The sequence below is a fragment of the Centropristis striata genome, chromosome 5 (genome assembly GCF_030273125.1).
Source record: "Centropristis striata isolate RG_2023a ecotype Rhode Island chromosome 5, C.striata_1.0, whole genome shotgun sequence".
Lineage (NCBI taxonomy): Eukaryota > Metazoa > Chordata > Actinopteri > Perciformes > Serranidae > Centropristis > Centropristis striata.
In genome coordinates this window covers 31,270,881-31,342,733 of record NC_081521.1, presented here as the reverse complement: position 1 = coordinate 31,342,733, position 71,853 = coordinate 31,270,881, and the positions used below count along the sequence as shown (strand labels likewise).

Here is a 71,853-nt window from a genome sequence, read left to right as displayed (position 1 = left end):
GGGGCACAGCACAGAACACTTCTATCAATTTTAATTTTAACAGTGGCTTAAAAGGCATTTTGAATACATTTTGTTGCAGTTTACCTGTTGCTATGCTGTCTGTAATGGTATTAAGTCACAGGGCACCAAGCATTCTGCATACCACAAACTGAAGTTCACTATGCCCCCATTAGTTACCCTCAAAGGTGTCTTGAATAGGTGGCTACATACGTGATATTGTGCTAAGCTGAAGCTGAAATAGGGGTGGTTAACCACTTGGATAAGATTTTGCTGTGTAAATATTGCCGTCACACAATGTGGTCGCTGGTTTTGCAATATTGTGCTGGAAATTATGTAGAAATATATATATATATATGATAGATGGGGTTTTGATGAGATATATCATCACATTGCCCAGCCCTAGTGCTTTTTATTATCAATGTGGCCAATATAACTGTGTGTCATATCAAATTGATATATGATTCCATTGAAAGATGGTAATTTATAATATTGAATTACCTGATAATCCATGGAACAGCATTTTTCTTGCATTGCAGGATAGAGCTAGTAGCATAATAATATGAATTGTATAAGACTTCTAAATGATCTGCTTTACTGCTTAGTTTATATATTTGTTTCTGTTTTCAAGCGGTGTGTTTTTTTTGTTTTCAGCATGTTTTGGTCTTTCTAGTCTTTATATTTTCTGTAGCTCATTATAAGAACAATAGTCAGCTCTAGCTAATCAGCTCTGGTGTTCAAAACATATAAAATCTCTAATTGTGAAGTTGTTGGCTAATTAGGCTCCTGAAGAGCAGCAGGCTTGTGTGTCTGGCTAGGAACACGCTCCTGAATTAAATACAGTTCAGCAACCAGGGGAAGCTGCTGTTTTCTCCGCATTTACTTTTCACTGAGCTATTACACCCTGAAGCCTGCAAAATTCCACTTGCCGACCTCCCTCTGTGAACATTAGGGGTTTAACAGCAGCTTAGGTGAATTTGCATCTTCTTAAGTTTACAATAAAGTCTTGGAAAGATGGCAGCCTTTCTGTTTCCGCAGGTAGAGACTTGTCGTACAGTAAGAGGAAGTGGAGGCTGGGGGATACTAATCTCAGGGAGCGAGACATCATCAGCTCTGATAAGACACCAGGGTGGGATATTTTCACGGGATGTCAGGGTCAAACCTGGTTTTAAAAGACAATGGAGTAAAACTAATGACAGCATTCCTTCAGCAAACTTAAGTACCCTGGAAAAAAATCTACTCTGTTCACAACACACAAAAACGTCTTTGGTGAAAAGGGCAGCAACCCCCATTAGAGTAGCTGTAGAGGTTGGGAGGGACCATACAAGACAATGCAGGAGCTCCCTTGAGGAAAAAGCAGAATGCCAAGTGACTTCACATCAATGCCACTAGCCAAGACAATGGCGAATTCAAAAGGACACAGACAACCATAGAGCACCTTCAAAGGGAAAGTGTAACACAGTTAACTTAGCATTTCAATGAATCCCTAATAAGTGCTCGCCTCGGAACAGCCTGGGAAAAAGCCCATTACTGCAATGTGAAAAGACTGAGGAAAGCTGTTTAGGATGGGGCAAATCAGTCAGGATTCTGTAACAGTCTATTACAGTCTTTTGTTCTTCTTATCAAGCAAAGACACTCCTGTTTGATTTAGAGTTCACTTTTTCCAGAAGAGCAGAGTGACTAGTGACATTAAAACGACCATTAAACCACTAATTTATTGAATTCTGACATTGAATTCTAACCTTAAAGAAATATTGTTTTTTAATTTGGTATATAACTAAAATTCCAATATTCTTCATACAAACACTGACTGAGTAAGATGGGGAAAGTATCAGACATTTGTGATTTGCAACCTCCAAATAGTTTCTGACCATTAGCTTTTTTTTATTGCTCTCGGTGTAGACTGTGTTGCGTCCTCAGGACATCCTGCGACCTCAACATGAACTCTGCTGGGTTTATTGCATCTGTAGCTCCATAACACAGGAATGAAGAGTGATATATACTTCAAACATGTTTTACTAAGAAAAAAATAAGCAGGCAAAGGGCTTTTTTAACTGTTTGTCTGCTATCAATATTTTGAACATGTTTTTTTTTTTTTACTTCTGAATATGGACAATACCACAATATAAATAGCGAACGCACACTATCTTAATGATTCCAGACAGGAAATCCCTTAAGTACTTGCTGCACAGCAGAGAAGTGAGATTACAGGGTTCACGATAGAGCAAAGTCAAGAAATTGGTAGTGATTTAATGTCTTGTTCATGGGTACTTCAGAAGGTTTTTGGCCCATTCTGGTCTACTCTATTGTATTGTATTCTATTGTACTCTACTCTATTTGGCCTGTTTATTCAAAGGATAGCAATTTAATCGCTAGGCTGCACTGCTTCCACACCACACAGATCATACATTTTTAACAAGCAGGTTAAAAAAGAAAAAGACATAAGAGAGGTTTAATGGCTAAAAAAGTATTACCTGCACATACTTTCTTCCATGTAAAGTTTTAAAGATTGAATTACAGAATGACACTTGACCTGACAGAAGCTTTAGATGACTATGGACGATACATAAATCTATAAAATTGTTGTTTGAAACAAAAGCCATCCGCTGGCACATGCTTCAGAGAGTAGAACAGAAATGTGTGAATGGAAAGAGTGGGACTCTAGTTACAACAGGCAGTATCAAGAGTATGTGTGTTCATGTCAGCACATGCACAGCGTTTGCTGCTGTACCAGCTGAGGTGCAGCTGTGTTTGGAGTCGGCTCTTCTGTCCGACGTGACTTTGGGCATGAAAGTGCAACATTACTGAAGCCACAGAGTTGTGAGGGTGTGTCCAATGAGAGGGTGGGGTGAAAAACCCAAATATATTTTATTCATCTTGAAGGCTTTGGTGCATCGCTGTAATCTAAATTCTTACACTTATCTGTGAAGTTAAAGGCAAATCTCAAGAAAATGCCTTTTTTGATTATATTTAGATAATACAAACTGGCATTGGCTGCAATCTGCATATGGAATCGGATGAGGCCACACTGTGGACCCTTAAAGGACCATACCAATATTTGTTTATACCAATTTTACTGTAAACTTCACACATTACTGCTGACAAAATCATGTAATGTAATGTTAATGCTCAATGAAAATCCTGCACTGAATCAGTACGGTACAGAAATGTAACTTTCACAACAAATAAGTTCAGACTAAGTGATTATTATTTGTATACTTTATTTAAAATAATTTTAACAAATGGCTGCCAAAGAGGTATAGTAAAAATATGAAGCACAGCAGCATTATTGGAAATGTAACCTGAGGCTATGTTCCTTTCAGTCAGGCACAGGAGGGTGTGCTCTTCTACCTTTACTGAGCTAAAAGCTGCATCAAAACCAATGGCCGTCTCTCTTCTCTGTAGGGGGGAAAAGAAGCACAAACTAAAAAGGAATATTTTCAGCGTCTGTATCCAATGGAACTATTATAACAGTAGAGGAATTCCCACAGAGAGAACAAAGAAAACGGTCAAGCCAACTGAATGCTGAACAAATACTGGTCTTGTTTATGTGCAACATTTCATTTCTTGGAGTGGCAAACTTTCTGGAATAACTGCAATGACAAAAGTGAAGGTAATGGTCCAGTAAAATGGTGTGACGTCTCAGAAAAAGAAGCAGCATGACTTATGAAACTACATACACAAATTAAAAGTGAAAATCTAAAGAAAGCTGTCCCGTGGGAGCTAATCTTGACTGTGAATGAATCATGAGGAACCCCACTGAACAGAGAAACAGAGTCAGGTTCAGAGTCCTCACCTCTCTGACCTCTATACCGGCCCAAGTCACACCTCACTGCAGAGTCAACAAATGCCTGCCTGCCGGCCTGCACTCCATATGTGCCAATGTGCTTCAGGAGGGGGCGAGCCACTTCAGTGCAGCATTGTCCCATCAGCCAAGATGGTCTCTCCCCTGGGGCTATAATTCAACAATGCAATGTTTACTGAACCCAGTCTTCAAGCAATTATGTGAATGGGTCTGGAGGGGGCAGACCTTCCCTACTGTTCAAACTGTGGAGTGGAGTTGGTGTTTGCACTGCTGTGCTTTGCAAGTCCATAGAGTCCTCATCTACTCTGAAAGGGAATTAAACACCAGGTAGCCCGGTTCGAAACAACAAGGCGCCACACAGAGACCGACCACCGCGCAGAGTCGATACACTACCAAGCATAGACTAAATAAATCATCAGATCAAACTGTTGCTGCATCACATTTAGCAGCGAATGAAGGGGTTGGGTTACACACAAGAGACAACAATTTACACCAACGACACACGCTCTGCAGACTATATAGTCATAGGAATTCAGGCCGCCCTTCCCCCAACCCACATCCAACCCCCAATGAAGTCAAGGGACACTTGTGACACTCTATACTGGGAGAGATCTCTGAGCCAAAATTGTCAGCAGTGGCGCTCACAGTTGGTCTGATGTCATACATCAGACAACAAAGTGGCCTCAAGTTCTTTTATTTGATTAAGTAAGACCAGAAGCAAAGAGCACTGACCGTATCAATCCATTTCCACTTGGAAAACTCCAAAACGATTTGGGAGTGGCTATCTTTAGAGTTTTTTCAATAATATTAAGCTGTAAAAACACTTGACTCAGATCCTTTCTCACACCAGTAGTGCTGGTGGTTCACAGCAGGATACGGGTACTCATTTGTGATGGAGAGTTCTTACACATCAAGAGGTTTTATTGACTTTGATTGTTTGAGTTGATGTGCATGACCCTGACATTCCAGTGAGGAGAAAGGAGGGCCCGTAGTAACACCACTATGTGTGCTTAATTGAATCAAGAGGCAGTCCGCTTGCTGTAGTTCAAAGTCATAATGCAAGAAACAGATGCTTGTGGTTCCAGATAATTGAATTAGGATGGTATTGTTGGCCTAGTAGTCAATCAAGGCTGTGGTAAAAGAGTAGAGGCCATCTCCTATTACCTTCCAGTGTTGGGACACATCGGATGATGATGGCCCTCTGGGGGACTGGATAGCTTCTGTGGTTCGATGATATTAAAGATACATAACTTGTGTTGCCTTTGATGGTGCAGGTAATGCACCTTCTGTGTCAACTTCACAAAGTGATAGATCACGTCATTCACAGGAAAGGTTCACGGCTCGATAGCATGTCACCACTGGATGTTAAATATACCTTGAAGTCATTGACACTATGGCTTTCCAAACGTCTGGAATATTACCGCTCATACACTCTATATCCAGCAGGTGAAAGATTTATGTGTGCTTGCTGCCACAACTATGTCCCATCATTCAAAAAGGCTTTCCTTCAGATCAAATCAACACAGAGGAGTCACAGATATCTCAACCATGACAGCTCTGTTTATTGGAGGGCATAAAGGTGAGAGATCAGATGGGATTTCTGGAGGGTGGGGGGAGTCTATTCTCAGCAGCAAAGCAACAGTCTTGATTCATACCACAGATATAGTAAAACATCTTATTTCAGACTCAAATATCATTAATAACGCTAGAATAAACACTCATCAGTGCACAGGCAGTATACTAAAGCTGGGATAATTAACTAATTAAAAAGTTAAACTGCAACAATTATAACCAATTCATCATTTAAGTAATTTGTCAAACAAAAATAGTTCTGGTTTTAGCCACTCAAATGGGAGGATTTGCTACTTGTAAGATAAATATGTTTGGGTTTTCAGCTCTTGGTCAGAGAAAATGAGCAATTTTAAGAAATAATCTTGGGCCCCAAGAACTTGTGTATAATTGAAAAGATAACCAATAATGAAAATTATTGTTAGTTGCTGTCCGACTGCATAATAGTGAATTGTGAGGCTGTAACTTGGTAGAAAAGTCCCAATATGGTGCATTCTCCCAGCTGCAGTAGATCGAGGATGGAGCTGAATGACAGAGGAGTGGATTAATATTATTCTTTTCTGTTTTTACAAACTAAAGCCAACTTTTACTCTGAAGGATTGAAGGACTGATTCATGAATAGAGAAGATAAGTAAAGAAGTCAATCAAATGTGTGAGAACACAAAGAATGAACAAGTAATAAATGTACATTTTCAGACATGTTTTGCTCAAAATTTTCACAAAATAAAGCCAACTAAATACAAACGTAAAATTAAACATGCAGTGCAGGCACTGCAAAAGTGTAGTCTGACTAAGTTTGAGAAGGTTTAGGAGTTGAGGGGAGACTATGAATAGCTTGTTTCTATGGACAAACTTAGCCTGGCTTCACTCAACAGCAGGTTCTAGTTTGTCATATTCCTTTTAAAAGCATCTTTACAGCACATGCTGATCTGAATGTGTGGACCGGAATCTGTTATACAGCCACTTGCATGAGCAGCCCTGCACCACCAACAGACCACAGTATTTACTGAACATAAATAGTAACATCAACACATGCCTCATACTTTTCTTTTTGCCTTTAATAGGACATAAAAGCAGTGATTTGCAACTTTGCCTTGACCTCTGGGGGGATAAAATGGTTTTATAGGTCAGTTTTGTGGATGAATGAAACGTAAAAAAAGAGAGCAGAGGAGAGTTTAAAAAAGTGAAAAGTAAAGAGAAAGTTTGAGCTCACTTACAGTAACCAGCTGGCATGTGAGTATCAAAGAGAGGATAAGTCCACAGATCGAAGTGGTCGGAGTGCCCATTTTCCACCAACCCAGCACAGGCTGCAAATGCTGGGGGAAAGGAAAAACCGAGGTCCCTCACTCCTCCTGGCCTCTGGAGCGGTGTGTTGCCTGCACCTATTTCAGACTTTTCTTCTCTGTGAAGAATCCCGACTGCTCCTCTGCGTCCCACACCCGGTGGGACTTCATCAACAGGTAAAACCGATCCTTCTTCCCGCTTGTTTTTGTTTGTTTTTTACTGCACGGGGACGTAAAATATCGACTCGGAGAGGCTCCAAACTTGCTCCTGTACACTCTGAAACTTGGGACTAGTAGTGGGGCTAAATGCAGTCTTGCAAAGTCACTGGGAAGTCCTGTGCTGGGATATAGCAGAGAGAGAGAGAGAGCGGGGGAGAGAGAGAAAGAGAGAGAGAAAGAGAGAGAGCGCAGCCGAAAAAGTAAAAGGCGGAATGGAATTCAGGGAGTGCTGAAAGAGAAGACAGCTAATCGCAGTGTGGGGAGACGCCACCTAGGAGACCCATGTTAGCTCTTTACATCACCACACACTCCTCACGTGTGTAGGTCCAGAAGAAATGCTTCTGTAGCGTTCATATCAGATCCCCAAACGGACTTAAAGGCTTAAAGATCTGAAGGACCGAAAAAACAGCTTTTACTTTCTCGAGGAAATACAGCAATATTACAATTTAAAAATACTGTGTTACAAGTTAAACACCTGTATTCTATAATATTGCTTGTAAAATAAGCAAGAACATAATTAAAGTAGCAAAGTAAGTAGCCAACTTGTAGGCTCTGTTTTTGCATATTTGCTACTATTAGATTAGTATTTATGACGTAGTAACATGCAAGATGTACTTACATATTGTAGCTGGCCGCAATAGAGCCACTTTATTGTGTTTTTTTAATGTTTGGTGGTTTAGTTAACTGTGTGAAAATGCATAAAGGCTCATTTTAGTTTTTTTATTATTATCTTAATCTGCAAAGGAACTGTAGGCCTAGTGGAGTAAAAACCATTTCCTCTAAATGTAATGAAGGAGACGTGTAGTACATACAATTTAAGTTTGCAAGTAAAAGTATCCCAAAATCATACTTACAGCAATTATGTAAATGCACTTAGTTACTTTCAAACATTGGTACTCAGATTGTTCAGTTACAGCAAGTGAAAATAGTGTGGTTTAAAATACTCCAGTACAAGTTAAATTTCTAAATTATAAATACTACTTAAGTAAAAGTACAGAAATATGCTAAATGTAGCCTAATTAAAGTGTGAAAGTAAATATTCACTCTGCAGCTAAAGTGGGTGTCGTTACATATTTGCTACTTTTAGATAAATGTTTGTTATGCAACAAGACACAGGATGTATTTTAATATTGTTGCTGGCTGCAATAAAGCAACTTTTATATGTTGGGTGGTTTAAAGTACTGTATAACAATATACAATAGGCTCATTATAGTTTTTTCAATCTTCATCTGCAGTAGAAGTAACCAGTGACTACAGGTACCAAATAAAAGTAGTTGAGTAAAAACTACAGTTATTGCATCTGAAATATAGTAGAGTAGAGGTATAGCACCATAAAGTTTAAATACTTAAGTAAAAGTACCCCCAAAGTGATGGAAAGTAACTAAGTATATTTACTCAAGTGTCTGCACTTAAGTTCAGTACTTGACAAAATGTACTTAGTTACTTTCCATCACTAGTATTCTAGTTAAGTTGTTAGTTAAGTGAAAGTAGAATGGTCTAAAGAGACTCACTTAAAAATACAATTCCTAAATTCAATAATTTTTTTAAGTAAAAATATGTGAAATGGACTCAAAGTATAAGGAGTAGAAGTACTTATCTTAAATGTAGAGCAGAGCAGAGATGTCTAAAGAAGCATTAAATGTAAATATACTTTGTAACATTCCATCACTGATGTATTGAATAATTTCTGTCCTATATATCATATTAGTACAATAGTCCTATAATAACATTTCCTGCAGGGACCTTTATAATAAACCGTTCTAAAGCATTAAACATTATTTTTATTGTATGAATGACAAAATGATATGGCAGTGACATAAAGTTATCTTTTATGTTTAAAAAATGTATATAAACAAAGAAGAACAGATTTAATCCTGGGATTTGTCATTTTTCTTTGACTGGCTAATAAACCTGCTCCACCTGTCATGTACTTTTCATGCCCTCAAGACAAATATTTTTTGAAAGTCCTTATTGGCAATCCTGACATGTAGTCCCATTCCACTCAGTGTTTACACATTTTTATGGAAACATTCTGGTAATTTGAATGACTATGATTCCCTTACTTTAGAAAATATTAATTTATTAATTCACTTAGTTAAAAGAGTTCTCGCCTGCTTAATACAGTAAACTTGAGCATTAGCGTCCTCTACTGGAGGTAGAACAGGCATTACACTGAACACTTAAAGGACTTCACCATGCAGTGGCTAATAAGAACTAATACTGCATTTAGTAAAAATAGACAATTAACTGAGACATGTCCTAAATATAAACCACACACAGAAATATGTGGTGAACTACTTGTCAGGACTGGAGTCAGGAGCTGTGAGGAGGTCTTTATGTTTGTGTCCATTCATGTCATTGGTGTAAAGAGCACACTGTAACACTCAGAGGCAGCTGTTGCCAATTAGAAGCTGAACCCTGAATAGAATTGGAGCTCTTCTCATTTGCTCACCAAAATAGGCTAAAAGTGACATGAACAGAATAGGCTTATCAAGTTGGTTGGTATGTTATGAATGCAGCACTTGTGAGATTTGCATCTTTACAATCTAAATCCTGCAGATTAAAATAGTCGTGATCTAAAAATGAAAGTTGCTCTATTCAGACATGTTTTAAAGGTCCCCAATTATGTGTGAGAATTCTATGTCGTTTTCTTAACTATAATCAATCAAAACTTTATTGCAGACTCCAACGTCCAAATAGACATACAATCACATACAGTACATAAAACAAACATACAGTGTAAAAGCCGTTAGATCACCTAATTTTTTAAAAAGGGCTTATGCAAATTCAATAAATAGAATCTAATAAATAACAGCAGTAAAAAGTGGCATATAAAAAACAGTGCTTATACACCTCCTATAAAAGACACAAATACCAGTGTTTCCACATATAGGACTGGTATCTCCCAGAACTACACCTTGGATTGGTCAACTGTATAATAAGATTATTCTGGGACCCCTGCAGTCTACATATAAACTTATACATACGTCTTCTCAGGGTGGCCTGGAAGTTGTTTATCCCTAAATCACAAAAAGCTTATAATGCAGGTCTAGGTGATATATAAGTACTATGAAAGTATTAAAAAGCAGCCGGTATTCAGAAACTGTGCCTCTAAACAAGCTGTCCAACTTCCGTAAAATTGTGATCTAACAACAATAATATAGGTAGAAAGTGCAATTAAGTAAGAAGGGACTATCCGCAGTCTTGAAGGTGACACAGCATGCCGTCTTTACTGCAAGTCTCACTTTACAACATGACAATGCCCCTGAGATCTCTTCCGGTGCTATGTACTAATTTTAATCAAAACCACAATCTTTTCCTAAGCCTAAGCAAGTAGTTTTTGTCCCTAAACCGAAGCACTTTTTCATTATCACTTTTGGCTGTGTCGAGTCAAACTATGCTGTACTGGAGGTTTCATGTTTTCACATCACAGTTGTTTGGGATGCATTTCCGACCATGATTTGCTTCCAAACTAGTGATGTCACACATGTGGTTGGTGGATGGATAATGTAACACGAGGGATAAATTAGGGAGGCATGTGTCAAATTCTGACTTGGCCAAGACATTAAGGAGCCTTACGGGACCTCTGCAATGGTTCACAAAATACGTCTTGTGAAGGTCACAACATGATTGATAAGACAGAAACACAAACATACTATTTTCAGACTTATACATACATTTTTTGTGGATTTTACACCTGCAAGAACACTTATTGAGATGTGTATGTTGAGCTGGTTACCTAGTGGCTACACGGTGGCCTCACAGCAAGAGGGTTGCCGGTTCGCCTCCTGCCTGCAGCTCTTCTGTGTGGAGTTTGCATGTTCTCCCTGTCTCAGCGTGGGTTCTCGATGGGTACTCCGGCTTCCACCCACAGTCCAAAAACATGCACTTAGGTTTAATTGGTGACTCTAAATTGCCCGTAGGTGGTTGTCTGTATCTATAGGTCAGCCCTGCGATTGTCTGGCGACCTGTCCAGGGTGTACCGCGCCTCTTGCCCAATGTCAGCTGGGTTAGGCTCCAGCACACTGCGACCCGAGTGCAGATAATCGGATAAGGATAACGAATGAATGAATGGTTACCTAGTCATATGCAATGTGTGACAAGAGATTTGCAATATTTATTATTTCATTTTGCACTTCTTTGTTGATAGGATATGCAAGAACACCACATATAAACAATGCAGTTAATCTCAGAGACTGGATCACAAAGCCAGCTGCAGGTCTCAGAGCGAGCAGAGATCTCTTTCTATGCTCTCTAGACTTCTTGAATACACAAGAGAGATAATGTCTGGTCTTTGACCATGAATGCATACTCGAGGCATCTCACTGACCACAGTAGTGTGATTTAAGGACTCCTCCCTTGCCTCCCGTCTGCAGAAAAGGACTGGAAAAATTGTGTCGAACATGTTTAGTCAAAACTGTCTCAACCCATTATTATAGGTCCCAAAACCAATGTACCATTTAAATAAATGTTGTGTCCTGACCAAATTCTCTGTGACTCACAAACTGGAGTTTAGAATCAAATAAAGTACATTACTGTTTAACTACCCTGTTTATAGTATCTATTGCCCAGATAATCTTAATTAATGGTAAAAATAACAATATAGACCAAAAGTTTAATGTCTCATTATCTCTGGCTTGAATGCTAACACAGCCGATGAGTTGGAGAGAGCTGAATAAATGATAGAAGCAACAGCTTTATGTCAGTATTGTGAGACAAATCCTTCGCAACTTTAAGTTTAGGAGCGGTCTGCGAGCAAAGCCAAATCTGATCGACTCCCAGTTTTGTTGCTGTGCTTGCAGTCTGTACACATTATTCGATTCAGCCATGAGCTATGGTTGTGAAGATGTCAGATGACTCACTCTAGCACAGTGTGTCTTGCCAACTGGAGCTGCAGCTGCAGAAAACAGCTGTGACAATGACCGACGGATCAGCCAAGAAATATAAAATGGTTCCGCTCTCAGTGCGGTACAACGCCCTTGGACTCTGATACACATTTTACAAGTTATACTGGAAGATTACACACATTTTTACCCCCTTATTTCAATCAACTCTCATATATGGGTCATGGCTTTCTCAGCCTCTCATTTCCACCAAATGACTCCAAGAAATTAGCATTTGGTTAATAAGGGCAGACTTAAAAAAAGAGTCAGCAAAGGGTGTTTCTTTTTAACAACTTTTGAGAGTTCAAAATATTTTGTTTAGAATAAATCTTGAAAATTGACAGTGACCAAGAACATTAAAAAATAACCTGAAGTCAGTTAACATTTGAGCTGACACCTACCCTTCAGTGGTAAGAGTTAAGTTAGAAAAAACTATTAATTACACATAAAAATCAGATTGTTTCAAAATTGCACAGCCACAATGAAGTGACTATATAAAATAAATATAATATATAGGTATATATATAAATAAAAATAAATATAGCACTGAAACTGACTCAATTCCTGAAAGTGGAACTGAGTAATCTTTGCCTTTATGCTTGAAAATTTGCAGAATAAGCTAAAGGAACCAGAAACGCTCTTGTCAAGCCAAAAAAAAAAAAGAGCACAAAATAGTCAAGACAGTTCAATAGGGCCCCAGCTAATTGTGCTGGTATATTGAGAAAGGCTCACCATCATTTACATTTCATTGCTGGCAGGATTTTCCTCATATATACACAGTCCTGTGTCTCAGCCTATCAGGAGCCCGACTGGGTGTCTCTCACACCTTGTTTGCCACATGGTCAAAGAGTCATTAGGAAGACATACATAGAAAGTCTATCTATAGCTGTGCATCCAAATAAAATGAATCCATGAATGCAGTGCATGCATACAAGCATTCAAACACAGAGACACCGGGAAAATTTGAAACCAGAATGTCACTCGGGATGAGCAGCATGACTCTGGCATCCAGCTCATCGGACATGCTAAGACAGTTGCTGCAGAAGGACAACAAAGTGCATCTGGTCATCTGCTCCGCCAGTGGGAAGCATCAGGGGACACCACAAAACATGTGTCTCTTCTAACTCAAGGACAAACACATATTTCAAAATAAATGTTTCCTATGAGACTAGTTTAGGTGCGTGTATAATATTTAAGTGTCCCAAGTAGAATTAGCAGTGGTATTTTACACATGCTTTATTAGTTTTATTAAGCAGTAGGTTCATTGTTAGCTCCCCCCTCCATACACAAAGTCATTTGGGTTTGCCCTGCCAGCACTGTTAGGTACACTACTTTGTGATCTGCTAAAATTGTACATTCTGTTAATCCACATATTCTACAGTGCTAGGGAAGCACCTGTGACTATAAACCATACTGTATATATGCATGTATATAAGCATACAGTACATTAGGTCTCACAACTCATCTGAATCTGAACTCATAAGATTTTATTATGAAAGGGATGCTCAAATGATTTGATAGGGGGAAGAGCATGAATGACTTGACAAAAAAGGAACAAATAGTCCAAATTAAGGCAGAATATTATATATACTATATATATATATATATATATATATATATATATATATATATATATATATATATATATATATAATATTATAATACAATAAACCTGCTCCACACCTGTTGTGTACTCTTCACTTGTAGTGTACTTTTCAAGTACACTACAAGTTGTTCCTCTCCACTCATTGTTTTACTTAATAAAAAAAATGGCAATTAATCAATTAAATTGAATGAAAGAGATGTATCTCAGAAACAAATGCCACGTAACCACACACATCCCTTCCAGTTCCAGCTGGGGACCTTTCTTGCATGTCACACCCCTCCCGCCCCCTCTCCTCCCATTTCCTGTCTTCCCCTTCACTGCCAACTGTCCAACAACAATAACAATGCCAAAAAATAATCTTTACAAGGAGAGAGCGGGGGTGAGAGAGAGAGAAGAGATCTCTCCTACTAAACGCAGTCAACTTGAACAAAAAGCGCCCTCTACTGGAGTCAGAACAGGCCTTACACTGAAGAGTAAAATTACTTTACAAAGAACCAACTGAAGCATCAAGTAAAGATAGAAACACGATTAACTGTTCTGTCTCATCAAGTGACAAAACATTAGTGTCTTTTACCTCGAAGACAAACACAACACACAACAAATATTTCCTATTAGACAGAGATTTAAATCCTGAACTTGTGTCAATCCTGAAAACACCAGGTCCTAAACTTACCACAATGCAACTTATTTGTGTCTTTTATTAGACCTTCCATGTCCCAGTTTACAATGAAGGCTTTTTGTTATCAATTTGTAATCTCCAAGTTCAAGCTGAGATAAATATTATAGCTTAGACTTTGAAATGCTTCATGTGATGAATTGCTCTAAGAAGAAAGACAAAGCACCTACTGTGCCTCAATACAATAAGACAGTGTGATGGTCTGCAATCATATTGCTGAATAATCCTTCTTAGGTAGAGATTGCACTTCATGCTCGATTTGCTGGAAGGTGAGGATTACAGTTTGCTTAACATACATGAGTGCAATGTCTTCAGTTTAATTTAACTCAACAAGTTTCAGACATGAAAGCAGAAGAAATTATTCTTACATTGTTCCAAGCTGGTTTGTTGGAGTTGAGTGCTGTTGCTCCCATGCCATATTTCTGACATATAAATACAAGGAAAAGATCATTTGCATTTTAAAATAAACAAAGCAGATGTAAAATATAGCAACTATGTTGCCTTATGCTGCAATACAGATCTGGCATGTCTTTCTGTTGGTTTAAAGTGGATAGAAACATCTTATTAAAGACACAAATATCATATTGACAAGGAACAATGAGGCCTGGGTGTTGGGTGCATAAGCCAAATGTGCTCTTTTGTTTGGTATTGTTGCTTGAATTAAAAAAAAATATTAAAAAATACCTCCTTAAGTACATTCCAAACAAATCTTCTTTTTTTTTTTTTTTAGATATGGTGCTATGACATATTTGAAAACTTAAAGACCTATTTTTTTTTCAAATAAAAAAATGTTTAACCTTAATTGACTCTGGGCTATCTTTTCACCCATGATATCGCCCTTCTATTACAAAAATGTAAACATTTTACTTTTTATATTTTGATAGGGAGGAATTAGAAGGAATTTATTCTTACCATGTCAGTCAGTTTGGTAAAATATTCGCAATGATTTCTCTCGTATATTAAAGTAAAATTATAACGTTAGCTTGTTTGTGTGGGAAATATTAGACATTCGTTTTTAATTTAGGCTATCTCAGCTGTGCTGTGCACATATTGTGGATGGAAGAATTAGCCATTTCCTTGTTTACACCGCCGGCGGCTGTGATTGGTCCAATGAAGAGCGCGCGCAGAGGACAACAATCAGGGTACGTTTGATTTAGTTTACTGCGCGCCGCTTCCGCTCTACTGGCAACCACATCATTCAGACACACAAAGGAAAATTGGGATGACAAACGATAAACCAAACACACACTAATAAAATAGGCGGCTGAATTAACTTCTGCAGATTCTTGTCCTTGAGGAATTACTATAAATTACAACACACCTGGATTCATGACAGCAAGAATAATTGTAATATTGTAATGGCTCCTATATCAGTTAACTCATAAATGTAGGATACCTATAATGCCCAGCCATAAAGTTAACTTGCTGTTTTGACCCAATTTATCAAACTGGCTGTCTTCAGTTTTGTGGAAAGTTCTGTACTTAAGCACAAATTTGACATACACCCCACTGATACCTGAAGTCATATATGACAATGTTTTTCAATGAAGGCGGAGGATGATTAGCAGAATAAAACGTTGCATTTAAAAGTTGTACATCAACATCAATAAAAATAAGAGTAATGACAGCAAACTGATTTAAAAACCATATCATTTATTTAAATCAAATCAAAATTACTTTATTTATCCCCGAGAGGAAATTCAGTTAGTCTGATAGAATCTCTGGAAGAATGAGACAGCCTGATGGCTGTAGGAGTGAAGGATCTTTTGTATCTCTCCGTCCTGCAACAGGGAGAGAGGAGCCGTCCATTGCTGTTTTTTTGGTGTATTAAGGTTTTGTGTAGCAGATGATCCGGGTATTACAGGATGGCCTCAAACATCTTGACAGTGCATCTCTCCACCACCTCCTCAAGTAGACAAGTTCTGATAACTGTCTATTCTCATCAGGCAATAAAACATAACAATTTTTATATATCAGGTTCCATTTACAAAGTCATTGCATAACACAAACATCAATATTTTTTGTGCTGCTGATACAACTGTAGTTTGACTACGTAGAGTATGACTGCCTGGACTTTAACAGAACATAGACAAGCCAGTGGATAGACAGGTAAATCACAACAGGGAGCTTAGTGAAAGAAAGTAGGTCTGCTTACTTTCTACCTGCTTGTTTTACTCCTATCAAACAATTCCACAGACAAAGGACAAAAGATACCTTAAGCTTGTTTTTATTTGAACATCTGTTCACACCTGATAAATCAGAGAAAATTATTTAGTAATTCAACAAGGAACCACATCATATTTAAGGTTTATATGGTATACTGTAATATAATATCCTCCCCTCAGATCCCGCCGGTCACATGCGATAAAGAGAGGTTTTTTCGACATGTCATGGTATGATATAGAATTATGTGACATTACACATTAAAGTGAAATCAGACTGAGCCTATGTGATTTATTCATTCATATTGTCAACAGAAAATAAAAATAGTATGACTATTAATGTTTTTGTACTGAGTTGTATGTGACATAATCATCTATAGTACCTGAGATTATTTAATTCAAAGCAAATATGTGACTTTACAAAAAAAATATTTTTACATATATATTTTTCCAGTTCATTACAAATGTACATAATGTCAGCTTCATTTTACTTTTTTTGATTCAGTTTTATTGTTTAACTCATGCAGCAAAGCCTTCTGCTCATGGGAATAGTCCAGTGTAGTTAAATCAGATTTTTGGTTAATCTGACTAATCTGTATTTGTGTTTATGCTGGTGAACATAGTCAGTGTATGGCTGGAAATATATTTTTTTCTACATAATTGCACTTGAAACTGTTATATGTATTTGGTACTTTTCATTTAATTCCCACAGGAGTATACAAAAATAGGCTTTACCATATGGTTATATCTTTGACTATTTGTTTATTGAAAGCATGCTATATTGTGACTGTATGTATATCATTATTGAGATATGAAATTACCTATATAGTAATATAAGATTTTGGCAATATTATCCAGTCTGACTATTTTTACAATACAGTATGTTCATTGAGATAATTTGCCTTTCTTAGCCTGCTCATTCAGCATTCAGCTATCTGTTTTCATTGTAAACTGTCAGTCTTTACTGATCAGTAGTATTTAATTTTTGGTAGGACACACAGCATTTCAAAAAGGAGGTTGGCACCAGTCAGCGCAGTGTTGCCTGTTGAGAAAACAAAACATGTATAGATGAAATGAAGCTCGTATTAACAAAATATACCACTTCGATGAGAAATATAATGTACCTGTGGTGTCATAAGCTGGAGACACCTCCACTAGATCACATCCAACAAGGTTTAACCCTCGACAGCCCCGAACAATCTCAACTCCCTTAGAAAAAGAAAAAAAAAAGAATATTCATAAAGCCAGGACGATACAGGAAGCACAGAAAATGTGTTTGTCTAATAAAGGAAACCCCTTTGTAAATTGCAGTACTTGTGTGGAACTATTGGATTAAATTGTTTACTTGTAATATGACATGGTTGTGTGATCAGATTTAAGCCATATAAGACAAATAACAGGGATGAAAGTCTGTTTCAAATGTTTACCTGTATGGGAGTTAGCCCGGCTATCTCTGGTGTGCCTGTTCCAGGAGCAAAGCCCGGGTCAAGAGCGTCGATGTCGAAACTGAGATATACTGGACCGCTGCCCATCTGAGCCCTGACCTCTGCCATCAGAGGTGCAAGAGATTTGAACCAGCACTCTTCTGCTTGTACCACTCGGAAACCCTGCACAAAATATAAAGCAGTGTCATTATTTTCTTACTTAAAAGGATCAATTTAGAACATTATTATTGCCCAAAAGCTTTTTTCCTAAGAATGTCAGCACATAAAAGGTCTTTTCCACAAAAAACATTCAGACTTGTAGCAGTGAAAAAAAAGCACAGGTGTAAATAGTTAAATGAATGATGGACGAATTCCATTTTGCTGCCTGTTCTGCTGCCTCACTGTCACATGGTCATGGCTAAAATGGACACTTGTTTTTAGTGTTATTAGTAGTTGTTTTCCTAATATTAAAAGCCTGCTGTGTGAGGCCTATCAATGTAATAAACCACATATGTTTAATCTAATGGCAATAAGACATTCATTATATTAGATCAATATATTTTTCTGCTCTTATACTATTAAAGCAGTTGCAGAAAGTTTTTTTTCATGAATTTGCAGATAAATGCAGCACATTGATCCAGGGCAACAATTACTCCTTTAATCTATTAGTTGATCTGCAGCAGAGGTACCTGTGCCCGGCTCCATTCGTATGAATCTGGAGAGTAGCCAGTACCACGCAGGCCGATCTGAACCACTCTCTTGCAGTCCAGTAGCCCCTCCTCCACACAACGTCTGAATGGAGTCCCATGTCCAATCTTCTCCCCCAAAACCACATCACTGGTGTCAGCATGAGCATCCACATGGACCAGACCCACTGGGCCATGCCTGACAAAGGAACACAGAACAAACTGAGTAGGCAGCACGGTGTTTAAAATTACTGAGAGAAAGTTAATGTTGAGAATTCCAATTATTGTAGACATATAACTGCGAAAAGCCCTAATGTTTTACAATAGAAAATTGTAGCTGAATCCTCTTTTTATTGGTCCCAGCTTCTTTAATGTGAGAATTAGTGCATTTCTGTTTTTAATCATCATTTTTAATTGAATATCTTTAGATTTTGAACAGCCTGGAGATACCACCTTGACCTCTTAGTACTTGTGATGTGGATTTTTCTTCTTCATAGACAATGATTACGCAATTTAAAAAAAAAAAATCAACAGATTAATCAATAATGAAAAGAACCATTAGTTTCAGCTGTTATCTCTTATAAACTTTCTTCACTGTGGAAACAAGGTAAACGTCATGATCAAACTTTTCCAGGCACAGTGAACTGACGATAGTATCTGATCTGTATGCAGCAGTGAAGCACACTCACTTCTCTGCAACAGCTTGTAGGATTGGATATGCAATTGTGTGATCACCACCTGCAGACAACAAAAAACCTTTAAAGACCTTTGATCAAACATACAATCTACATTGCAGAGCTTGCTTCGGTTGTTATATTACACCTTGATTATCTTTATAGAGGGTGTAAACATTATGTAAACACCTTTTTTCTCTTGTCAATCTTACCCATAGTCAGAGGAATACAACCAGTAGCCAGGACCTTTCTGTAGGCCTCCCTGATGCGTTTGCAGGTGTCCTTCAGGTCATACACATTCACATTAACGTCCCCAATATCAGCCACCATGACAGACTCATACGGTGCTGCCCTGGTGCCACTGTTGTAGGATCTCAACATGGCAGATTCGACTCTGATCTGCCTGGGACCAAACCTGCAGTGGTGGAGGGAATATGTAGTAATTAATGAAAATGCTTTGGAGGAAACTGTCATTTTTTACTGTTATTAATAACAAAACACAAATACAGTTTTGACGTGTGGATTGTGAAACACATCAAAACAATCCAAACAAAACAACTGTATTTACCCCAGAGGGGAAATTCAGTTAGTCAGTTAGCTCTTACGGTACACACCCATCCCCGTCAGAGGCTGCAATATGCACACACGCACAGATACACCAAAGAAATATACTGACTAACACACACACAACCCACCTTCAGAGACTGCTTCCAGAGAAAAAAAATCACAAAACTACAAATAAAAGCTATTTATTATTTAACTTTCACCAACTACATCCCTGTAAATAACCTGCAAATGTATGAACAAAACTAGAATTAGTGTATAGCACTCCTGTTACACTCCATACAGTTGGCTCTTAAAAGTTATGTATTTACTTGATTCCTGTGGTCTAAGGCTAGTACCTTCAGGTTGAATGCACTTATTGTAAGTCGCTTTGGACAAAAGCGTCAGCTAAATGTAGATGTAATGTTTAAAGTGCTATTACTGTTGATTGCCTTTTGTTGTTTGCCTTTACCTGCTTGCATTTATTTCTATGTTTGAATTTCCATTCTATTGTCTATATTTTTATACAATGTGTTTTGTGTACATATATATATATATATATATATATATATATATATATATATATATATATATATATATAATGGAGTAATTAATCACTGCTGCCTTTTTTAAGATCTCAACACTGAAGAATTGTTAATTGAATTGCAGTATGAATGTATCTTCACAACCATGAAAATAATAGTATGTTTGTGAATCTGTTAAAAAGAGTTGCAGAGTCCAGTTTCACTTTTGTAGTTGTGACTCTTGCTGCAGGCACGTAGGCCTACTCATGGTCAGCAGCAACAGGCAGCTGCTGCAGAGGAAAACACCACCTTGCTCCAGGCCGGTTGGAGGTCCCGGTATCAATGGGGACCCCGATGAACGCCGCGTCCAGCCCGTCCGCTGTCTCCTGGTAAGGTAACTTGGCCATGGTGGGGATCCCCGACACCCTCGCAACAAACTCGGCGCTCGGTGGGACATTGTAGCGGTTCCCTGAAGTCTTTCTGTTGGGGGTTATGGAAAGACCTCGTTTGTCGCTACACAGCTCCAAAAATGGACGTGTCCGTAAGGAAAAGACGTCTGCTGTAGTCCCACTGTATGTAACAGAGCGAAGTATTTTAAGGTTTCTCCAAAATGAAAACATACTTGCTGTGAGTTGTGAGTGTAATATGGAACTGTGTGTGTCCCGCTGACAACAAGACTTTAGCTGATGCCTTTACTGTTTCCTCGGAAGCTCGTAATTTTCTTTATTAGCCGGACAGGAAATGACCCTACGTAGACCTGTATAGTATTATATGTCTAATTAAATGACCATGTGCTGCTGTGTTGAATGCACCATCTCTGGTAAATACGCTACGCAGTGTCCCATCACCTTGGGTGAGATATACAACTTTCCATGTCACTAATTTATTCATGTGCTTGCGGTTATCAAAGTTACGAAATTGTTGAGCACCTGAAGGCAGCATGACTCCATAAATAATTATCGGTGCAGGTGGGAGGGACAGCATGTGTAAATATATAAAAGTATCTATTACTATTTAACTTGAAATTCTTAGTTAGCCTTTAAAAATTGGTGAGCTATTTGAGCTTAGAAAGTAAAGATGATATTGAAAAAAAATGAGGTTTTTGTTTTTGTATCCCTATTTTCAACATTATGATAGGCCTAGTAAGTTTTTAGTTCACAAAGTAACAATTACAAAATATGAAGTAAAACGTATGACTTATTTAGTAAGCATTCTAAGGCAAACAATTTTTAGACAGTAAGGAGTTAGACTTTTGACTTGCCAAGTTAAATAGTTGAGGTTACATTTTATTTTGTTGGCTCTGACTTTCTTTCTTTCTTTTTCAGCTTCCAGTTTAGAACTCTCTTGGGTATGGTAACATCCTGTAACTGCAGTTTAGGTTATTGAAGGTAACAAACTTAATTTTTAAACAGGCACAATAATTTAAAAATAAATAAATAGTGATAATAATAATTGTATGGGCCCATTTATATACCTGCATAGGTGAGAACGGAATCACATTTCCAAGACATGTAATTTAGCCACATTTATTTTATATATATATATATATATATAATGGCATTGAAAAGTTATTCAAATCAAACATTAAGTAGAATTTAATCTTAGTCCAAATACTACAAATCACTAGATCAAAAGTTCTGTTATTGGGAAAATATCGCCATCTAAAGGACTGTCCTAACATTGGCATGGGGGATGCTTCTACTACTACTATGCAATTCTTTAAATAAGTTTTACATACTTGAGTAACTTTTGAGTCCTTTTGTTGACCTAGTATTCCATTCAGAGTATTATAGACCACATTTGTTTGGCACGTAGGGAATCCTTGATTTGCCATTAGAGCATCCCAAACTAGTATGGCAGATTTGTCAGCAGCACATTCATTCTGTGAACTCTACTGCAACATAATATAACCAAAACAGGTTTCAAGGTTAGTAATGATGCTGACACCAAATTCATACCTGACCTATGTTATATAACTCAAAAATAGCAACATAAGACCTTTTTTTGCCAAGGTGACAGGAGTGAAAATGAGTTGTCATCAACATTTGGAAGGATGATATATATATATATATATATATATATATATATATATATATATATATATATATATTCAATTTCTTGTTCATTTTAATGCCTGGTACAACTAATGGTACATTTGTTTGGACTAATATAATGATAACAACAAAAATAGCTCATGAGTTTAATTTAAGAGCTGATATCTAGCCATTTTCCATGGTTTTCTTGATAATAACCAAAATCATCATCAGAAAACCATGGAAAATGGCGAGATCAGCCCTTAAAACGTGATGAAGTGCCCTCTAAAGTGCCCCTTCAGTGAACAAATGTGATAAAGTACCCCTTTTGCACGCTGGTGCCACACCCCATACAGCAGGTGCCCTATTGTTAATATAGGCTCTCTCCCTCACCGGCTCTGCCCCTCAAACATCTTGAGTCCGCCAGTGCCCTGCAGCCACTTTGGGCTGAGCCCCAGCGCCCATACATCAGGTTGGCCTACATATTAATGCTCCTGACATTATTAACTCGTTTTAAACCCTTTGTTAGCTGCAGCTCCTTGATACTGAACGAGTATGCTGGAGTGGGAGGAGGGGTGGTGGATGCGCGCACTCTCCACTTCACCTGTTCTCCACAAGAGGCGCGTGTCGCGTCAGTCGCAGATCCGCTTCAGACACCGCACACCTCAGACTGAAACACTCCGCAGACTTGTCTCATTACATTGAATAATAGCGACGAGCCATCATGGTAAGTGCTTTTTAAAAAAATACCATTTATAGCATTTTTTCCTGGATTGTGCTTTGATTGCAGTCCAACCGATAATAAAATGGAAGATGGAGGAAAATAGGTCACGTATGACATTTCTCCAGCGTTACATTTAGGATCTCGCTATATTCTGCAGCCTGCTATGAAAATAAATTGTTTTGTCGTCATTATTTTGCTGTCAATCAATTAAAGAATGAGGTTTTCGTATGCATTCCTTCACGACCAACGCCTAATCGTCTTACCACATAATTCTTCTAAATCAGCTTAGATACCATTGCTGACCACTGCTTTTACACCGACGTACCAGTTTGTGCCATGATGTTCTGGCCATTTTATATAACAACGTTAATGTGAATATCAACTCAGTGCTCCTCTTTCTGAAGATGTTTTTTTGTGACATGTTAAATCCCTTTATTTGTTTGTTTTGTTTCATATTAAACCTTAATAGCCTAGACTAGGGGGAAAATCTAAAATTAAAGGAAATATGAATGAAAAGGGGCATATAATTTAAGTGATAATTTGTTTTTTATTTTAAAGACAGCCCTCAGCATCGTGTGTGACCCAGATAAACCTGTCCCTACAGTAATCCTACCCGCAGCATACAGTCTTATGTCGCAGTAGAAAATGCATGTGCTCCTGTAAAATAAATGAGAGACTGATGCTCAGTCAGACATGATATCATACATAATTGTCGGGCGGAACAATGGAAGCTCCCATGCAAGGAGAGGATAATTAATTGAAGAGGTTCGTGCTGATCTGCAGCATCCATTTTCAGGTTCTGGAGGGAAAAAAACAAGCCCAACCCATTTTAATTAGCAGCAGTGATTGTGCTTTATTCCGTCAGCACTGTTAGATTCTTTAATCCAATCTTCTTTCTCCACACCCCAGCGTGAGTGTATCTCCATCCACGTCGGTCAGGCAGGCGTCCAGATTGGCAATGCCTGCTGGGAGCTTTACTGCCTTGAACATGGGATCCAGCCGGACGGACAGATGCCCAGTGACAAAGCCATTGGAGGAGGAGACGATTCTTTCAACACCTTCTTCAGTGAGACTGGGGCAGGAAAACACGTCCCCAGGGCTGTTTTTGTTGACCTGGAGCCCACTGTCATCGGTAAACTAAAATATCTATTCAATATATTAAATAAAATATCAAAGTTGTGTCTTGATTTCTAGTCAAACCCTTAATTATTTTTTCTGATTGATTCTTGTCCTTAGATGAGGTGCGCACTGGGACCTATCGCCAGCTCTTCCACCCAGAGCAGCTGATCACTGGCAAGGAGGATGCTGCCAACAACTACGCCCGTGGACACTACACCATCGGCAAAGAGATCATCGACCTGGTGCTGGACAGGATCCGCAAACTGGTGGGTAACCTGATATCAGGAGGGATTTATTGCTAATTTTGGTGCAAAAATTAAATATTTTTAAATATTTGTCTCCCTCTCTGTCCTCAGGCTGACCAGTGCACTGGTCTTCAGGGCTTCCTGGTCTTCCACAGCTTCGGAGGTGGCACCGGCTCTGGTTTCACCTCCCTGCTGATGGAGCGTCTGTCTGTCGACTACGGCAAGAAATCCAAGCTGGAGTTCTCCATCTACCCAGCTCCCCAGGTGTCCACCGCTGTGGTGGAGCCCTACAACTCCATCCTGACCACCCACACCACCCTGGAGCACTCTGACTGTGCCTTCATGGTAGATAACGAGGCCATCTACGATATCTGCCGTAGGAACCTCGATATCGAGCGTCCCACTTACACCAACCTGAACAGGCTGATCAGTCAGATCGTGTCCTCCATCACTGCCTCCCTTCGTTTCGATGGTGCCCTCAATGTTGATCTGACAGAGTTCCAGACCAACTTGGTGCCATATCCCCGTATCCACTTCCCCCTGGCCACCTATGCCCCCGTCATCTCTGCTGAGAAGGCTTACCATGAGCAGCTCTCAGTGTCAGAAATCACCAACGCCTGCTTTGAACCAGCCAATCAGATGGTGAAATGTGACCCTCGCCACGGCAAATACATGGCCTGTTGCCTTTTGTATCGTGGTGATGTGGTGCCCAAAGATGTGAATGCTGCCATTGCCACCATCAAGACCAAGCGCTCCATCCAGTTTGTGGACTGGTGCCCCACTGGTTTCAAGGTTGGCATCAACTACCAGCCGCCCACCGTAGTTCCTGGTGGAGACCTGGCCAAGGTCCAGAGGGCCGTGTGCATGCTGAGCAACACCACTGCCATTGCAGAGGCCTGGGCTCGGCTTGACCACAAGTTTGACCTGATGTACGCCAAGCGTGCTTTTGTTCACTGGTATGTTGGTGAGGGTATGGAGGAGGGAGAGTTCTCTGAGGCCAGAGAGGACATGGCCGCTCTGGAGAAGGATTATGAGGAGGTTGGAGTCGACTCTATTGAGGGTGAGGGAGAGGAGGAGGGAGAGGAATATTAAAAGGTACATAAAAGCACAACTGAAAAGCACATGTTAAACAGCAAACAAATGGCTACATTTGTTCTTAAGCACATTCCAAACAGAAATGTTTGTCCTTGTATTCATTACCAGCTTGGATATTTTATGAGTAGAAGTCATTAAAATGCCAAGTTGGCTCTGTCCTAAATAAAGTTGTTTGTGTGTTATTTATTGAACCTTATTTTTACTAAAGGTTTTTGTTAATACTCAAGGATTTACTTTTGGTTGCAGGTAAGTTCTCTTTCATAAGTTTTATCTGCAGCAAAGAACACTGTGTATGTCAAATTTTAACTTGAAAAATGAGATAAGAGGAAGGAAAATATAAGAAGAATGATTTGCACAAACCTTTTTAGATGGACACTTTTATTCTGAAACAGCAGAAAAATCTACAAATATGTAAAATATTTATCACCATCTTTAGTATGAAAACTTACACACTCAAATTCTTGTATCATTTACTGTCCACATGATTATAATATTATATTAAATATGCCTGTCATGATGCCAAAATTGTAGGCTTAGTGTGACTAGTTCTACTAAGAGATCATAATATGATGGGCCAAATCACTCTTCAAATAAAATATTTCATATAATATAATATATTAGGTATTATAGATCAGTTGGCAGCAACGATCACCAGTAAGCCATAATAATGGCCCTAAGCAAGTGCAAACAGACATAAAGTGCAACTCTAGAAAACAAAATCACATCCTTGCAGTCGGTCAATAATCTGCATGATCAACCACCATCACTGTGATAAATACGTAGTAACATGTTGAGATTATTTTTTTCATGCAGTAAATTATGCAGAATGGGTGAATAAAGTGACTGTTTGGCTCACAACCTTACTCAGACACCTCACTAGGTTTTAGCTGACAGTTTGATGGACAAACTAGCTGTCTAACGGTTGTATGTTACCTGAGAATATGTAAAATGTAATGTCCCTTCATCCAGTAGGGTGTGACAAGTACAATATGCACTTTTATCTTAATGTGAATTAACAGCTTTGGCCTTCACCTTTATCTGTTCTAAACTTCTACATTTTACAGACAACCACAAGGATTGTAGCGTGGGATCTTTCCAATGAAATATCTCAAAAGTGCATCAGAGCTTGTGAAAGAAAATATCCTCTCATAACAGAAATACCCGCAGCCATTGGTACATTTCTGGGCCAATTTAGTTGTTTTGTTGCTGACAAAATTCATTTGAGAGAATCTTATCAAATATACTACAAAGATCTTTTTCCTCCAACAGTAGCCTCAAAAGTCCTCAAAAGTCACAAGACCTGATGCATAAAGGGGTACTAGTAGCAGAGACTGTGAGGATACATTGTGGGAAATTCGGATCAGGAATTCCAGTAGCAATAGATAACACTAGTTTAGGGGTGAATTACACCATTTGATAATTCATAATAACTGCTGAAACACACTTACAGTAAGAGTGCAGGTTTAAAGGAAAACTGAAAACCAAAGCAAGTTTTAACCCAAGGCTACCAGTCTATCCATGTCAATGACTCTTAAGCTATGTGTCTGATTGAGTGAGAGTAAATCTATGCTGACAGAACGCAGGCCTGACGCTGCTCTCGCCCGTATAAGAGGAAGCCCACAGCAGTGCGCAGGTCTTCCAGGTCCAGGTTAGACAGGAAGCTCCTCTGAAGCTCCGCCTCCACCGTGTTTCCTCTGGGTCCACTACAGCCCTTCAGAAGAACCACAGCAGACTGGCACAGCAGCCAATCAGCCAGTTTCTTCATGCCAACGCTGTCCTGGTTGGACAGGGCCTTCCGTCCCCAGAGGCTAAGATGTAGCATGTTAGCTGCCACACGGGCACTGGGGCGCTGAGAATAAAAATAACGATTGGTGAGCATCCAATGGCAGATAGACACAATAAGAGACTAGCTAGTGAACATAGTGGAGCAGTTAACTGCATAAGAGCCAGGAGTTGGTGCAGACCAAAAACAGAGCTAAAGGAGAGTGAAGATTGGACCTAAATATATCAAGTGGAAAGAAACATGACTCCAAAGTCTTGTTGTTGATGTTTAGAGTATGTTTCTATATCTTTATCTATCTACCTATCAAGTTAATGCAAGCACTGCTCAATATCTGCTAGATGTGTAAATAAGCAACACAGCAAGCTTATAATCCAACATGAATCAAACATGAATGTGTGAATGCATGATGTAAAATCTTACAAAACCATGACACTGCTATAATTAAGACATTATAAAAATAATGCCAATAATGTAATTTTAACAAATGTCAAGGACCTGATTAACTAGCACGAAATATCCTAAGAAATCCTTCAAAAACCCTGCTATACCTTGCTTGGGTTCCTCCTGAGGAGCAATCGGATCACTAGCTGAACATCAGCTGGAGCACTGGAGGGCAGAAGAGGAAGCTGCTTCTCTTGGTAACTCCTGCTCTCTAGTCCCACTCCTCGATAGAATGGGTTACGCTCGCCGAATATCTCATAGGAGATGGCACCCACTGCCCAGGCATCCGCCTTGCTGTAGTCAATCACCACACCGCATCCTGGAACTGCAGTGGCCACCTTTGGGCAGACGCATAATTGAAATGATAGTGATTAATTAAATACATTAAATATATTATAATGAAATGAATAAAATTAATTTTGTGTTTTTTTTAAGAAAAGTAACAATATGGTTACTATAATGATTTTTTTTAACATTACAAGCAATTGTATAGTATATATGTACCTTTGCATAGTCATATCAATGTAAAATCCACATTTTTAACATTTTTAATGTTTCAATCCAGCTCAAAAATTCATTATCAGCTGCCTAATCACTCATTGGTTAAATGTTCCCCTCTAAAATTGGTATCTGAATGAGCAGCTCTGCTTTTTTATAAGCATTTGAACAAGTTAGAGTTGTAAACGGATCAATAAGAGACGGCTCAGCAACTGTTGGCCATTCTTCTTTTACTTAACAGCAATAAAGAGCTACTTAAGTTACCTCAGGGGCCATTAGGGAGGCATTCCCTCCTCTGTTGACCCACATGCTGTTGAAGGGCAGCCGCAGAGTAGAGTCACTCTGGGCCAGGCAGCAGCCGAAGTCGGTAATCACTAAACGAGGGCAACCATCTGCACAAAAGAAAAAATCAATAGCAATTTAAACAATGATCTAATGGAATCAAATCCCTGACTTGTTTACTGACTGAGTCTATCTCTGACCTGAGTCGAACTCCAACAGCACATTATCTGATTTGAGATCCCTGTGAGCAACACCCTGCCTGCACAGGTGGTCGACTCCCTCAAGGAGCTGCAGCACCATCAGAGAGCCCTGCCTGCGGCTTGGTTCCGACATTTCCAAGTACTGTCGCAGCGTGCCGGGGTACCTATTGCACAGGAAGAAGACAGGATGTTAGTCCGTCTTAACTGGATAGCTTCAGTATTCTCATTCACACTTTGATACTATTTATTAGGGGTGTGACGAGATCTCGTGCCACGAGATTTCGCGAGATTAAACTCAACGATATTTCTCGTTGCGTTAAAAATCAGTCTCGCGAGATTTGTGAGCTATCCAAACTTCTATTTGTGACCTGTGGGGGCAGTAAAAGGAAAAGAAGAAGAGGAGGAGAAGGAGGGGAAGCAGCAAGCAGCCAGAATGACATCACAGGAGACAGCGGCTCGTTAAGAAGAGTAAGAACGAATCGTAGCGGCACAGTCCTCCTGCAGCAGTCTCTTACAGCTGCAGAGCCTGCAAATTGCTAACAGGCTAACAGTTAGCTCTGTAGCAGTACAGTGTGTATGTGCTGCTGCTGCAGGAGGTGTTCACTTAGCGTTCTCTGTTTGTTTACAACAAGCACCGGACACTGTGCGACACGATGCCTGTTAATTCAAGATCGCTCTGTTTTGATCAGCGGAGATGCTGTGAATAATCAGCCATGCTGCTCTGTTTTGATCAGCTGCTGATGTTGTGCACAGTTAGCGAAGGCGTCCAGTTGCTTCTCCCGTGTTTAATCCATTGCTTATGTGATCACGGTCGAAACTGTCGCTAAGCGATTACACGACTGGACTTGTAATGGAGACTCGCAGGGTGAGCGGACATTTGAGAGGGCGTGGCCTGAGACTTTCCCGGTGGCCACTCTTCCCCCTAAAGGAAACACGGCTTATACTGTTTGCACTTGAAAAAAAGAGAGAAATATTTAATTGTATTTATTTATTTTAACTTTCATAAATTTAGTTTTAGTTTGAATTTGTGGAAGAAGAAGTTTATTAAAAGGTCATGCTTACATCGTGCATGTAAAGAGTTATAATAAAACATTTCAAAATGCATGTGCAACTCGGTTAAATAAAAGTCTGTTGGTCCAGTCATATATTGTGTTATTGTAGTTTTCTTGAACCCAATATCGTGTCTCGTCTCGTCTCATGAGCTGTGTGTATCGTCACACCCCTACCATTTATGCATTTTCAACAAAAGTCAAGTATTGACATAAAGGTTTTCTATTTTAGTGATGGGGTCATTTAACATGCATTTTTTATGAAAAACAAGTGAATTATTCTCATTGAACCATGATCTGCGAGAGGTAAAGAACACCATTGCACTAAATATTGTTTGAAGTAGTTAGTTATGGAGTTATTAATAAAATATAAACAATGTTCATTGGGATTTTTTTAGTTTATGACACTTTTGGATAATTAAGCATGCCCCAGGTCAAATTGACCCATGAACATTATTGTTGTTCCTGAAAAATGAACATAACAGGAGGGTTAATGCTGTATCAGAGAACTGCTAATTCGAATGTCCTTTTGCTTTGAGTTTTGAATTAAAAGCATTCAACTGACAAAACACATAGTGGCTTATACTGTGAAGCAATCTCAGAAAACATAGAAGTTAGCATGGGCTGCTGCTTTTAATCAAAAATGCATCTTCACAGCAACATCTTCCCAAACAAAATGTACTGTAACCTGCTGTTGTGTGGAAAACTACTTGGACTGTGGGCATGGGAAATTAGATCACAACTGCTCATGGCATGATTGACTGGCTTCTTTATTAAATCTGCTGAGTTTATTTGGTTGGTTGTGCTGTAAACAGATACACAAGCTGCTCAACTGCTGTTGCCAACATTAACCCCAGATGACATTTGTTTTTAAATCGTTGTGAGAGGATGAAAGATGGCAGGTCTTACTTCTTCATGACGAGGAAAAGAGTGCGATTGTTGCCCAGACCAGCAGGGTTAAGCCTGGCTGGCAGCACATCTGGATACTCTTCTTGGGCACCTGGTAGCAATGGGACATCTGCTGTGAAAGCCCGGTACACTCTGATCACATTAGGGTGTGCTGACAGTCTTTTGGGCAGGACTCCAAAATGCCTGCATGCAAAGAGATCACAAAAGTCCACAAGCATCATTCCTACAACCTGTTTAGAACTGCACAACCAGTAATGACCTATAAAAGCAGTTAAAGTGTAACACTTACCCATCCAGGGTGATTGCTTCCTTTTCCTGCTTTAAGGCCAGGGGGCCAACAGGAACCAGCTCCTGTGACATGGATTTTAATATTGCTTCGCTTGACGACCCTGCCTGCAAGAAAAAAGACATCAAAATACACCAGTCAGTCCTGATCTTTGACCTGACCTGTTTTATCACACAGGACTTAGAATACCCACCCCAAAGTTCCACATCATCTTGATAGCCATAGGGAAGTTTCTTAGCGAGCAGCATGTCAGAGATCGAGCAGTCTCCCGTTCCTCTTCTTCTTCTCTCAGCTGCACCGGGGAGCACTCACTGTTACTCTCCTTCTGAGGGGCAAACCGAGCTGCCGCCTCGTACACAGCAGCATTGGAGCCTTTCCCAATTGGATTCCCAATAAGATAGTCCTCCAGTTTATATCCAGAGGTGAATGGCTTGAGGGGGCTCTGAAATCGTTTCTTCCTAAACACTGCCTGGAAATTGGGAGAAATATTTTTTAAGATGCAGAAAGGTAGTTGTGTGCGAGGTGAAAATTAACAAATTTTGTCAAGGACAAATACAGGATATCCACACACTGAATTAAAGCTCCTAAATGTTTTGGGAACAAATGTTTTATTAAGCTATTTTTTCCAAAGACCAAATAACCCTTTCTCTTCTTGCTCAAAAAATATTTCTTAAAATAATAACTTGCAGAAAAAATAATGACGTATTATTGTATAGTTGTAGATATGTCAGGTAAGTTACCATAGTGGCTCATCTGGCTGACATTTCTGTACTGTCAAGTGTATTATAATTTGCAAAGTTAACCAAGCCTGCTGGCAATGAATATAAAGACAACATCTTACGTATTAGTAGCAATAGCAGCAGTAAGAGGGAAATAAACAGGATTTATGCAAAACAATAACGCAACCTTGATCTTATATTACGTCTTAATAAAATCCACACTTTTAAAAGAAAAAAGTTGTAAAACTTGCTATACAGCACTGTAAGGATATGTTATTATAAGAAAGGGCTTTGAAATTTGGATTTATGTAAGTACATAAGTATTACCAGAAAAATATATACTAAGTATGCAGAATATTTTGTTATATTACTGTATACACTATATTGTTAGGTTTTTATTACTGATGTGTTGACATGTTAGCAGCATTTTAGTGACAATACTTTAACAGTTCATCTTCTTTGATGGGGTATTTAAATCTATTACAATATTTTCTGTTTTGTATGTCGTCACACTGTTAAAATAATCGCCTAAGTCATTTTTTGTCAATATTGTTTTTTTTTTGCCTAAATCATCTCCTCATGAAGCTGGCCACCTATGGTAAAATCGCCTACATCCTCAGTTGATCAGATCATGTGGTTTTACCCCTTTAAGATGATGGTCTATGTCAAGTGTGTGACTTAAGCAGATTTATTATGCCAAAGTCAAAATAAAATGGGACTTTTTTTAACATGCCTTTGTGACTTAAGCAAGATATGGTAACACTTTACTCTAAGGTGTTTACATAAGAGTGACATGTGGGTGTCAGAAACATGGGATGTGTCATGAACATTAATGACACTTTGAAGTAACATTAATGCTCATGATACTTGTCAGGCTTGTGTGACTCTTAGACACCTCCTTATGTAGACACCTTCAAAATAAAGTGTTACCATATCTTGCTTAAGTCACAAAGGCATGTTAAAAAATTCATTAATTTCTCTTAAGTTACATAATTTACACACAGTGTCATTACTCTGCCAATAGCCATCCTTTGTTACATCCTTTTTGCGTGAAATGATCAATAAATGTCATATGTTACACTTTTGGTGAAGTTTTTTGTGTTTCCTGCAAAACTTGTAAAAATTAGTTAGGCGATTATTTTAACAGGGTGACGATGTACAATCTCAATTAGCAAGTAGTTAGCAACTACGGTTGTCAGGTAAATGTAGTGGAGTATAAGTAGCATGAAATAAAAAGTCACACACAATTGCCCCAAAACTATTTCAGTAAAACAGTGTATCTGTCTGGGGGACCATACCTGGATCTCCTCACATGTCGCCGCACTCTTTCTGTCATCTTCCAGCTGTTGTTCGATGAGTCCCACACCGAGACCGAAAGCCAAAAACACGGCCCTGTTTCGCGGGGACCCACCGCCAAACCTTCTCCGGAAGCCGGCGGACTGAAGCTGGGCTGCCAGGCCGTTCAGAGAGGTGCGGTAATAGCGGTACCGAGACGGCAGGAAAGTCTGAGGCTGAACGGTGCGGACCGACGGGCCCACACGGAAACGGTCAGCTCGGAGCTTTGCTGCGACTCGGCCACCCGATTTGAGGAGACCCAGCTGAAAGACCGACCGGCCCAACTCGAGCCCCCGGCTAATGGCGTGTTTCACAGACATAATTTACCTGGGAAGGTAAGTTAAGCTGTTTATTGAGTCCAGTACGTGAAGCAGTCCTCGGCTATCACAGGCAAGGGCACTGTTATGTATACAAAACAGCTGCTACTGAGCATGCGCGAAAATGACAACCGACCTAATTATCTTCAGAATAAGTTTTTGTTTTCATTTATTTTGGTCTTGCCCTTTCTCAACCAAATTATGGGAAGATATTTGTAACCTGATTTCTTTTTCGATTGAACCTCATTTGTTCCTGTGCTTTGAACATACTGTTTGGTTTCACGGACTTTCCGTTTGCAAAAGAAAACAATACTATATCATCAATTTCATGATACAGTTAGCCAAATGGCATATTCATAAATGTCGTTACGTTAATCAAAAACCTCTCTTTCTTGTCTTTGAAAATGAAACCAAACAATATATTAAGTCTGTTAAGAAATCTACCAACATGAAAGCTATAAAAACTTTGAATTTATGTACACTTTACAATGTTTTTGTATGAAAGCTTGCCTCTGTATTGTTGAAACCCCCTGACTGCGTTTTGATGGTGTATTGTCTTGTATTGCACCATGTTGCGTTAATAAAGTTTCAAAAAAAAGAAGAAAAAAAAAGAATACGTTTTTGTTTATGTTTGTTTGCAAGCTTTATTTAAACAACACTAATATAATTGATGCATATTTTTGTTTCTTCTCATAATTAATCTTTGTACAATCAATTTTGGCTGGGCTGTGTGTTTAGACATATTATTTATATAGTCTCTATGGTTTAGACAGCCAAATTAATCAACTATTGTGCCTCTCAGCAAACATACGACATAGAGAGGTGGGTCAACTTTTGAATTCCAATCAATCCATCAATTCATTCTTCAATTATATACATACTATGAATGATTCTTCGTCAGTTGCTATGTATACATGTAGCGTCACATTGCCTGTAAACAATATCTAACCTGGCATTAAAAAATCTAAACCTTAAGATCCCTGTATTTCTACATAAAACACAGTTTGGTTTTGGTTCATGTGATAGCATAATTTAAGGTTTATTAAAATAGGTTTGACGTATGATTTGGGTGGCCTATACATGATAAAGTTTGGATGATGTATTGAATCAATTTGGTTCAACTTAAAAAAATTTTAAGATATGGCTAGAGGGCATAAGGGCTCTTCCCTGGGCAATTTTATCCTGGATTCTGAACAGCCCTTTATAGCATCCCTTAAAAATGATCAATTATGTAAAGTATGTGTAACTTCTAGTTAAAAGGTTAAAACTTGCACAATCAGTGCATTTTAAATAAAAACCCAAAGCAAAACCAAAAAAGGACAAATACAACCAGACATGCAGTAGCCTGTCAGCATAATATAATAATCATATTTATGCATGAACACATTAATAACTGAACTTTTTTTTTATCACTTTTAGTCAGCAGAAATTATAATTTGCTTGTGATGACCTTTTCTTCCTAAGGGACCTCTTTTGGCCTTTTTGGGCTCACTAGAAAGATTTTTCATCCACTTGTGTTCTTTGAGGCTGTTTTGGAAAGATGTTGTGGATTTAGTGTGTGAGAATCTAATTAATCGTTGTTGTTTTTTGTTGTTGAGATTTCTATAATCATATTTAGCTCTTAGCACATGAGAAACGACTCATCTCTAATGTCTCAGCAGATGTTTTATTCATATATTCAGTGCTGGAAGTGACATTAGGAAAGTATCAACAGTCAGTATACAGCCACTATTTTGGTGTGATGTCTGAAATAATATATCAATAAATAGTGATAACTCAACTTTGGAATTTATTTTAAACATATTGCCTAGCTCTACTGAATAATTCTGTTTTACTGCCATTACTTCTAACAATAACACACACATATTAGAATAATACAATTACAGAATGTATTCCTTAATCTCATTTCTCTATCAGAACAAACATGACAAATTAAAATCAATGAATTAGCATTTTAATATATGACTGATAACCCTGTTTCTTAATAGCATACCCCAAAATTATGAAATGCAATTAAACTAACTGCAAGAAGTTAACAATCAGACATACACACAAAGAAAGTCATGAGTAATGAAAAAGCCCATTGGAAATTATCTGGTGAATCAGCTTTTTGTTTTTGAAAATTAATCTCCAAGCCTATCTGTCATTGTTGATTACATAGTTGATCCAAGGGACGTAGTTCCTCACTTTGGTGTAGACTCCTGGGAAATATGCGTTTGCACAGCTGATACCCCAGGACACAATGCCCTCGAAATAGCCATCGCAGATGAGGGGACCACCGGAGTCCCCCTGTGGACCACCAAGACAAATCTCAGATGATGAACAAACTAAAACACCAACTCAAGTTATACACACGCATGCAGAGCAATCATTAAAAATGGGAATATTAATGTTAGTAGAGATAACATGTGCCACGTGTTAAAAGCTGTAGAATAATGTATATGTTTGGTATATAATGTGCTAATGGGTTATAATAATTTTTGCATTAATGTGTACATTACTTTAATGTTGTAGCTGGTAAATGTGGGGGTAATTTTAAGTATTATTTATACTACCAGGTAGTTTAATGTTTGTATATATATATATATATATATATATATATATATATATATATATATATATATATATATATTAATTAATTCATTGATGTTCATACTAATACTACATGCAACAATTTATGTAACCTATTTAACATGCTAAAATATATTTTCTCCAATGTAAAGTACTTTCAGGAAAACAAACACAAAAACTTGTATAATAATAATAATAATAATAATAATAATAATAATAATTATAATAATAAATGCCAAATAGCAGAAATGTATGTATAGAATGTGTATATATAATATATGTATATGTCTTATTTTTTATATTCTTATTCTGTCTTCTATATCTATGTGTCTGTATCTTGAGCTGCTGTGACAGCTACATTTCCCCACTGTGGGATAAATAAAGTCATATATTAACCTACCTAAAAAATATCATAATAATATCATAATAAAAAAATATGTCATATAAAAACCACCAATATGCAACATAATTAGGTACTAATGAAAGCATTCCTCTATACACAGAAAAAAGAATAACAATTATCTGTACCTGGCAAGAATCTTTGCCACCCATTGGAGATCCAGCACACAGCATGTTTGAAGTGATCCTACCCCAGTAGTAGTAGCGGCAGTAATTGTTTATATTGACATTCACAGAACGAAGCGCCGGAGAGAGGTAGTAACTGTAAATCTGTGTCACACCCCAGCCGCTCACTGTGCACAGATGGTGATGTTGGAGGGGTGGAGTGCTGTCATCAGGCAGTTGAGCTCTCTGGACGTTGGCATTCTCCTTTGCCGGCTCACTCAGCTGTAACACAAACCAAAGTGATGGCAATCCCACTGTTTGTCCTTGTAGAAAAAGATATCAAGATCTCCATGTACCCTATCTTTTATTTCAGCCTGCTACCCGTATGCTTACCTTGATGAGCATGATGTCGTTGTCGAATGACCTATAATCATAGTGGTGGCGATATATCTTTGACACATTAAAATTTTGTTCAAGTCCCTCATCCTTTTTCAGGTTGTGTTCACTTAACACCACCCTCATTAAGCTGCTTCTGGAGACCAAAACAGACACAAGTATTTCAGAAATTACCTTTTCATTGTAAAATACTGTAAAATTATGATTTTACACCTTAGTTTCTCACTGTATATGAACATATTTGACTATTATATATTCTCCAAACATCAGTGGTTGTAACTGTCTAGTGTCAGTACTTACGGTTTCCAGCAGTGGGCAGCAGACACCACCCACTGAGGGTGCACTAAGGTTCCACCACAATAGTGTTTCCCCTTTGTGTCTTGCAGTGATGCTTGATATTTGACAGAGTATGGCTGGACCTCCTGACCCCCAATAATCCTACCTGCAATAGCCACTGTAGACAGTAGGAATAGATGCCAAAGTTATTTATAATCATAAAGCGGCGTTGGAGGCAGTCTTAGGGCCACATCAGCAGTCATTCCTCATTTACATATGTTTCTTGTTTTCACCCTAATTTCTGTAAAAGTCCTCCTCCAAAAATTCTGTGATTGAGAAACTTACGTGATACTGAGAAAGCCAAAAACAACAGCACAGCAGAGCTTCGGAGGGGAGCCATATTTTTAATTATCATCTGTAATACAGAAGAAATATTTTTAGATGCTTCTATACACTGCATATACTGTGCCAATTGCTCTGACAATCCTTAAAAAATCCAATTATGTTTGTGTAAAAATGTAATTAGTGAGATAACATCTCAGGGGTAGACGGGCGGTTGTGGAGAAAAAATAAAATAAAATTTGAGGTCGCTGTTCTGCTGGGTCAGGGGAAGAGAAAAAGTCAGAACGGATCAGAAAACTAAACTAAACAAATTTGTCTTATGTATGACACCTAAGCATTTTGTACATGTAACTGTTTATGAATATTGTTGTCAGTGACAATAATTAATGACAAAATGTTCAAAACCTTCCTCTGAAATCAGTGGCTATGTCTTACCACAGATCAGTAACAGTTTACTCTTCATTATTTCAAACCACGGTACTAAATAAAAAGTAATCAGGGGTTAAAGTCGGCCAGTACAGTCTGGTACTCCACACAAAGTGGTATGCAGTACCTGGAAGAGACATCAGACATCAGCTGCTTGCCAAAAGCCACATACATCAACTAATAACCATTGTAATTCCAACAAAAAAAACACATTGAAAAAACATTTAACATATATAACAATATAACAATTGCTTCTTACTTGTTCACTTCTATTCTAACAACACAACAGCAGGTCAAACAAGCTGCGATATCTGTAACTTGGCATACTTCCCAAATGCACACATCACTTTTAAATGCAGCAATTTAGGATTTAGAAGTTTTGTCAACGCTCACAAACTATTCTGTGGCACATCAATCTACTTTCACTACTGAAAGTAATACCATTTTTTACATACATTACACAAAGTGGCAATAGAGAGTTGCCCTCTGAATATGAATCTTTACTTTGGACAAAAAGGGTTAAAATCACTGTCTACTGACCTGTAATTGCAAACACTTCAACCTTCAGAGTATCTCCAACTGCAGGTTACTGTTCTCCTAGTTGCCTTTTATACCGTAACTTTATCCTTGTCCACATCTTTTGTTTCAATTATGAACAATGAAACTGACCTACAACATAACAAAGCTAATGTGTTCTCGTGTATTATGTCTGGTTCTAAGCTCTAGATTTCTGCTTGTACCTTGGGATATGATGGTATTTGGGATGGGAACGCCTCTATGCAGCAGTCCTCATGATCACCAGGCTATGGACAAAATGTTCATTACTTTGTCGATATTGCTCAGTCTAGTTCATGTATATGAATATATACAGTGCTTAATAAATGTATTAGACCACTGATTTATCCACAGCTGTCCTAAATTAACAGCATTAGTAAGTAGTTAGTAGATATTTTTAATGCTATAATATAATTATTATTACTGTTTTAACAAAAAAAACTATAAAAATAGTAAAGCACATTATTATTTCTTGATTAAGATGTCAAATTATAGCTATTTACTTGCATTCCTGAACAGAAAAAATAGTTTTAGTGGTTGAATGGTGTGCTTGATTAATTTCTGACTTCACAGAGAAGCCCAATTAGCCGGCTCAAATTATGGTATAAAAAGATATTCATTATGTTATTTGCCAAATAAATAACAATAACATTTTAGTTTTACACAAGCTTTTGAAAGATTTCTAAAATATTTATGTTTTAGAATTTTTATGACAGGTGATCTAATAAATTTGTTAAGGACTGTACATTTAAAAAGAGTCACAGTGATCGATTATTTGCATTGTTGAAGTGAAGAACCTGGATTTTATGGTTCAATTTAAATTAATATACAACATCTCAATGGGAAAGTTTCATTTCATTAATACAGATTTTGATTGGTTGTGATTATATTTGTTGCCTTTAAAGGAACACTCCACCGTTTTTTCATATTAAAACATGTTATTCGGTCAAGTAAGACGAGTTGATACAGACTTCTTGCGTCTCAATGCGTGCACTCAATCGCCCTGACGCGCGGCGCCACTTGGCTAGCACTTAGCTTAGCCCAGTTCATTCATTAGGATCCAAACAGATGGACAGTTAGAAGCGACCAAACTCCTCCACGTTTTCCCTATTTAAATACAGCTACACGAGTAGTTAAACGACCAAGTATGGCGACACAAAATAAAACGTGGCGCTTTTCTAAGCGGATAAAAAGGATAACTATAATGTATGGCGGAATAGCACTTGGGAGCACTTCGACTCGGCACAGTAATATCATCACTCCTGAGGGGAGAAGATTTTTCAGGAGGAGTTTGGTCGCTTCTAACTGTCCATCTGTTTGGATCCTAATGAATGAACTGGGCTAAGCTAAGTGCTAGCCAAGTGGTGCCGCGCGCCAGGGCGATTGAGTGCACGCATTGAGACGCAAGAGGTCTGTATCAACTCGTCTTACTTGACCGAATAACATGTTTTAATATGAAAAAACGGTGGAGTGTTCCTTTAACACCACATTGCAACTGATCACATAAAAAAGAAACACATAAAAACACAATATGATCGATATAATTTACATCTAAAAAAAATTTTACTTTATATTTCATTTCTGGCTGTACATTCTGTTCTCTGCAGTAGAGAACAGTACGACACGCGCTAGTTTTGTTGACAGCCACAGATACTGTATGACCATGGCGTTCAAATTAAAAATTTAAAAAAGGACTAAAATTGGCCTAACTAATACCAGCTGCTACTCCTCATACTGAACAGGTTGCCAATCAATATTATGGCTTTCATATAGACAGACAGACAACCATTCATACTAGCAATAATTTTTAGATTCACCAAAAGACTCACCTGCACTGTGGGAGAAAGTTGTGGGACTTGGAAGAGAGAGCGAAAAACTTGATTCTCAAAGTGGGGTCTGGGGACCTCCAGGTGTCAGCGGCACTCTGCAAAGGGGTCCCTGAAGAGTTTTCAGATTAAATGTATGAATAATGATATATGATGTTTAGTTTGTTATGGCCTGTATATGTTTTATGATTAGACTTTTATCAATTTATTTACAAATTAGTATTAAGTATATTGGCATTGTCAAATTATTCCAAGGCACACACGAGGGGGTACCCAGTTTATTCTCTATCCTTAAACCTGCATTCTTTCTAATGGCCAGCAGGGGGCGAAGTTTATGAGGAAAATAATCTAGGAAAAGAATCTACTTCTCACTCGACTTATTACATCAGTAAAATTTTCCTAATAATATGTTGCTTTTAAATGCTACTTTGACTTTGTTTTTTAACTTGTTTTTGGTTTGCTTTGAATTATGGAAGCTAACTTTGTTAACAACGACTTTGCACGTTGTAGCTAGGAGCCAGGTGCAGTCAGGTTGTGTGTCCTCAGGTCCTCAATAATATCTACCTTCCTATCCAAATATGGTCATTTATAGTTAAAAGAAGCCAAGATGGAAATACATAAAATGCCAAACTTGAACCTTCAAAATTATATTCCACAAAACAATGTTTGAAGTCATAGTGGGTTTATGTAGCTACCCTCTTGCTGTAAGACGACCATGATAAAACTTATACTATGGTAATTAATACTGATAGAAGTAATTCTACTACTATAACTACCGCTGCTACTACAGCTCAACATTGACTAGATAAGAATAGGTGAAATTTGAGGCCAGGGAGTTAAGGGTGGGGATGATAACATTACATTCAGTATGAAGGAACAGTAAAATAGATGTAAGTCAAAAACGTTTTTCTTTTTGACCTGGTAATCACTTGTTCCCAGAAAACTGAGCTCCATGTCAGTGATCGATGGCTTAATTTAAAATTTAAAATGTTTTAATATAATAACATAATAGCTATGTGCTGTGCCTGTTTGTCTGCAACACTGAAATAATATTTCACAACAATCAGTTTTCACTGTTTTATCAGGCTATATTTGATCAAAATTCTGGTTTAGTCTTATTTCAGGACAAACAGATTCTTGATTTGAGTCAACTGCTCACGATTCCCGTCTGTCCTGAATTTTTCTGAGGGTGTTTTCCACAGCTTGAATAAATTCTGGGCCTGCTTACTGTAATCATTAATTGCCTGATATAAAACATAGTTTCGGTAATTTTATACTGCATGTTATGTATGCAATGTAACTAAGATGGATCCAGGGCCACATCTTTCATTCTTCCTGAGGGAACTCAAGGCTTTCCCAGAAAAGATGGGATATGTAATCCTTTTGGTGTGCTCTGTGTCTGCCTCCTCCCAGAGTGCCTCCAGGTGACAGACACATGAGGTATCAGGGGGCCTCCTGCCTCACCTCATCTGGGTCCCCTTTCATGGGGAGGAGCGGAAGTCATCTTTAAAATGGGTGGCCTTGCATGAATTAGTTGTTACATCCTTGTTACTAACTGGAACTGTTATGTGGCTGACTGAATTAGGTGACAAGGCTAATGTTGCTTGCCAATATTTGACCTATTTACAATAAGGGAATAAAAGGGGAGTTAACAATATTTTTGTTTAATAATCATTTGGACTGGGAAGAAAAATCCAAATTTAGCCCAAAAAATCACCTCAAATCCCATAACATAGCATAATTGATTATTTTCAATGCATTGTAGACTGCATGAATAGCATACTTTTAACTTTTAATATCACACTACCGCTCAAAAGTTTGGGGTCACTTAGAAATGTCCCTATTTATTTATTTTTTAAAAAGCACATTTAAAAAAAATTAAAATAACAGACATACAGTGTGGACATTGATTTAATGTGGTAAATGACTATTAAAGCTGGAAATGGCTGATTTTCTTATGGAATATCTATTGTCAGCAACCATCACTCCTGTGTTCCAGTGGCACATTATGTTAATCTGCGTTTATAGTGTTGAAAGGCTGATTGATCATTAAAACACCTGTGCATTATGTTTGCACAGCTGAAAACTGTTTTGTGTTGATTTGAGGAACAATAAAATGATCCTTCCTCAGACTGGTTGAGTATCTAGAGGTAAAGTTGGTGATTTGTACAGGTTAAAATTATTATTTCTACCCTTGTCGGTGTCTTTACTATAGAGTTTTTGCGGAAAACAATACAAAAATTTTCTAAGTGACCCCAAACTTTTGAGTGGTAGTGTACATAACATAAAATAATAAAACAAAGTCATGCCCACATTTACGGATTGACAGTTCAGTGTAATTTATCACTGGCCCCCCCAAAAGTCTATTTTTTAGAAGTTATGTTCCAGTTGATGATGCTACAGTGCCTTCCTGTTTACCTAGTGGATTGCTTTCTGTTGACCGCAGTCCAAGTTCACCCCATAATCAAAAATACATATTTTCCTTCTTACTTGTGTTGTTATTTATCAGTCTAGATGGTTTCAGTGTTGGAGATATTAGTCATGAAGATGTTTGTCTTCTCTCCTTAATAATGGAACTATGGCATTCAGCCTGTGGTGCTCAAAGCACAAAAATTGATTTGAAAAACTCAACAACAGTGTGTCTTTCCAGAAATTGATGACCCAGTTACTCAAGATCATCCACCGACTTTGTTATTAGCAATTTCTACCAAACTGCAACCTGTTGACTAAAACATTGTCTAAAACAGATCATTTGCTCATACTTTTAGATGTACTATATTCAATTGAAAATTATACAAGACAATACATATTTTATGTTCGAACTGATAAATGTATTTCTTTGAATTATGAATTTGATGAATTTTGTTCCAACTTCTTTGGAACTGGGGTTGTACACTAGAGGTGTAAATCAGCAGAGGCCCCACGATACGATTTTACCCCGATACTTGAGTCACAATATGATATTATCGCGATTTAAAGCATTTTATAATATTGTGATTTGACTGTTTAACTGCATTTTGTGTCCACAAAATTAAATTCAATCAAAGATTGAAAACAAGAGAAAATTCTCAGTCTATTCATCTCACTTCAGTCTTTTTATTTCCCCACAGTGAGAGTCAAACCCACAGACTGACCAACAAAGTATTCAGTCAAACTGAACTGAACTGATATCAAACATGTTTGGACGACGACAACAACTGCAGCATTTTCTCAAACTTTCCTCAACTTTAAGCTTCACTGCTCTTAATTTTTTTGAATGAAACATCAAAATAGCCTAAAGTTGCAGCGTTATTTCGACAACGTCTTAACATGATATCTTGAAGCACTATTGATTCCTATAGATTCCTTAGATCTCCTAGTTTCATGTTACCAATATCTCCAGTACATTCCTAAAAGTGAGCCCGCTACAACCTCTGGAAAAAAAAACAAAGAGTGAAAATACTGAACGCCCGCCGGCAGTCTGAACACTAAACATCGATACTTGGCGGCCATGAATCGAAATCATATCGCCATGCAAAATATTGTGATACTATGCTGTATCGATTTTTTCCCCCACCTCTAATGTACACTTGCCAACCAAATCACTGCGCAAAAGGAAGCATGCAAGAATGGCGTCCTTCTCAACGGAGTTGTTTCATTAGATAGTAAGTTAGTTTTGAATTTAGCATGCAAACAAATTTAATAATGCAGGTTAAAGGCCTTTTTTTTCAATTATTTTCTACTGTATTACAGTATAACACCCACTATTTTCAGTTTGAATACGTAACAGGAATAGCTGGAAAAATCTGGGAAAGCTGAATAGATTTATGATGAAAGAACCTTTTCCAAGGAGGAACTGCATCGGGAAGCAAGTCATGCTGAGTCACTGGTGCTGCTGGAAAAGTGATGACATTGATACTGGCAATGATAGGATCAGTGCAACCCCAGTCTAAAGACCGTAAACCAAGATTATCTCTTGATCTACATCTCCTCTCCAGTGAAACATTTTGTTATGTCATGAATTAATTATTTTTGAAGTGACTTTTCTCCAGTATTTTTCTTTTTCTTTTCAAATGTCAATGATTTAAAACAACACAGAGTACTTAAACCCCTCATGATCATTTTAAATCACTCAGGATAAGCCTTATTTATATTACAGATGTAATACGATTAAATACTGCAGTTCTGACAGACAAGAAATGCCTGTATAGATATTGAGACAAGAATTATACAAAGAGGAGAGTTTAGGGATTAGAGCATTGTGATATGTGACATACAGACTTTTCAGTCCAGGGCCAGATAGATGAATGTGAGAACGGGGAGCTGGCAGCCATGTGGGATGATGACAGCACTTGGACTGAGGAGTGGGTCATGCGGAAAAAAGGCAGTGGTCAGCACTCTGGGGATGGGAGAGAACAGCTATAGCTATCAGTAGCAGGGAGGGCAACAGAGAGGGCTATTAGCCAGCTGAGGTCAGGAACTCTGCAGAGGGATTGTGGCAGTGATGAGATCTGCCTGAGCCGTGCTCCATTTTTAATGACACCCGGCCCTAGAATAGATGTGGAGCAGCAGCGGCTGGCTCGACCTGGTTCGGGTACAAAAGCTTTTTCTGCTCGTCATCAGTCAAAACCCCCATTAATCTGTCCTGGGGAAATCAGCGAGGGGAGACAGTACAGTGATAAAGAGCTGCAGAGACCCTTACTGAATCTCCTTTCATTTATAGGACAACAGCAGCCTGTTTGATCCATATTAGGAGCTTCAATTACAAGCTGCAATATGTCAAATATTGGACATCGCTGACAGGGCTACAACATCAGTACAATAACATGATAAAGCTGGTAACACAGTAAACACAGTCTATGCTTCATGTTTTATGTGACAGTATATGGGCCTTCAGTAAACTGGGTGCTTTGATAAACAATAATGAAGAAGCATAGGACAGTTTGAGTTGAGGTCATGGAAGAGGTGAAGCAATAGCTGTGCTGTGAGGCTTCAATTATATATTGGACCGGGACAAGGAGGTCACCATGGAAACGGAAATACTATAAGTAACCTGAGATTGCACAAGAAGCACCCACACAGGTAGCACACAGGTACCCTGCGTTGCAGACTGCTCTTGACATTGTTTTAGTATGGACCTGTCATCGTTATTGCTTTGTGTATTGTTGGAAGTCCTGGCTGTAAACTGTAAGTGAGCTTCTTTATCTTGAATTTATAGTTGATTTAGGCCTGAAAGGACTTAAAGTGAAGTTAAGCCACTGGGCACAAAGGTTGGGATGCATATCATCCTCCACAACTGCAGAGTGACAGTTTAGTGTTCACAGGTTTTGTATTAACATGGGCTGAATGTGTGGGTGAAATGTTATTAGCATACCTTGTATACAGGTTTTAAAGGTTGCCTTTCAGCTGTGGCACTTGCAGTCTTGATGCTCCCTTGAGACGTTTTTCTGTGACCAGAAAGTGCGACTCAGAGGCATTTTCATCAGGGCAAGGTTGAGTTTCTCAATGCTTTAAATCATAAATTATACTAGCAACTAGGGGAACAGGAGAAGGCCAGAATTGGTATTGATTGTACAAAAAAATTAAAAGATAAAAACATTCGATTTTAAATGGACTGCAGAATGGGCCCACTCAAGTTGTTAAATTTATTCCTAATATATTATTGGATTATTATTATTATTATTATTATTATTTTTATAAGCAGTGTTTTAATTTTGTAAAATTGGGCTAATTAAACTAATTAATATACTTTTATGTGGAAGAATGTATAAACTTGCATTTTAATTTTAAATTGATGGTATTTTTTTCATCTCAAAAGTCGACCTGAACTAAAAAAAAAAAAAAGTTGTCAGGTACATGTAGTGGAGTAAAAGCACAATATTTGCCTCTAAAATGTAGTGGGGTAGAAGTTTAAAGTTACATTTCTGGAAAAACTCAAGTAAAGTACTCAAGTGCTTGAGTAAATGTACTTTGTTACATTCCACCACCTGATTGTAAGGTTTAGTTCAGCTCACCTTTCTAAAGTTTTGTAATGACACTTCAGTGATGAAAAGCTTTCTACTCTAAAGCCACCTGATTGCAGAATTTGCTGATCTTCTCGTTGACATTTTAAAGTCTCATTTAAAATGTTGGCATAATCAGTTGTTGTTAAAATTCCTGTAACATGCATATTGCCACTTGGTGTTTCAAAGATATCTTCTGAGATATAAAGCTTTTGAAATAAAAAGGTCAGTAAAAGTCTGCTCATTCATCGAAATCATTTGAAACCTCAGGAACAACAGATGAAAGCCAACCAAAAAATAACAATAAGTAATTGTGGCCAACACCTTCTTTTGTGCCTGGCAATTATGTCAAATAGAAAACGTGAAACGAGACTCTGATAAGCATCTCAAACAGGTCGAGGATCTGGGACTGAGCAGAGCTGCTTCATTTCACAACAAACAATGCTTGAGACGGACAAACTTTTACTTATTTTGACTTGTGAGAATATGAAAGAAGCAACAAAAAAGACCACATTGTGACATTTTATTCTGTTGAATTCAGCTCACATTACACGCAAGAGGAGACGCCTTCTCCAAGGTTCAGTTTTAAGGTCGTTACATAACGCCTTCTAATGCACCTGTACGTGAGTGTGTTTATCTCACACACACCTATTCCATGCCATGTATACTGTATAGAGTTACCACTTTGCTCTTCACACGCACCACTGCTGCTAATTATAGCTCGAGGTCAATATCTAGGACAGTAATGAAAAGGTGTTGTTTCATGCTGATGGCGTTTCTGTGTCTAAGATGACTCTCACTCACTGTGATGAGCACTTTGATTTTTGGACAAAAGGGTTTATAATGTAGATACTCTCAGAGCCAGGACTCAGAAATACAGAGGTCATCAGTCCAAGTGCCTCAAAATCACCCTCAAGTCTCAAAAGGATGGTTCATATTTTATATATTCAGTTATACACATGCACACACAGTCAAGCCCCAATTTTGTATGTTTGACTAAAACTGACCAAAAAATATGAAAATGATTTATATTGGTCTTGAGTTGCCTTAAAAGGTTAAAAAAAAAGTTGTTAATATTTTTTTTCCAGTCTAATGTTATGGCGCCCTTTTTAACCCAGGAGAACCACAGGTGTGTGTGGGGTTTTTTTTAATGACTATTTTTTGCTGTCATCTTAAAATTTACAGTGCTTTCAAAACAAAAGTTTCACTAAAAGTTGACAAGTTGATATCCCACTCTGTGAATTCCCATCAATACAATTTTTCCACTTGAAATTAGGCCTAATTTGTATATTTGACTTAAACTGACCAATAACAATAATACTTTTTTAAAAATGCAAATTATAAATCAATATGGTATATAATTTATAATAATTTTTTTCTCCATGTCCTAAAACCAGTTTAATGTCATGGGGTCCTTTTGACCTGTGAGGACTAAAGTTAAAGGGTTAACTGTTCAACAGTGTAAAGGACCGTTGTACCTGCTCTATACTGCCAGAACTGTCATTCTGATGTGTGTATACTGAATCCCTGACCTAAAAAGTAGTTAAATGTAATATTGAGTCTAGTAGTGATTTGAGTCAGTTTATAAAACACTGAACACACATGCATTTTAAATGGTGGAAGATAAAGTTCTTCATGGGTTATTAGACAAACACAAACTCCCAGGAAATTATTCAGAAATCGTGACCCTGGGAACTCTGAAGGATGACAAAATATTAAAAGAAGAGCATATTTTCATAAAATAGATGTTTTGCTTTGATTTAAATTCCTGAATCATGTTTTGTTTGTTGTGCAGTGCAGGGAATACCAACCAAACTGCTGTTGGGTTGTTTTGATAAGATATCTCAAAATGTTCCTAAATTCCTAAAAGTGTGTAAAAATTGCATTTCTATTGTGCACTCAATGGAAAATCTATCTAAAATAGTGTTGTTTATTCATTTTTTAAGAATGGCTTTTATGTGTTTGTTATGCCTCCTATTCCTAAGCATTATACATGTTCAAGCTGTCTCAGTTTGGGTTAAAACTAGATTAAACCCTCCTGTCTTTAACAGAATTAGATTCTCTGTTTAGCATCATAGGTGAAAGAAATATTCATTTACTCTACCTTTACTTTTGATATCAAGTAAAGGTACTGCGATTGAAAACAGCCCTTTACAAGTTATGATCCTGCACCGAAGATGTCACCTAAGTTAACATATGTAAAAAATTATTAGCAAAAGTAAAGATACTTATAATTCTCCATATGGTCCCTGTGAGTGTTACATCATTGTAAAATTATATTACTGGATTATTAGCACATGCAATGTGTAAGAAGAATTTTAGCAGTATCACATTTTATAATGTATCTTTTTATTTGTATGTAAAAAAAAAAACAACAACAGCCTGTTACTAAAGCTGTCGGATTAATGTAGAGTGGTAAAAAGTACAGTATTGTCCTTTGAATTGAAGTGAAGAAAATAGTAAAAAGTTGTTCAGCACTTGAGTAAATCAGTGCAAACCATCAAGGCTTAGACCTCGCAGCGGACCGGGTCTGAATCCGGCTCGGAGTCCTGCATGTCTTTCCCTCCATCTCCCCCTTTTATTCTGTATCTCTATACAGAATAAAAAATGTTATTGCCTATGTTGTTAATGTCTCGCTAAAATGTTAAAATAAAGTGATGGACTTGAATAATTATTCGATTTAATCAAAGGCACCAACAAACCGAAAAGTTTTCAGCCTTAAAAGACCTGAGAGTTGGAGCTGACCAGCAGTTTGATCGGATATATGGTGCATAAAACTGAATGCTGCCTCTCTATGATTGGTTTTGGTTGTTCCCAGATGACCTGCGAGGTCTGAATGATTCATAATGTAACAAATCAGAAATGTGTTTTGTCCCTTAACTGTTCATCAGATAGACACTGTACCGACGGTCAGAGTCTTCCTCACAGTGAATCAATGTACCTCAGAGATGAGATTGTTTTTTCATTGATCTGTTAAGCCGGAAGCATCTGAACTCGACTGTTGTTGTCTTTATAACTTGTTTTGTTCTTGCTGATGCTGCACCTGCAGTAATAACATTACAACTGTGTTAGCTCCTCGTGGACTGTTATGTGTGTTTCTCTCTCTAAATCCAATCCAAGCTCATCTTTATTTCCCTGTGTGTGTGTGTGTGTGTGTGTGTGTGTCTCGCAGGTCAACTGGAGCGGATAGTGGGAGGATATGCACCAGTTCCACATTCAATCAAGTACATCGTGTCGATACAGACAACACAGCGTCAGCATTTATGTGGGGGCTCCTTGTTAAATAAGTACTGGGCACTCACAGCGGCGCACTGTAACATTGGGTGAGCTCATTTTTCTTCTTTTGATTTTCATCTACTGAGTATAAAAGCTACAGAACCTCAGGGTAATAAAGTGGTAAAAACAAACTGCAGGTAGAAGTATTCTGTGCATCTTTGTGTCCTGATTTACCTTTTTGTAAAGAAGGTTTATGCACCAATACGCCCTGTTGACATATGATGATCTCAACTTAACCTTTCTGGGTGTGAATGTGCATAAACATGATTTTATTAGTAGATCCAGTAATGTTGAGCCATATCAGATAATCACTTCTACAAGTTATGGAGACTGATATGAAAATGATACAAGCACAGCAGTAACAATTGAGCTCTGTGAGAAGGGACGCAGCCTCAAGGCTCACTTACAGACAGTTTTACCTTTAAGGAAGCAATCTATTTGCAAAATGTTTGGTGTTTCAGACAGACTCTCGGGTTGCAGCAACAGAAAACTGATATCGACCTTTTATTAAAATGGAAGATAACGGGATTGTCAGTATTGTCAGGTTCCCAAATGCTAGTGTTGCCTACTTCCCCATCAGTAAACAGCTTCTGTCCTCAAAAACACTTATTGTATTAACAGTAGTAAGCCACTATAATTTGAGTTTATGTATTTAAAAATATAGACAGTATATTTGTATGCCTTTGTGGTAGAGGCATGAAATGTTGTGACATACAAATTGGGAATTACCAGGCACAGAGCAACTCTAAAATTATCTTTATACAACCCATATTCCAAAGAAGTTGGGACAGTCAGTAAAGCACAATAAAAACACAATTTATTACATTCTGAGTGCATGACTTTATAAAAAAAAATAAAAAAAAGTTTGAATACCTGTGCAGGTTTAGGGGCATTATAAGGATGAGGAATAGACATTAAAAAAATGAGCCAAAGCTTCTAACAGAAGAACAGGCCAAAATGAATGTATGAGGCTTCATTTGAAACATCTTCTAGTTTCTGCGACTGTGCTTGCTTGAATGTGGCTAAAACACAACTGAAATAATGTTTTTAATTGAATAGATGTTACGAAGGATTAGCAAATTATTCTATATTATTTACATTTCAGACAATGTCCCAACTTTTTCGGAATAGGACTTGTATGTATATAACAAATTTGCAACAGCATTTATGTTTCAATTTAAATATGATATAGCCCATAATAACTTTTTGTTATCATCATAATAAAGCTGTCACTTTGCATTAGCTCACTGCAATTTCTTGTTTAGTAGCTCTTTAATCAGTCTTTCTAAAAAGATGAAGCATGTTCCTATGCTTTATATTCCATATTCTAACACAAAAAACTGTAGCAGCTCGGGCAAATATGATCGTGTCTTGATTTCACTCAGATTCATAAAACTCACCAAAGCTCTTTTCTAAAGTAATTTTTTCAAGCTTCTAATTATAATCTCTGTCATCTAAAAACTTCCACAACTTTGACCCCTTGACTTGCTCATAGGGTTTATGGGAAATGGTAATAAAATACATAAACATTGAATAGCCACCATTATTAGGCCCTTTTCAAGAAAGTACCAACCTTACAAGAACATCTGAAATTAGCCACACAAGTGTAGTGTAGTTACAAATGTCGGTGTGATTTTTGACGTTTTTTCTCATGTCTGGAGTCTCAGTTTTTACTTTGTCTTTCTATATCAGGTGTTGCAGCCTCATATTGAAGGGATAAGAGATAAATAGATCATAAAATATGAAGAAAACCAGCATATTATCAAACTACGGCTATCTGCTATTACAATTTTACAATATTACAACAGGGTGTCTATAATATGCTTTTTTATATCTGCAGGGTAAATAATATGATGATAGTAGCAGGAGACTACTCTCTGACAATCTTTGAGGGCACAGAGCAAGAAATCCTGCCCCAACTTTTGATTCCCCACCCTGAGTACAACAGCACCACCACCAACAATGACATCATGCTTATAAAGGTACAGTTTGCAGATTATTGCTCTATTTTCCAAAGGGTGTTACTCCATGTCAGGAGGTCTGTTTACTGATCACAGTCCTCCATCTCTCCAGCTGAAGGCTCCGGTTTATCTGAACAGCTACGTGTCCATCGCTCTGCTACCCCGGCAGGGCGCCTCTATAGCGGAGGGCAGACTGTGTCGGGTGTCAGGATGGGGACGCACCAGCCCCACAGGAGGCCAGATCCCTGCCACCCTCCGCACTGTCAACCTGCCCATCGTCTCCACAGAGAAGTGCAACAGCAGCGAGTCCTTTGACGGAAGAATCACAGAAAACATGATCTGTGCTGGTTTCAGTACTGGTGGAAAGGACGCCTGCAAGGTAAGAGGACCTCAGTAGTTTTACTCAGTGTGCTGATATGTTACCATTCTGACATTGCAGTTTACTTCACTGCACCTAACTTGCAATGTAGATATATAGGCAAGGCAAGGCAAGTTTATTTGTATCGCACAATTCAACACAGGGTAATTCAAAGTGCTTTACATAAACATTAAAAACAGCAAGACACAATTGAAAACAGTAAAACAGTCAATTAAAACAGGGAAATGGAAATAAAAATACAAATAAGATAAATAAGATACAGCAGGATAAAAAAAATAGATAAAATAATAAAACGCACAAGTCAAACATTGCGTAGTTAAAAAGTTATATAGTTATATAGTTTTTTCCAACTCAAACTGCTGCAACATAAAACGCTGCTTTGCCATAAGCATCATTAATAAAAATCCAATAATGTAATACATAGATTAAAAAACAAGCAAAAAAAAATGTTCTGCTCACTTTTAATACATTAAGGATTCATTTTTAACAGGTTGGTTCTGATCCAAAAAAAAAAAAGAGACACAATACAAGATAAATAAATCCTTGTTATCTTCGTCACCATCTGGACTGCAAGGGAGCTGGGAGGGACAACTGAGCAAATTTCAACTCTTCTTTGTTTGGGGAAGGGACGGGGAAACACAGAGCTGCACTTTAATGAGTGCACCTTTCCACTGACACTGTGGTTTTGCTATATTAACTGAGGTGAATACTCTGAACACATCTTCAACCATAGGGTCTCAATTATGCAGTGGTGGGAAAAGTATTCAGATTACTTACTTAAGTAAAAGTACTAACACCACACTGCAGAATTAGTAAAAGTCCTGCATTCAAAATGTATTGAAATTAAGTATTATTATTTATGATGCATTTATGTAAGCAGCATTTTACTGTTGTCCAGGTAAGGCTATTTTTAAGGGCTAAATACATGCATAATCATTTTAAGTTGATCATACTTTTTCATGTTAAATCTTGCTCATAAAAGTAACTAGTAACTAAAGCTGGCAGCTAAGTGCTAAGTATAAAGTTACAAAAAATGGAAATACTCAAGAAAAGTACAAGTACCTCAAAAGTGTACTTATGTATAGTACGTGATAAATGTACTTTGTTTCCACCACTGCAAATATGTAATATCCTTTAAAAAAAAAAAAAAAGTAATTTCTTTAAGCAGCTGGGCACTGTAGTTTTAAATACATGTCATTCATCAGGGGTAAATCCTGCACTTGTTTGGGACTATTTTCAGATGTGGAAGCATTTAGTGCAATCAGTGTTTTACTGTAGCAGGATGGTGTAAGTGCAATGAGTCAAAATGAACTACTCCCGTGTTCTTATGAGAAATTAGCTCTGTTGACAATAAGAATAATATAGAATATTATCAGGCTTTTCCATAAAGTTTCTAAAGTAAAAGTGACTCTGAAGCCTGGAAGAATATCATGTAATCGATGCTGTCCCGTTATTTGTTGCTGTTTCAGGGGGACTCTGGGGGTCCACTTGTATGTGAGGGCCGGGTCTATGGTTTGGTATCCTGGGGGCAAGGATGTGGTGATCCGCAGTTTCCTGGAGTCTACACTGCTGTGTCCAAGTTCCGCAGGTGGATAGACAACTCCATATTTGGCTACTACAGCAGGTGTAAGAAGAATTAAAACCCAATATTACGGAGTGAAAAGAAAAAAAGAAAACACATTCAGTGAACACTTGAAGTTTCTCTTTTCAAATTATATTCTTGGATGTAATATTTTATTTGTACTAATTGTGCTCATTTAATTCTATGTCAATGTGTTAAAAGAATAGTTTGACATTTGTGGAATTACGCTTATTTGCTTTATTTTTGAGCAAACATAGAATTGATACCGTTATACCTGTATGCTAAATATGAGCTGCTAGCAACTGGTTAGCTTAGCATAAAGGCACGGGATGAAAACAGAGGGAGATCTCAGCGAGTACAACCACAAAGCTCATTTGTTCCTACCCTCTAATATGACCCACAGGAACACCTCAGGTTTCCTGATGCTTGTACTGGTGAAGGAGGAGATCAAGACATAATACCTAAACGTAATGGTTGCTGTACAAAAACGTAGTCAATGTCGTCAAACGGTCATAGTTTGAGACATTTTTGACATTTGAGAAAATGTTGTGGTATGATTTAAATAAGTTTGTCATTAATGTAGCCTAAGTTACATCTAAGGGCACTTTCATAACCCAAAGTTAAGTCAGTTTTAATCAAACTCTGGTGTGGTCAAATCATTGTTACATTTCGTTTGGTTGCTTGTGAATGCTCCAGTTGTACTCTGCTGCACACCAAGGCAATTGGTTCATTTCCAAACGGACCTTAGCGCGGTTCGATTGCACTGTGAACCTAATCCGACCAGAATCCAGCCCAATTTAAGGAAATGAACCAAAACGCAATGGATTGTGGGCTACCTGTGCAGGCATTTTGTGAGATGAACTATCAATCAGCAGAATTATCAACATGTTGCTCAAAATAGCAGATCGTAGTAGGAGAGCATCAAGGTTGGCCTTCTCTGATTATACAGGTGTCAGCTTACAGCACGTCGTCTGTGGAAATAATGGATCAACACATTATTGATAACCCGGGGCCTCGACAGGAACTCTGAGTGTTTCTCTCCAAATGAATTTGGTCTGAACACCAGAGCAGACCACATTGCTTTGTTTATTTCTTTGTTTACATCTCCAAAATCTCTAAAGCCCAATGAGTAACGTGTTATATTGTGTATTAAAAAAAAATGGTTGTCCAAGTGTAAAAAATGACAAGTTTTGGTTTTATGGATGAGGTAATGTATCAGCTTTCTGTTGCTGCTAAGCTAAGCTAACCCTGCACCAGCTTCAGTTGAACAGATATGAGCGTGGTGTCGATCCTCTTGTGTAACTCGCTGCAGGGAAGTAAATAAGTTAATTTCCCAGAATGTCAAACTAATCTTTTAAGTCTTAAAGCTTGAATATTTATCATGTCTGTTGTTGATCTGTTTGAAAGCATTTTCAAAAAAAAAAACAAGCAATGGGTAATCCACCAACACAACTCTGGTAAGACAAACAATAAAAAAGGAGGACATATCGACCACATTTTCACAGCATCAAGAATGAGGTGCCATATCACTGCTTCAACTGCTGAATCAAACTATTTGAAATGCTATGAGCAAGTGCATGCACAATTTAACCGAGTCTAACCAGTGCTCGTTTATAGGTGACTGACACAACATCAGCAACAACTGTACAATATAAGACAATCCAATACAAGAGCTCTGAAAAAACCATAGGCAAAAACACATGGCATCTGTGACGCCTGCAATGTTTAGTTTTGTTAAGAGTGGAGCTGAAATTAATGTGATTAATTAATCTACTTTTATTTTCATGATCAATTAATCCAACATTTGATGGATACAGCTTCTCAAATATGAGGATTGGCTGAAGAAAAAAATGAAATGAATGAAAAAAAATTGAAAACATTTTTTGGTAATTATTTTTTCACTATCCACTCACATAAAAATTAATCAATTAAGAAAAACAAAAAAATGTATTAATTGATGATAAAAAATAGTTGTTTGAACTATCAGGTTGATTTTCACAGCCACATTGTTTGTGGGTTTGTTGTACTGGATTGGAAAAAAACAAAACTAAAGCTTTTGATCTACTCTATTAATGTTGAATGAAGGCACAAATAATGCACAAATTTAATGATTTATTCCTCGTAGCCTCATTTAATCAATATAAGGCTGTTAATGCCTACAGAGTTGCTGTCAATCTGAATGTGACCTAACTACAATGATTAAGACTATATACTGTATGTGTGTGTGGTGGAGGAAGACAAAGCAGCTGCCTTTTCTGAGCATGTCCTTTTGTTTAGTTAGTGAGTCAATGATTACTGCCAATTCCATGTGGTTTATTTATGGAGTAGTGGTGTAATAAACCTGGCACTATGCATAAAGCACCTTTAAGTGTGAGAGATGAGCAAATGCATGTAAGTAGGTTAAAAAAAATAGAGAGACTGACATTGTGAGTGTGTTATAAAACAATGACATGTTGTTTTCTTGTTTTATACACTTTAATAAATTGCTGATGATCCCGCTCTTTGCTGGCTGACTTCTCTGTTTGTAATTACAATGCAGATATCGCAGCTTGGAGGCTTGTCGGCTTGTGTAGAGGAAACTTTGAACAAGCTTGTTTGGATAGATAACTCGTAAAGTCCTCTTTATGCTGTGTCATTTATACAGCAGGTCAGTAAAGCCATTAGAGGCAACACTTAATAAATCACTACACTGATTAATTTTTAAAAACAACAGCGATTCCTTCTGGTATATAAAGTGTAAATCTTGGTTGCTTGTCACTAGCCTCCCTCAAACAGCTGATGAATTATCCCAAAAGTGGACTAGCGTCATGAATTATGCATGGAGCCAGTCTTCCCTCTGAGCAATCTGTGTTGTGGCTCTGAGGCGGCGCTGCCACGGCCAGCACGGCACTGATTCCTGTAAAGACGAGCGGAGGCTAAAACAGGTGAAACAGTACCGCATGCGTCACACCTGATAGGTGTAGGTGTGTCACAACAGAATGAATAGTTGATGTCCTACTTTAGAGGCATCTCTGGTTTCACAGCTCGGCCCTGTTTGCTTCTGTGATGATGGGTGTGTCAGTGCCCCATGTGATTGATGGATTTCAAGGCTTTTATGTCTCTGATTTTACAGGCGTGGTTACATAAAGGCTGATTCCTTTTGTTATTGCATGAGAAGGCCTCTCCAGGGAGCGTCGGAGTATATCGCCTGACATGGTTGATCCAGAGTTCCCTATATATTCACTGGCTCACAAAGGGATTTCCCTCTCTGGGATTACGTGTTTCATGTGGAAAAATATTGATTGAGGCGTACAGATTGTGACCATCCTCCTAACAGCTTCTCCCAGCGGACTCTGCTTTGTGGCTAGGAAGACAAAACATGTTTTACAAAGATAATGGCTTCTCTTCCCAAAACTAGGCCACCACTATCCATTATTTTCCCAATATGTTTTATTCATAAGAACAAAGTTTACTTCAGGGGTGGTATGGTATGGATGTAAATAGATACTTAGGCAGTGTGAGATTTTTTTTTTTTTAATTTTGGGGGGTTTTGCAAAAACAACAACCAAAGATGACTACTTTCATTGAATTTTGGATTTTTCTTCATCCCATTATTCATATATAGCATATGTGTGTCTTCCAAGGTAAAATAAAAAGGACCAAGTTCAATAGGCCAAAGTTACAGGTGTGCTGACCTGATTTCATTACAGGTTTTCCCTAAATGGGAAACCCTAGCTTTCAGAACACACAGACACAGACACAGACACACACAGACACACAGACACACACACACACACACACACACACACACACACACACACACACACACACACACACACACACACACACACACACACACACACACACACACACACACACACAGAGTGAAGCTGAGACCAACCTAGGTGACACAAAGGAGCTCATAATTTCTGCTTATTTACTCAAAAACAAGAAGTAGGATCCCAAAGTAGATATAATCTCATGGAAGTCGATTGACCCATAGATTTAAAGTGTAAAACTTGATAGCAGGGCCATCGTCAATATGAAAAGTCCCCAAATCAAGCCTGACATGAAAATTGTGAGTACTAATCCTATACTGCCCCTACGTTCATGTGTGAGTTGTATCATGCGGACAGATAGTTTACAGCAAGTGTGTCTCCGGCTTAATGGTCATTCCCTCAAAAGGGTCACAAGATGACTCTGAGAGGTCATGAAATAATTTATAGGAGAGGAAAGTAGAAAAAACAAAGTGTATTTTTCTCAAACTTTTTTTTTTTAAACACATATTGGGTACGTTTACTTCTTTGGGCCTTGAACAATTTCTGAAATGAAATCATTTCAGAAATTTAGAGGAGAATTGTCTCTTTGGCAGATCTGTCAGGAACGTAGTCATCAGAAACATGACAAGGGGAACCAAGTAGGTACTGCTTTTCAAGTCAAGTAGGACTTTATTCGTCCCCCCAGAGGCAGTTAGTTTAACAGCAGTGAAAGACAGTAAGAAAGTAACACAAGACTAAAACCAGAGCACATAGTACAGCTGTTTTAAAGATTCAACACTCGTTCCCGGTTCATTTTGTATTGAATTTTAGAATTATTTTATTAGTTTATAAGGCACTGGCTGTAGTGCTATAGTGTTATGAGCCTGGAAGATCCTCAGATCCTCTGGTTCTTCTCTTTGATCTGTTTCTCAAAGAAGAAAAAAAAAAATTTTGCAATGTTGCTTTCAGCCAAGACGCTCCACGCCAATGGAGCAGCCTTCCAGAAAACATCAATATTTTTTAGATGTAAACTAGAAAAACACTTATTGGTTTGGCTTTTGTGGTACTTATTTAACTTATCCTTTTTTTGTTAAGTCATTATATTATTGTTGACCAATGTGACTCATTTAATTTCCTTTTTACTAATTTTAACATTCCAATTTTATCAGATGCTTGTAATGCACTTTTCAGTTTTTTGATTGAAGATCACAAAACACACAAGGCAATTAAATACATAACATAATAAAATAAAATAGTAACAACACAAAAAAGTACATAAAATCAATAAATGAAATGCAGTTAAAGCAAGTTTTTTATAAGGTGTCACAAGCCAAAAAGGATGGAAACAACTGGTTTAATATTTAACAATGTGTTGTTTTACAAGCTTATCATATGGGTTTTAATATAAAATACTGATCTGAAAAGTAACTATAGTGACACAAATGTAGGGATATAAAATGTGCAACATTTCCCTTGGAAATGAAGTATTAAGAAGAATACAATTGGAAATACTCAATTAAAGTAATAGCCCCTCAAAACTGTACCTAAGAAGTTAGTTACTTTCCTCCACTAAAATAACAGATGTTTCAATATTCAGGCAACTTTGTGAAGATCAACATTCTGTTAATAGATCAATAGAAACACTAATGGTTCCAAGAACGTCTCAACAAAAAGCAGGGACTGCTAAAAGAGGATGAAAATGCTCATGACTTATTTGAACCACCAGGGGGCATTGATCATTAAAGCATGAGGACCAGAAAAACAACAGATGAAGTGAAGCCCTGCTGGCGCTTCCTCCTCCTCGCCTCCTCTTTGATTATAATAAGCCCTTCCAGTGAAGTGTTGTGTCTGCACATGAGAACGTTACATCATACTTTTGAATTACACTGATTATGAATTTACGAAAATATGACACATACTGGGTGTCTTTAATGTGCTGGAGAGGCTTCATAAGAAGGAGAGCATCTGTTGAGAAGCTTGAACGTTCCTGGTCCGCGATACTTGTTTTCGCTGAGGTGCAGAGTCACACAGGCCAACTGTTCGAGTTCAGTGGGATGCCAGGAAGCTCCGAGGCATGACAGAAGCTGAGATGAAAACGTGACCGGATTATTGTGGCGTCCTCTCCTCAAAACCAAAGAGCCATTCAACATCACAAACAGCCTCTTTTCTGCTTCTTTCTTTTCTCTTTTCAGCCTGCAGAGATGTATGCACTTTATCCCCCCTCCCCTCTCTCTTTTTTTTTCTTTTTTAAACAAGTTCTCTCCTTAAATCTTTGACATGGCTTCAGCCAGAAGGCCTTTTTATGAATCTGGGACAACAGGCATGTGTAAAATATGCAGAAGATGGAATAATTGGCTCAGAGGCAAAGGCTGAAATATGATTTAAAAAAGAATTAGAAAGCATAATCATTCTGCATTAGATTTATTTATTTATTTTTTTTAGAAATGAAAAGAGGGGGCGACACAAAAGTCCAGTGTTGCATTATTACTGTGCAACCAAGCTGTATTTTTAGATACTTTTCACGGTAAAAGCATTCTTGATGCCTGTATTAGATCCCCAAAAATAGATGCTGGTTTCCAACAGGATGACGGATCCATGGGATAATGAGTGGGCTGAGTGACTGAATCAGCCACTACAGTTCAGACTGTTCTAACAAAATACAGCTAAAGAGTCAGTTGTCATGGTGAACCTGATACTAAATCATTAGCTAATGCAGAAAAAAGTCATCAATCCTTGTTGTAAGCCAGGATCCTCAATTTAATAGCTATCTTATCTCATAATACGTCCGACACTCTGTGAGGTTTAACAACCAGTCAGCTCTAAAATCCATTAGGTCTAAAATAGGGCCATTTGTTTTCTTTGTTCATTGAGAGGAGTTTGTGGCTAAATGGAGATGAATGGTTCAAGTGTTACGTCCTGACAGGTCTGGTAGAACACACCTGGGACAGTGCAGCTGAATATTAAAAACCACAGGAGTTAATGGAGTCAGCAATATGGCACTGGATGACAAGACAAGGAAATACATCCTCTGCCCCGCACAAATGGTGTGGGTGTCCATTTGTTCTTTTGAATCATGAATGTGTGTTTTAAAGTAGGAGTGTGAGCTCTGTTTTTGAAACACAGGGCCCTCGGGATTTGGGATCAGCATTGCAGGTGTTTCTCATCAAGTAGCCCACCACACAGATGTGGGGGATTATCTTCGTTACATAACGGGCAAATCCTGAGACAAAAGATATCTACTCAGCTGCAACAATGATTAGTTAGATCACAGTGAAGAAGTGATAAACAATTAGAACAAGAGTCTGACGCTTTGGTACAATGTAAAATGTCAGACTGAGACAGTCTGAAATGGATTGAGGGGGCAGGAAAATAGAGAGTGATTACTATTGAGAAGCAGGATGGAGGATGGTAATTGCAAAAAACAGCACTTCACTTTCCATGAAAGACATTTACTACAGAGGATGAGAGAGATGTGAAGTGTGTCATCTCTCTTTTCATCCACCGTGAAGTGAAACGGTCTGAGGAAATTCTTTAGATGCACAGTTGAAAACATTTCACTGAACTTATTTGTTCATTAATTGCGAAATACAGGCAAAAAAAAAGCACCTTTAGTTTTGGTGTTTAGCATGTAAAGGCTGATTGACAGGACACGTTTTGAAATGCTGCTTCCATGCCCCCCTTTTGCCTCTGCTCACTTCCACGTCCTTTTCGCTGCTCGGTAGATTTATCAAGTTTCCCCTTAGAGGATTAGCAGAAAGTAGAGCACTTTAATCATGTTTCCTAACTTAGGGCTGCCATCAAAGGGAGGCAGTGCTTTGTTCTGTTGCAAAGATATTGCTGATAACCCCCTCGAAGCCTCAGATCAGAGCCTACTGACATTATTCCCCCACCTCCTTACCAGTTAATAACAAGACTCACTTGTGAAAACATCCTAACATGTGTCATTTGATGGCTGCTTTTAACTGTAAATGTTTTCTAAAGTACCTTCAGAAAGAAAGTAATAAAGTACAACTGTATTTGGTTGAATGCAGTTTTGAGGTAGTTGTACTTTACTGGAGTTCTTCCATTTACACCAGATACAGAAATGTAGAAAAAATATACTGTAGAAAAAATATTTTACACTAAACTATTTAATAATATTGCTCTGTCTTTATATAAATACTGGGGAAATATATTAAATTGAGTGGAAGAGGTAATGTTGATTTACATCTGTGATAAACAATTAACATTCATTGGCCACTCCGGCCTGATGCAGACCAGATTATGCTGGTAGTGGCATACTTAATTGTAATGCAGTATGCCATGCATACAGAGTGAGTATGTAGTATGTGATACATTAGAATCAGATTTTCTGTGTCTCTCTCTTCCTACAGCTCTCAGCCTGCATTACTGTCTTTTGGATCGCACCTTCAACACCTCCATAACACATTAACACATTAACACATTAACACATCCTGCTAATCTTGCTGATGTGGCTGATCTACACACTCCATTGTTCATCTGTGTTAGCCTTAGTTTTAATAAAATACTGCTTTTTTTTCTCTTTTTTTTTTTTTTAATATAACCTCTCGTGGACTACCTCCTTGTCACATTCTCTGAGCTGGTTTGTAATAGTAGCTACTTTGCCAATAAAAAATGTATATATACAACCTATGATGAGCTCATAAAACATGATGATTTGACTTGAAATGCTGCTTACATGTAAAAATAACATCTGTAACAATAATTTAATGTTATAATTCATGTCGCAGCTAAATGGGGTCATATTGCAAAATGACTTATTTTTGTAAGAATTTCAGAATATTTTGCTGATGATGCATGTACTTAAGAGAAATTCTGAATGCAGCTCTGTAGTATTTATACATTTACTTTCTTAAGAGATCTGAGCACTTCCTTCTACCTTAAATGTGTCGAAACTAATGTGCAGTTAATCAGTTTCTTGGTCTAGACAGTGGAAGATAATTATAAGTAAGCAACCGTGCTAATTTAAAACTCGGCAAAGCAGAAGTGACACTCATGTCTCGCTTGTATTACGTGTCACTGGCAGATGGTGGGAAAGAGAACATTTTGGGGTGCAAACAGAGGATTTGTGAGGAAGAATAAACAAGTTAGTGGCAGAGGGGGCGATGTGAGTGGATTAAACTAAATATGTGATCCTATCAGAGTTGACAGAATGTTTCAAACTAGCCATGAGGCGCGCTGCGTTTGGATGTGAATGACTGTCACTCTTTTTACTTCTATAATACACATCCGCTGTCTCCTGTCTAACACGATGCAGTGTTATGGAACAACAAACTACAGAGGCAACATGATTGTTGTACATCTTGCTCTCGGCGTGTACCTCGCATGCCTCCAGTGTACATGCCACATTGCACGGAAGACAAGAACACCCATCCACTCTGAATAATGCACCACAGTTAAGTGTTCAGACAGCGACTGAAATGTTTTTATCAGACATCAGTGATTAAACCAGCGGCAACTCTGTAGAGAGAGAGAGAAGAGAGGAAAGTCCTGAGTGAACAGTGCTGAGTGACTTTTGTTTTGACATATATGAAACTCCACAAAGTTGAAATTGTATAAGGCAAAGGTAGCAAGAGGACTAAGTGGAGCAATTAATCTCAATGTGTTCTGAAGCTCTGCTGTGTAAAGTTGATGCCGCCACTCAGAAGAGCCCATAATCACACTTCCATCTAAATCTAACAGGGAGACAGAGGCAAGATCGCCAAAGCTGTCGCGCAAAGAGAAGCAAGGGAGGCTCTGACAGTGATTGGTGGGTGTGCTGTGGATTTGCTCTGAATTTCTTTTTGAAGTTGAACCACTCAGACAGAATCTTAAATGTACTTGGCAAACAGTCTGAATCTTCAATGGATCCCCCAACGGAAAAAGCTACTTTAACAAGCTTCTTTAGGCTCTCTGGAAAGAAATACATTGGATCCCGTGTCAGAGAGCACACACACGGTGTCACATCAGAGCCGGAGCTGCTTTCATCCTGCAACTCTCTGCAGATTACCAATCTGAGGGGATGTCAAGCTCACTCTCTGCACAACTGCAACGCAAGGGGTGATCCCACGACTTGAAACTTTAAAAAATTATCTCTGTCACTTGAGAAAATAAAGCCAGACCCGAGATGGACAGCGAGAGGTCAGCAGTCACAGAGACTGTCGCTTTGAAACTTTCACTAAGTGGATACTGCTCATTAAAGGGACAGCCCTCTCCTTGTGTGTGTGTGTGTGTGTGTGTGTGTGTGTGTGTGTGTGTGTGTGTGTGTGTGTGTGTGTGTGAGAAAGCTAAATCTTTTAGCTCTCATCTATGTCCAAGACGCCCAGTTCAAGAGAGAACAATGATTGAACAGAACAGAGTCATTTCCGCTCCTGTGCCCCACGGCCACCAGATAGCACTTCCAGCTGGAGATGGCAGACAGATTACATCTCATCCGTATGCAGAATGCGAGAACTGCTGTCATTCCCCCTTCGCTGGCAGCCAGTGATTACTCGCAGAGAAGAGGAGGGGTGGCGATCAATATGGAGAAAGAGAGACTGATGGGATATCGGAGTACACAGGCCTGATCTAAAGAGATCCAAGTTACTGCCTGGCCAATTCCAAACAGAGACAGGTGTTATGAGGCTGCGGACCCCCGGGTGATGCACAAGCTTCTATTTGATGGAGTTTCTTTGAACACTGGGGCAGGAAGAGAGCAATCTCTGCAAAACAGCAACTGAAGTCATGATACTTCTTGTGAGATCTGAACATCAAATACTTGAGAGGAGTTGTCAAACTGGATTTGGGGTGATCCCTTTTGAAGTAGATAAATGAGCAAGAGGTTTTTTACAGTGTCCCTGAGCGCTATAAACAGTAATTTTAGCCTAAAAGCAACAATAAGCTAAAACACAATCAAATTGAAAAAATATTCACACAAATATTATAACAAATACTGTATGTAGCATAATGAAGGCTGCTGCAATTGCAGAAAACTAACATGTCCTCAAAAAGGCTAGGTTGCTTGCCAATGACCTATATATGAGGTGCTGTAAATGACATTTAAAACAGTGATATAGCGGCTAACAAGTATTGCCATCCTAATGACTCTCGGGGTGTGTGTTGCAACCCAAGCTTCTTTGTCTGTTTGTTTGTTGTAGTTCCAGTCCAACAAGAACAAGAGCTGTGTGGAGACAATTACAACTAGGACTCTGAACAATAGATATGCACAAAATGTTTTGTATTATATCTCGATAGTGTAGTTTTGGAAAAGATGGAAAAAGATGGTATTGAGTTACAAAACAAAAAAAGGTTCAAGGGGATGTTAAAAACCCACAAACCAAGGCAACAAATTGTTGCGGGTCATTGAGTTACTGAAGTCAGCGACCCATCAGTGCTGTTGGAAAATGAGCTAACAATGTAAATTTATTTAACATTCTGATTACATGATTCAGGAATAACTGGTGTCTGGTGGACTCGGTGTGATTCAGTGTACATTGTTGCATTTTCATTTGGTTTGCTTTGCTTCCACACTGTGCTTCATCAAGTGCACCAAGCATTGTGAATAAATGTCACACTGTTGACACTGTCCTTCATGTATTGGACAGAATTTGTGAGGGAAAGAGGTTTTTCACTTTTATTCCGCATTGATCCGATGTGCGATTGAATCCATTAGCCACAATTCTGTCGCTAAAAAATATGAAGGATTTGTTGCTTTTGTGTGTAGCCACAAGAAACTGTGTTATGTGATTGTCTGAATATTTCAATAAGTGTCTATTAGACCACGTCTGTCCACAAGACATTTTTTAAGCCTGCTACTACCTTGCCTAGTGTTGATTCTCACATTTCCGCCGAAATTCAACCCAGAATGTGCTGTGTTTTGGTTTGCTTCCTTCCTTTGGTGTGGTTCTTTGGTCCACACAAGATTTCGTTTGAGCATAGTAGTTATTTTTTCCTACAGTGCAGATGCAGTAATGGGAACATTGATAACAGAGATCCTTCTTTTAAATGCTTCATTGAGGAGCAGTTGGAACATCATAAATGAAAGTTATATAAAGATTTTTTAATTATTTACTGGTGTATTATTTGACTTTGTTGTTGTGCTGTGGTGTCTGTTTGATTTAGCAGTACTCTCTGCCACTTCATGATGATGTTTGATTAACAAATAATTAATTCAGTGACTTTCCCCCGCTACATGCCGTATGAGCAGATTCACTGCCAAGATAGTCTTTTATTCATTTGCATTTTCAGCTCCCCATAGAATAATAAGTATTCAGCCTTTAGGCCAACTGTCGCCCATCATCACAAGTACAAACAAACGTCCTTGCAAGCTGCAGCTACAAAAGTTGCTATGCAGAGGTGTCATCTAATTCAGGGATCACTTTGTAGCTTTGGTATGCAATTTAAAAACTATGAATCTGTGAAATTCCATCTGTTGTAGCACTGCAGTTTAATGAGGCTAAATGCTTGTGACTAAACTGAATGTTAATATAATCCATAACAGTTGTTAATAAACAAGGCTTAATTTACAAATTAAAGTGCATGGTAGTGATTTATTGTCTATTAGAGGCCACTTGTGAAGGTAAGACAGAACAAGATGAAAACAAGTGCATCTGTAGCAGCAGCAGGAGGAGGAGCAGTACGGCCCTCTGGCTATACAACGGGGCTAATGGCTTCATTAGTGAAGGGCACTAATTAGGATTAACGAGCCTTCGACACAACAAGCTGACATCCCTGCTCTTAAACCTCCATCTGTGTCAGCTTTCGGTATTTTCACTATATTCATTGTTTCAAGTGGACTTCAAATGGTGCCTTTTATGAGGGCTTTTACAGTAGCATATAATGGAATAAAATTCTGATTAAGTGAAGCTGCAATTTGTTTAAAATTAAATCAGTTAGATTTTAAAGAAGCCATTTCAGCCAATTACAGTGACTAAAACTTTATAAGGAAGGTTAGTGAGTTTATTCCCTTAAAGCAACAGGGAATGGTTATGAAGCTACATCCAGAAGACATTAACATGAGAAAAATCAATTTATGTGTATGCTTTATTTAAATTATTTTCACCACTTGGAGTTGTCTTCAGAATCCTAGAGTTTTATGTTATATTGTGTGACTCCAGTGGTCTAAATGGTTAGTCCGGATCCTCCAAAGCCACAGGATAAGATAAATAGACTAAACAATTGAGGTAGCAGCTAGCGATGGGTGTTTGGAAGAAACCTGCCAACTCGAACAACTACAACGGTAACGTTGAATTAATCGATTAATCGCTATGTTTTAATACATACTCCAGTATGTATAAATACTCCACAAGTACATACTCCAGTATGTATAAAAACATGCATACATAGGCAAAATTATATATATATATATATATATATATATACACACACACACACACACACACAGGACTATGCAAAACCCTGTTTTGATAGACACTTTTTTGAAGGACAAAAAGAGACTTCCTGACCATTGTAAAACTAACTGAAGTAAGGTTAAACTGTGAAGATAATATCAAGGAGTTCAATGTTTTATGTTTAAGAGGCATGAGGTTAGTTTTGACAGTGCTCTTGCATATTTAAGTGTGTTTTGTGTTTATAATAAGTTTTGGATGAAATTAAACTCAGTAATTCATGCTAGCAAGGTTTGATACAGTAAGCTAGTTTTCTCTAATTAATACTCTTGTATTTCTGTGTTAAATAATTGTTATTGTAACTTTTAGTTTGCAAACTGTAGCTCTATCCAACTTAATTCTCAGCTCATTGGCTTATTCACGTATGGCTACAGAACTGAACGCTCGGCCGTGTTTTCCGTTCAGTACTGATACGCAGTCATAGATAAAATTAAAATTAAAAAATACTCAGATCAATCAAATTCCACATGATCGACCAAATTCTTAAGGAACATTAATCGATCATTGATTGATTATTCCCATCCCTAGTAGCAGCAGACCAACAGCTGAATTTGCAGCTGTGAGGTAAAATGAGTGTTCTTGTCAATAGAGTCTGGTGGCTTTAACTACTGCGTAGATGACAGCTTCTCTTTTTGGCAAGGCAAGGCAAGGCAAGGCAAGGCAAGGCAAGGCAAGGCAAGGCAAGGCAAGGCAAGGCAAGGCATTTTGCTGCTGCCCCTGTCAACAGCACCAAAGTCAGGCATGAATGCAATGAACAGTTTGGCAGTGAATGTGCGTGAGGCAGGAGTCTTTATACCGGCTTGATTGGTGATTTGAAGCAGCTGAGTGAACAGGTGAGTGAAGTTGGGCTGATGAGGTGGGAGTGGCTGGCAGGTAGAGTGGAAAAGTACTGGGAGGCAGAGGCTGGAGAAATATGCAGGAGGGAGCAGAGCTCAGCTGTGACAAGTTTCTCCCAATTAAAATCATTCAGTGCAAGCACTATTCCATATACAATTAAATTATGTCAGCATACATTAAATAATAAAACAATGTGGTAATGTTTGGCAGGTATGCAAAATGCCAGTGGTACACAAGCTCAGTATGGCTCCGGATAAGATGTTTTTTTTATCTGCTGTAAGTGCTGTAATTCATGCCAAAGCTTTACCACCAGCTGCTAATACCATCATTAAGTGGAAAACTGTGGCCCCCTCGGGAATCATCCACGAATCCATCATATCCTTTCATCATCCTCTGTGGTTGCCGGGAAGATGCTGTGTTTACTATAAGAGTCTTTCTTCACATGTCATGTGCTTCGTGAGAGCCCTGAGACAGAAGCAGCATCTGTTTCCACAAACAAGCGTCCCTGTAAACCTATGAATCACACGGAGTGGCCACTGACAACTTAATTTATCCAAGCCCCAAGCAAAGCAACTCACGCTGTCTCAGTCTTTTTAATTTGAGAAGCCGTCTGATAGGCCAGAGCTACAGTGGACTTTTTAAATGCCACACACTGTGCTGATATATGAAGTTGGTGGAATATTGCTGGTTCAGCTTAAAGTCCCCAGTGAAGAAGCTGGAAAGCCTTGATACTCTCTTAATCTGCTGTAGTATAAATGTGCTGAAACAGAACAAAGAGTATGGATTGAGTGCAAATTAAATAAAATGCTTACTGTTTCAGAATGTATTTCTTTTTTTGTGAAATAGACAGTGATTCTTCTTGGCATCAGATCTCCCACAGAAAACTTGTTTTCTATACAGACTTCTCAATACACTACCTAAACATTTCCACCAATTTCTATTCATGGAAAAAGGTGTGCTGTGCCAGCTCAAAATGAGCTCTAGTCTGTTGTCCAAAACTCCCAGATCGATGTGTTTCATTTCATCAAATGGATGTTTTCTGGCAGTAACAACAGTTCGTGTCCTTAACACTAGATGAGGATGGTTGGTTTTCCACTCTCATGTCCGTTCTAAGTAACCTTCTTTCTCCCTCATTCATTCTTTTCAAAGTTTTTCTTTTGTCCACACGACCTTCCTTGCTTCAGACAAATCCACAGAAATATTACCCTCAGAAAGATAAATCCAGCTGTCCCGTCTGGCTATGTTCCCATTCTCCATTATAATTATCCTTTATCATTTGGGTCAGGGAGAAAATGTATCATGCTGCAACCTTAAATCCATTACAAAGGCACAATGTGAAACTTTAAAAAAATCTTTTTAACAAAGAGTTTAGTTACAAACTTGGTCTGTTGCTTCTGGCATATTTGCATCATTGTCAGCATATGTATGACAGACAGAAGAAATGTTACTCTCTGTTTAGCATAAATACTATAGCAGTGTCCCAAAACCATATCACATACTGAAAGTATATACAAGGAATGTGCCCAAAGCTGAATATGTTATTCAGAAAAACACAAATAATGTGAGGACTTTTTTTTTCTACCCAATGTTGCTATGATGTTGTTATTCGGGTGGTGATGAAAATTACAATATGAGGATGTGGAAATATACATTATGAAAAACTATATGCCACTATTAAATACATTTGATGCTTTGACAGTACAATAATTGGTATTTATTTCAGATCCCTTACTTAAGTAAAAGTACTAATACCACACTGTGAAATTAATCCATTATAGGTGAAAGTCCTGAATTCGGTAAAAGTATCAGCATCAAAATCTACTTAAAGTATCAAAAGTAAAAGTACTTGTTCTGCAGGATTGCCACACTTAGATAATTATGTATGTTCCAAATATATTTTGGATTATTATCTTTGATGCATTTATGTAAGCAGCATTTTACTGTTCTCCAGGTAGGGTTGATTTTAACTATTGAATAGATTTTCACGTGTTGGAATTTATAAACATGAATAATCATTGTGAATTGATTCTATTTTTGTTGTTAAATGTTAAATCTTGACATGAAAATTAAGTAAAGTGGCTGCTAAATGTAGTGGGGGTAAAAGTATAATATTTGCCTCTAAAATGTAGTGAAGTAGAAGTTAAAAAAAATCCATTTGTGGATGTACTCAAGTTAAGTACAAGTACATTCCACCACTGGGGTGGAGAGGGAGGCAGAATATATTATATTCTATGTCTCTACCATCAGATTTCAAATAATGAAATGGATTCAAGATGCTTATTGTCCCTTCGGTTGTTTAAGTAAAATTGTTGGAATATTTTGACTGTACGGCTCCATTAAAGAAACAGTATATTATTTACTGAAGTATATAATATAAGTAGACAAAAATATAATTTAATAGAATACAACAACGTAATAAAGGAAGCAATCAAAAATAACCATTAAAGAAAGACAGTGAATAGTACATATAAAAAATATATAATAACAAATATAACAAGCAATACATTATATAGAGAGCACTGAGTTAAATATATGAATGCTAAAGTCCAGTGAGGGCACAAAGCAAAGAAAGCTGTGTGCTGCTTTTTGTTATGATGCAGAATAAAATAAAAGTGGAGTTTGCTGCAGGCTCATGAAAAATAATGTGCTTCCTGGGGAGACAGATTTCCAGCGCTAATAACAAAAGATTCACATCTTTTCTGGGTTAAAAACTGACATGTCTGTCCTTCTAGCTAGTTGATTTTTATGAGGAAAGTTTGAATGCAGAGACAAGATTGCTGACTCACCTTTACGAACTGTGACACACACAAAGCTGTCTCTTTGATATAACTATTTGATCTTTTGTTTCTTTTTCTTTTTTACAGTACATCTTATAAGGGAAGGTGAGGGAGGGTGGCAACAAGGGAAGGATGCATGCAGAGGATGGATGATTTCAGTGGCTTATTGTTGAAGTGAGGGTGTAGATAGGCTTAGAGTACTGGTGGCTTGAAGCACGTGGCAACTTTGATGATCTGACAGGGAACGAATGTGAACTGAGAGGCTGATGAGGGAATGAGATGCAGGTGAGCAGAAGGTCAGGAAACTGCAGGGCTGATGAGGCAAAGAGGGACCATGTGTGTAGACGGGTGGGCCGCCGGGTGATGGGGAAAGGAGGAAAAAGTCCAAAGCATCTGGTAGATGGATGGAAAATGTCATTGAAGGGGAATGGGGAATGTGTCGGCAGAGGAGGGGCAACTGTGACAGGAATGATGAAATAATATATTGTCTGGGATGAAAAACAGTTGAAAGATATCTCCTTTCTCTCCTCCCCACTAATCTTTTTGCAGATAATCCACTGTTAGCATTAGCTAACACAAATATTACACCTCATCCATCCTAGATAACAGCAGTTTTGCACCTTTGTTCTGTGATATATGCCCTACACAGGAGTGTTTATTCACCCAACTCATCTTCAGCAGCACAGCATATAAAACAAACATGTCAGAAAGTTTGTGAAGTAGCTTTTTCTCACCCCCTCTGGATGCTGAATATCTGTTTAATAGTTGTTGTTGTTGTTGTTGTTGTTGTATTTATGCGGCGTCTCTATGGTTCACCTGCTGCAGATTGAAACACAGCCTGTGTACAGAGAGAGAGCGGTGTGTGTTCGCTCGTGTATGTGCATGTGTGCATGTCTTAGGTGGGAGAAGTAAATTGCAAGCCATTTCTCTTCCCCAGCCTCCACATTAATGTCTCACTTGGGCTCCCTCACTCAGATTGCTCATTTTCCAGCTGCTGCTTTTTAATAGGAAGTCTATCCTGTGAAACTGGACAATTGGTGGAAACCCACAGAGGGTCATTTAACAACAGAACCAGGGCTCCATTTGGGCTTGTACATCATGAAAGTGAAAGACTGTAACATACATAAAGCACCTTTTTATACACAGTATTGTGTTATTAAACTATCTATATCATATAAAGTTAATATTGGTGTGTGTTTTAATGCATGCCACTGTACATGTGACAGTGTTATGTCAAAACAAAACCTGGAAATGATAAAAACAGCTCTGTGTTCAAGTTTCTGGGTTTGTGGGGATGTGTTGGGAAGACTAGTGATAGATCTCTGAGTCTGAAGGCTTATCAGGCACCGAAACACTGCACAGCAGCCTATTGCACTCTGAGGCACTTTAAGACTATTCTATCTCTTAAAATCAAGATAATCCATAAGTGGTCCCTTGACCTCTGACCTCAATATGTCTGAATGAAATTGGGTTCTATGTGTACCCACAAGTCTCCTCTTTACAGACATATCCACTGCATGCTCCATGCAGTTAAGGGAAAAAAACGTTTTTCTCCTGCAGTAAGATGTGTTATTTTTGCCCACTGAATTAGGATATTTATACATACTGGGGTCTTTAAACAGCCTTGAAATTGCATAAATTGGATATCACTGGAAAGCTGAGACTCTTTATGGATTCAACAAGCTCATTCTATTCATGTGTGATGATGTTACTCCCCATAGTCGTGATTTAATTGCAATGAGAGCATTTTTTAAATCTTGACCTCACTGCATAAAAGTGTTGCTATTTTTAGGATAATCACAAATAATAATAAAAAAAAGTATTTGCCAACCAGTTGCAAGAAACACAGAAATGTCTCAGGGTTGTTGGTTTTTTTTTAAAGAAATCACAGCATAGTTTTTTCTTTAGTGTTTCTCAAGGTCTTTGAATCTTGATGTGATATTCTGAAGCCAATT

General features: G+C 38.1%; 6 protein-coding genes across 6 annotated transcripts in view; 2 read left to right on the top strand and 4 right to left on the bottom strand.

Annotated features, from left to right (window-relative positions):
* Positions 1 to 6,979, bottom strand: part of hspg2 (heparan sulfate proteoglycan 2) — a 97,635-nt gene extending 90,656 nt beyond the window's left edge. Inside the window, exon 1 of the mRNA XM_059332419.1 lies at positions 6,589 to 6,979. Coding sequence (XP_059188402.1) covers positions 6,589 to 6,657 — 69 coding nt within the window. The 5' untranslated portion in view covers positions 6,658 to 6,979. The remainder of the gene's footprint in view (positions 1 to 6,588) is intronic.
* Positions 6,980 to 17,012: 10,033 nt separating this feature from the next.
* agmat (agmatine ureohydrolase (agmatinase)) lies at positions 17,013 to 20,756 on the bottom strand. Its single transcript, XM_059332430.1, has 7 exons — positions 20,361 to 20,756; positions 19,197 to 19,399; positions 19,000 to 19,048; positions 18,314 to 18,509; positions 17,628 to 17,807; positions 17,325 to 17,409; positions 17,013 to 17,242 (listed from the first exon to the last, which is right to left on the bottom strand). The coding sequence occupies exons 1-7, from the start codon at positions 20,669 to 20,671 to the stop codon at positions 17,169 to 17,171; spliced, it is 1,098 nt and encodes a 365-aa protein (XP_059188413.1). The 5' UTR covers positions 20,672 to 20,756; the 3' UTR covers positions 17,013 to 17,168.
* A 1,898-nt stretch (positions 20,757 to 22,654) lies between these two features.
* Positions 22,655 to 25,414, top strand: LOC131971119 (tubulin alpha chain). Its single transcript, XM_059332425.1, has 4 exons — positions 22,655 to 22,811; positions 23,718 to 23,940; positions 24,045 to 24,193; positions 24,284 to 25,414. The coding sequence occupies exons 1-4, from the start codon at positions 22,809 to 22,811 to the stop codon at positions 25,262 to 25,264; spliced, it is 1,356 nt and encodes a 451-aa protein (XP_059188408.1). The 5' UTR covers positions 22,655 to 22,808; the 3' UTR covers positions 25,265 to 25,414.
* On the bottom strand, positions 25,248 to 33,208 carry pink1 (PTEN induced kinase 1). Its single transcript, XM_059332423.1, has 8 exons — positions 32,733 to 33,208; positions 30,909 to 31,184; positions 30,719 to 30,822; positions 30,430 to 30,612; positions 28,472 to 28,635; positions 28,254 to 28,381; positions 27,599 to 27,829; positions 25,248 to 27,116 (listed from the first exon to the last, which is right to left on the bottom strand). Exons 1-8 carry the CDS (start codon positions 33,087 to 33,089, stop codon positions 26,832 to 26,834), a joined length of 1,728 nt encoding a protein of 575 aa, XP_059188406.1. The 5' UTR covers positions 33,090 to 33,208; the 3' UTR covers positions 25,248 to 26,831.
* A 1,525-nt stretch (positions 33,209 to 34,733) lies between these two features.
* On the bottom strand, positions 34,734 to 37,278 carry LOC131971127 (trypsin-3). Its single transcript, XM_059332436.1, has 5 exons — positions 37,179 to 37,278; positions 36,858 to 37,011; positions 36,555 to 36,693; positions 36,186 to 36,443; positions 34,734 to 35,375 (listed from the first exon to the last, which is right to left on the bottom strand). Exons 1-5 carry the CDS (start codon positions 37,246 to 37,248, stop codon positions 35,223 to 35,225), a joined length of 774 nt encoding a protein of 257 aa, XP_059188419.1. The 5' UTR covers positions 37,249 to 37,278; the 3' UTR covers positions 34,734 to 35,222.
* Positions 37,279 to 45,093: 7,815 nt separating this feature from the next.
* Positions 45,094 to 53,219, top strand: zmp:0000001088 (trypsin). The gene is made up of 5 exons (XM_059332435.1): positions 45,094 to 45,148; positions 49,136 to 49,286; positions 51,080 to 51,221; positions 51,313 to 51,579; positions 53,049 to 53,219. Exons 1-5 carry the CDS (start codon positions 45,094 to 45,096, stop codon positions 53,217 to 53,219), a joined length of 786 nt encoding a protein of 261 aa, XP_059188418.1.
* The last annotated feature ends 18,634 nt before the right edge of the window (positions 53,220 to 71,853 follow it).

Coding starts and splice junctions, on each gene's coding strand:
- zmp:0000001088 (XM_059332435.1), top strand. CDS start 45,094: ATGGACCTGTCATCGTTATTGCTTTGTGTATTGTTGGAAGTCCTGGCT. Junction 51,222..51,312: donor ATGACATCATGCTTATAAAG/GTACAGTTTGCA, acceptor CCATCTCTCCAG/CTGAAGGCTCCGGTTTATCT. Junction 51,580..53,048: donor GTGGAAAGGACGCCTGCAAG/GTAAGAGGACCT, acceptor TTGCTGTTTCAG/GGGGACTCTGGGGGTCCACT.
- LOC131971119 (XM_059332425.1), top strand. Junction 23,941..24,044: donor CCTGGAGCCCACTGTCATCG/GTAAACTAAAAT, acceptor TCTTGTCCTTAG/ATGAGGTGCGCACTGGGACC. Junction 24,194..24,283: donor TGGACAGGATCCGCAAACTG/GTGGGTAACCTG, acceptor CTCTGTCCTCAG/GCTGACCAGTGCACTGGTCT.
- agmat (XM_059332430.1), bottom strand. CDS start 20,671: ATGTTTTCATTTTGGAGAAACCTTAAAATACTTCGCTCTGTTACATAC. Junction 19,400..20,360: donor TCCAACCGGCCTGGAGCAAG/GTGGTGTTTTCC, acceptor CCACCACTGCAG/GTTTGGTCCCAGGCAGATCA. Junction 17,808..18,313: donor ACGAATGGAGCCGGGCACAG/GTACCTCTGCTG, acceptor TATTTTGTGCAG/GGTTTCCGAGTGGTACAAGC.
- LOC131971127 (XM_059332436.1), bottom strand. CDS start 37,248: ATGATAATTAAAAATATGGCTCCCCTCCGAAGCTCTGCTGTGCTGTTG. Junction 37,012..37,178: donor TTTGGCTTTCTCAGTATCAC/GTAAGTTTCTCA, acceptor TACTGTCTACAG/TGGCTATTGCAGGTAGGATT. Junction 36,694..36,857: donor GCTGCCCACTGCTGGAAACC/GTAAGTACTGAC, acceptor TTTGGTCTCCAG/AAGCAGCTTAATGAGGGTGG.
- pink1 (XM_059332423.1), bottom strand. CDS start 33,089: ATGTCTGTGAAACACGCCATTAGCCGGGGGCTCGAGTTGGGCCGGTCG. Junction 30,613..30,718: donor GAAGCAATCACCCTGGATGG/GTAAGTGTTACA, acceptor CTTTGCATGCAG/GCATTTTGGAGTCCTGCCCA. Junction 28,636..30,429: donor CTTTTCCTCGTCATGAAGAA/GTAAGACCTGCC, acceptor CCTGTGCAATAG/GTACCCCGGCACGCTGCGAC.